Source organism: Hyla sarda, chromosome 7 (assembly GCF_029499605.1).
Source record: "Hyla sarda isolate aHylSar1 chromosome 7, aHylSar1.hap1, whole genome shotgun sequence".
In the NCBI taxonomy this organism is placed as follows: Eukaryota; Metazoa; Chordata; class Amphibia; order Anura; family Hylidae; genus Hyla; species Hyla sarda.
In genome coordinates, this window is record NC_079195.1 from 28,275,998 (window position 1) to 28,348,086 (window position 72,089).

Sequence of the window (72,089 nt, forward strand, 5' to 3'; positions counted from 1 at the left end):
GAAGGTACACAGTGCAAGCTTACTTACAAATCTGGTGGGCTAGTCTCAGGTTTGTAATAAGGTAAACTCTTATTTGCATCTACTGGAAACTTTTGATGGAGGAGGCAGATGCTAAACAGGTTATTAAAGTCAAGGGATGACTTCCTTTTTATTCCCTGCATTGTGGATATTTACTCAATTAAAGACAACATCAGTAATATTTTAGTAATTATATTTTTGTACATAGAAGACAGTGTTAAATCAGTTATATTCTTGTATATAGAAGGCAGTATTACAGTAATTTTATTTTTGCATATAGGAGCAGTATCATAGTAGTTCCATTTTGTACATAGAGGGTGGTATTAAAATAGTTATATTCTTATAAATAGGAGGCAGTGTAATCAGGGCTCAAGTCCTGCAGGAACGCGTGGGAACTGAGTTCCTGCACTTTTTCCGCAGCAGGAACACCATTCCCATTAGCAGGACCAGCCCTTGAGTTGAAATCTTGGGCGAGTTCCCACACTTTTTTTCCCCAGGACTTGACCCCTGAGTTTAAAAGTAGCTATGGGGGAGATTTATCAAAACCTGTCCAGAGGAAAAGTTGCTGAGTTGCCCATAGCAACCAATCAAATAGCTTCTTTCAGTTGCCCATAGCAACCAATCAGATGGCTTCTTTCATTTTTCAGAGGCCTAAAGTTGCTGAGTTGCCCATAGCAACCAATCAGATCGCTGCTTTCATTTTTCAGAGGCCTAAAGGCCTCTGAAAAATGAAAGCAGCGATCTGATTGGTTGCTATGGGCAACTCAGCAACTTTTCCTCTGGACAGGTTTTGATAAATCTCCCCAATTCAATTCTTATACATAAGAGGCAGTAATATAGGACTTATATTGGTGTACATAGACACAGTAATAGTTATATTTTTGTACATAGATGGCAGTAATACAGAACTAGCCTACATACATTGTTATCTAGCTGTTAGAATGATTCCCTGTGGTTGACCCAAGTTACCTCACTCCATTACTAGCAGGTATTATTAGTAGGGCATGTTAGAATACAGTGATCCCTCAACGCACAATGGCCTCAACATACAATGCTTTCAACATATAATGATCTTTTCTGGAGTTGAAACCAGACTCAACATACAATACTACAGACAGTCCAGATCTGCAAAACATATCAATAGCTGGAAGATCTGACCAATCAGAATGGGCATTTTACTGGTAAAACCCCTGTATCACTGAAGCGTATGCACTGACTGGCTGTCTGGTAGCGCCCCCTACAGTACAGGGAGGTACTACATGTTCTGTACTCTTTACCTGTACCAGGGTTAGCTGCTCCTTTGGACACCAGGTGAGGGCGGCTCCATTTTACTATTTTAGGACACTGTGTACTGTACAGGACCCTGAAGAAGCTCCTGTCCTCTACATAGACAGTGATTACAGTTCCCAGCAGATCTTTATTACTTTTATATGGAAGGATTTGTTTTATCTATATTAGTTATCTACTTATTTTTCTTTAATCCTCACTTTTTCCTATTTTTGGATGACATTTCGGTGGCTTCAGAACCAATAACCAGGTTTCCATAGAGTTATGGTCTCAACATACAATGGTTTCAACATATAATGGTCGTCCGGGAACCAATTAATATTGTAACGTGAGGGACCACTGTACTGCTATCACTCTGTTCTTCCGATACCAATAAGTTGAAGCTACTGCTCGATGCCCTTCACATAGTAGGTGAGTGATTTATTTTGGAATCTTTCATTAGGCCGAGATGCAATTATACACTTAATTGGGAAGAGGAGAGGTTCATTTATTTTCTCTCCACATTTCCTCATGAGATGCCCACGATCCGGGCACATGTCATGCGAGTGTCTGTTTTGCTGGTTTCACCATGCCACAGGTGATTGACAGCCTAGGGACAGGTAAATACTTTGGTGTCCATGCCCTAAAATCATGCAGTTCACCTTCCATCTGCTCTCAACATCCTGGCACCGACACATTGTGACACTGATTGTACACCCGCATTCCTATAAGGACAAAGTGTTTCTTGGCAGCGCTGAAGGACTGATACCGAGACACTGCCCGATGTGCATATATTGAGTCTGGCAATGATTGATGTGTAAATAATGGGTCGCAGTGCATTTATAGGGTCACCCATGTGACAGTACAGTATTGCGAAGGTCATGTCAAAAATAAGTATGTTCATCCATATTATCTGTTAGGGCGACAATAGTATATTAGATATTTTCTTGTTCATAGGAGGCAGTATTATGGTAGTTATATTCTTGTATATAGGAGCAGTATTATAGTAGTTATATTCTTGTATATAGGAGCAGTATTATAGTAGTTATATTCTTGTATATAGGAGCAATATTATAGTAGTTATAATCTTGTATATAGGAGCAGTATTATAGTAGTTATGTTCTTGTACATAGGAGCAGTATTATTGTAGTTATATTCTTGTATATAGGAGCAGTATTATAGTAGTTATATTCTTGTATATAGGAGCAGTATTATAGTAGTTATATTCTTGTATATAGGAGCAGTATTATAGTAGTTATATTCTTGTATATAGGAGCAGTATTACAGTAGTTATATTCTTGTATATAGGAGCAGTATTATAGTAGTTATATTCTTGTATATAGGAGCAGTATTATAGTAGTTATATTCTTGTATAGAGGAGACAGTATTATAGTAGTTATATTCTTGTATATAAGAGCAGTATTATAGTAGTTATATTCTTGTATATAGGAGGCAGTATTATAGTAGTTATATTCTTGTATATAGGAGCAGTAGTATAGTAGTTATATTCTTGTATATAGGAGCAGTATTATAGTTTTTATATTCTTGTATATAGGGGCAGTATTATAGTAGTTATATTCATGTATATAGGAGCAGTATCATAGTAGTTATATTCTTATATATAGGAGCAGTATTATAGTAGTTATATTCTTATATATAGGAGCAGTATTATAGTAGTTATACTCTTGTATATAGGAGCAGTATTATAGTAGTTATATTCTTGTATATAGGAGTAGTATTATAGTAGTTATATTCTTGTATACAGGAGCAGTATTATAGTAGTTATATTCTTGTATATAGGAGCAGTATTATAGTAGTTATATTCTTGTACATAGGAGCAGTATTATAGTAGTTATATTCTTGTATATAGGAGCAGTATTATAGTAGTTATATTCTTGTACATAGGGGGCAGTATTATGGTAGTTATATTCTTGTATATAGGAGGCAGTATTATAGTAGTTATATTCTTGTATATAGGAGCAGTATTATAGTAGTTATATTCTTGTATATAGGAGCAGTATTATAGTAGTTATATTCTTGTATATAGGAGGCAGTATTATAGTAGTTATATTCTTGTACATAGGAGCAGTATTATCGTAGTTATATTCTTGTATATAGGAGCAGTATTATAGTAATTATATTCTTGTATATAGGAGCAGTATTATAATAGTTCAATTCTTATATATAGGAGCAGTATTATAGTAGTTATATTCTTGTATATAGGAGCAGTATTATAGTAGTTATATTCTTGTATATAGGAGCAGTATTATAGTAGTTCCATTCTTATATATAGGAGCAGTATTATAGTAGTTATATTCTTGTAAATAGGAGCAGTATTATAGTAGTTATATTCTTGTATATAGGAGCAGTATTATAGTAGTTATATTCTTGTATATAGGAGCAGTATTATAGTAGTTATATTCTTGTATATAGGAGCAGTATTATAGTAGTTATATTCTTGTATATCGGAGCAGTATTATAGTAGTTATATTCTTGTATATAGGAGGCAGTATTATAGTAGTTATATTCATGTATATAGGAGCCTGTATTATAGTAGTTACATTCTTCTACAAAGGAGCAGTATTATAGTAGTTATATTCTTGTGTATAGGGACAGTATTATAGTATATATATTCTTGTAGATAGGAGCAGTATTATAGTAGTTATATTCTTGTATATAGGAGCAGTATTATAGTAGTTATATTCTTGTACATAGGGGCAGTATTATAGTAGTTAAATTCTTGTACATAGGAGGCAGTATTATAGTAGTTATATTCTTGTACATAGGAGCAGTATTATAGTAGATATAATCTTGTATATAGGAACAGTATTATAGTAGTTATATTCTTGTATATAGGAGCAGTATTATAGTAGTTATATTCTTGTATATAGGGAGCAGTATTATAGTAGTTATATTCTTGAACATAGGAGGCAGTATTATAGTAGTTATATTCTTGTATATAGGAGCAGTATTATAGTAGTTATATTCTTGTATACAGGAGCAGTATTATAGTAGTTATATTCTTGTACATAGGAGGCAGTATTATAGTAGTTATATTCTTGTATATAGGAGCAGTATTATAGTAGTTATATTCTTGTATATAGGAGCAGTATTATAGTAGTTATATTCTTGTACATAGGAGCAGTATTATAGTAGTTGTATTCTTGTACATAGGAGCAGTATTATAGTAGTTATATTCTTGTATATCGGAGCAGTATTATAGTAGTTATATTCTTGTATATAGGAGGCAGTGTTATAGTAGTTATATTCTTGTATATAGGAGCAGTATTATAGTAGTTATATTCTTGTATATAGGAGCAGTATTATAGTAGTTATATTCTTGTGTATAGGAGCAGTATTACCTTTATTATTGTACATATTGGACACATCTTTGTATAGCTGCACAGCAGGCATTCAGGATAATTTCTATAGTACCCCAGTGCATTACTAGCAGGTATTACATGATCTTGCTTCTATACTGCTACTGCTCTGTTGTTTCTTGACACGAGCCCCGGAAAATACCACTATAAGGTCTATAACTGGATCATAAACAAACAAGAAGTTTATCTCTCTATCTTCGTTTCTCATAATCGCCATATTTGCATTCCTGGTAGTATTAGGAGATTGTAATCTGTTTATTTGCATATTACATGTAATGACTATTTAATTGTTAGAGTGTGTAACATTTAATTCTATTTACTGCTCGGATATAAAAATAAGGTGTAAGTCTTCTTCCTCTTTCTAGTCTTATCTCTGATTGTTCATGGTGATTACATATTTGCTTTATTTGATATGAACATACAGTAGATGCTCTACCAGAACGGAATAAAACCTCAGGCAGCAGTACAGCTGTCATAGCGGCAGGTCATGTCCCGGCTAACAGGGATGGAGGAGACATGTCTGACCACGTCTTCTCATGACTGTCTGATAGGATCTTGGGAGTGGAGACCCCTTTTGTCCTACACAAGTGACGCAATCCTGGGGTAGTGGGGCATTAGTAGGTGGTCTGCCATGGCTACTAGTTCGCCAACAAAATTTTTACGGTTCAAAAATGAGCCGACCGGAGTCAGACTTTAAGGTGAATGGGATACGGGGCAGGTACGGTGGGGTATACCAAAATGTGGTGTAAATGCCCCCATACCAATGCCCCACTACCCCAGGATTGTGTCACTTTTGTAGGACAAAAGGGGTCTCCACTCCCAAGATCCTACCAGAAAGTCATAGAAAGTCTTGGTCTTGCATGTCTCCTCCATCACTGTCCGGCTCATTGAAATGAATGGGGTTCGGCACAGGTACGACGCCCGCTGGATGACTGGCAATGCGGGGCAGAGGCTCATGACATCACGGTTAAGCCCCACTCATGATGTCATGCCCCCTCAATGCAAGTCTATGGGAGGGGGCGTGACGCCCCCTCCCATAAACTTGCATTGAGGGGGCATGACGTCACGAGTGGGGCGTAACACCCCCTCCCATAGACTTGCATTGAGGGGGCATGACGTCATGAGCGGGGCATAACACCCCCTCCGATAGACTTGCATTGAGGGGGCATGACGTCACGATCGGGTCGTAACCGTGATGTCATGAGCATCTGCCCCGCATCACCAGTCATCCCCATGATCAGACATCTTATCCTCTATCCTCTTTAATGCCTTTCGCAGAAAGCTTTTCTTCCAACCACCCAACAACTTCTTATGGATTCCAGCTGAAACTCCGGTACTGGGACATTACGCAGCAGTAAATGCATTTAGATGGGAATTCCAGACTGAATTTTGGGGAGTGTCGACTCCAGGAGAACTATAATTATCTTCTTATATTTCACTAAAGTAGGACATTATATGTTCCATATAGAGAGAAGAGCTCGGTCAAGGGTGCTAGTATATGTTCGGGTCTTGATCAGTTTTTTCTTCAGGTTTTTTTTTATGCAAAAACCGTTTCATCGGGCAGCCTTATGGGTTGTGCTGCCAGTACCTACCTGATGTTAAGTTGCTCTGTTTGTAGACCATGCTGAGACGTGTAGTTCATTCACTTCCCTCCTTTCTTGACCATGCACAGAGGGGCTGAGCGCACAACCTCACCTGTATAGGAACCCTACAAACCACTGTCCACATAGGCTTCAGTCTCATTGTGTAGTGGCAAGCAGGTAAACCAGGCATCATAGGACACAGCCCTCTAATACTTGGCCTACTAGATACATAAAAATGTTGTATATGAATGTCACACTAATCTCTTAAACTATAGTCTCATAAGGGTACAAGTACGAGTAACATGGTTCTCCACTATGGACAATTCCTTCTCGTTGCAAGAGTCCTTCACCATAACCTTAATGTTATTGCCCATATAATACGACATACAAAAAAAGGCAAAAACACAGTAACAGTACAGTGACCCCCCCGACCTACGATGGCCCCGATATACGATAATTTCAACATACGATGGCCTCTCAGAGGCAGTCACATGTTGAAGGCAGCATCAACATACGATGCTTTTTTATGTTGGGGCCATCGCATAAACGGCTATCCGGCAGCGCAGACTGCTTCAGCTGCCACCGGAAAGCCATTTAAGGTGCCCTGTGTGCTGCGGGGAGTGTCACTCACCTGTCCCCGGCGTTTCGGACCGTTCTCTTCAGGATCCCCTGCATCGCCGTCGCTCTCCTTCATCGTCATCACATCGCCGCTCACGCCGACCCGTCATCCAATAGGAGCGGCGTGTGCAGTGACGTGATGATGGAGATGAAGAGCGACGATCCTGGGCAGCGGTGATGGTCCGGAGTGGCGGGGACATGTGAGTATATCTTTCTATATTATTATAGCACGGATCCCTCAACATACGATGGTTTCAATTAACGATGGTTCATAGTAATAATAAAGGTACATAGTAACCAGGGTAAGGCTCTGCCTATAGGCAAAATCGGCAGCCGCCTAGAGCGCTATCTTGATGGGGCGCTACCCTGACCGCCACAGACAGCGACTATCTGAACCATTCATTCGACCAGCTAAGGGAACAGCACTACCATAACCAGACTCTGATGTGTGTCACCCCAGTAGTAAGGTAATTACATAAGGAGGGGGTTTGTTACAGTGTGTCATCTCAGAAGTAAGGAGATTTACATGAGGAGGAGGTTTGTTACAGTGTGTCACCCCAATAGTAAGGAGATTACATGAGGAGGAGGTTTGTTACAGTGTGTCACCCCAGTAGTAAGGAGATTACATGAGGAGGAGGTTTGTTACAGTGTGTCACCCCAGTAGTAAGGAGATTACATGAGGAGGGGGGTTTGTTACAGTGTGTCACCCCAGTAGTAAGGTGATTATATGAGGAAGAGGTTTGTTACAGTGTGTCACCCCAGTAGTAAGGAGATTACATGAGGAGGAGGTTTGTTACAGCGTGTCACCTTAGTAGTAAGCTAATGACATGAGGAGGGGGTTTGCTACAGTGTGTCACCCCAGTAGTAAGGAGATCGCATGAGGAGGAGGTGTGTTACAGTGTGTCACCCCAGTAGTAAGGAGATTACATGAGGAGGAGGTTTGTTACAGTGTGTGACCCCAGTAGTAAGGAGATTGCATGAGGAGGAGGAGGTTGTTACAGTGTGTCACCCCAGTAGTAAGGAGATTACATGAGGAGGAGGTTTGTTACAGTGTGTCACCCCAGAAGTTAGGAGATTACATGAGGAGGAGGTTTGTTACAGTGTGTCACCCCAGTAGTAAGGTGATTATATGAGGAGGAGGTTTGTTACAGTGTGTCACCCCAGTAGTAAGGTGGGGCGTGTCAAAGGGTAGGCCAGTGAGCAGAGTCAGGGGGCAGCAAAATTAGGTTTTGCATAGGGTGGCAAAAATCCTTGCACCAGCCCTGATAGTAATCCATGATAATTCAGGAATGTACAAAAATAGCTAACAATGTAAAAGACAATGGAAAGAGGAAATAATTGGTGAAAGAGCTGCACTGTGCATGTTACTCCAAAGAAAGTACATCATACTTACCCACCAGTGAACACACACAACCCAACGCACGTTTCACTATATCCCAGCTTCTTCAGGGGGCATAGTCCTAATTTATTTCTGGTGTTTCATCATCCAACATAAGGTTGGCCCTGTTAACAGATTCATCCACTTTGTCAAAATATATGATTAAAAATAAAATCAGATGTGAAGGATAAAACCTTAGTGAAGCAGCTGTATGCATTGGGATTAAAGGGGTACTCTGATTGCGGGGGGCCCTGCTGGGGACCCCCACAATTTCAACTGTGGCACCCCAGACATCCGGTGCACGGAGCAAACTTCGCTCTGTGCCGGATGACTGACAATGCAGGCTGGAGGCTTGTGACGTCAAGGCCACGCCCCGCCATTGACATCAAAGCCAGACCCCCTCAATGCAAGTCTATGTGAGGGGGCGTGATAACCGTCATGCCCCCTCCCATAGTCTTGCATTAAGGGGGCGTGGCCATGACACCATCTGCACCCTACGCTCAAAACGAACGCCTGGTACAGCAGGGAGATCGTGGAGATCCCCAGTAGCAGGACCTCCATGATCAGACATCTTATCCCCCATCCTTTGTATAGGGGATAAGATATCTAGGGGTGGAGTACCCTTTTAACCTCAGGTGATCTCCTCACACCATTTACATAACATCTGCATCTATTGAACAGTTTTATTGAGTTCACCATGATAGTCTCATTGCTCTTACTGTAAAGAATCTTTCTCTGTGCTGGTGTAGAAACCTTCTTTCCTCTAGATGTAGAAGATGCCTCCTTGAATAGATATTTTCTTGGAATTTGTTTTGAGGGCTTCTTGTGGTGAGGCATGAAATATAATGCTATGGAGCAGACTGAGAATCCTCTTCTATACCAACAATGTAATGGGAAGTAGTGAAAGACAAATAAGAGAAGGATGTAGAGAGGTAAACACGCCGTGATCCGGGATCAAAAGGCTGGCACTGAACATAAAGAGCACAAAACAGTTTGCGGGCACTGTGCTGCCAATGTACAATGTACGAATACCTAGAAACAGTGAGGAGGGTGGCAAGTTCGTACCTGTTGCACCTTCTTGAGGTTCCTGTTAAGGGTGTCACACCCTCAGCACTCCAGGTCCTGCTCACATATTAAGAGGTTGTGTGTTGGTTTTAAGTGTAGTATCTAGGCAGCATCTACAATGTTGGCATGTGTAAATGGAAATTCTATTGCCAGCAAACAGAAAAAAAAATGTAGGTGGCATGTGACACAATAACACCCACTTGATGCCAGGACCCAAGGTTTCCAGCAGAACATTGCCAGATGGACTCTGGTACCATCTCTTTACCAAGTAAGAAATGCCTTTGGTAGGTACTAAGTAGAGATGAGCAATGCTTCCAAAATTAAAGGGGTACTCCAGGGAACTATGCAGATGAACCCTGTAAACCATCCTGCCTAATATGCATGGCTCCTGTGGCCCCTGTTGTCTTCTCTGGCTGCTTGAAATTCTTTGCCATCCTTCCATCCTCTTGTGTAGGCTGCAGAGTTCACCCACAGTAGGTGTAGGCTGCAGAGTTCCCCCACATTAGGTGTAGGCAGCAGAGCCCCCCCACATTACGTGTAGGCAGCAGATGTCCCCCACATTAGGGGTAGGCAGCAGAATTCCCTCACAGTAGGTGTAGGCTGCACAGTCCCCCCACGGTAGGTCTAGTCTGCAGAGTTCCCCCACAGTAGGTGTAGGCAGCAGAGTTTCCACACACAAGGTACAGGCAGCAGAGTTCCCCCACTGTAGGTACAGGCAGCAGAGTTCCCCCCACTGTAGGTACAGGCAGCAGAGTTCCCCCAGAGTACGTATAGGCTGCAGAGTATCCCCACAATAGGTGTAGGCTGCATAGTTCCAACACAGTAGGTTTAAGCAGCAGAGTTCTCCCACATTAGGTGTAGGCTGCAGAGTCTCCCCACATTAGGTGTAGACAGCAGAGTTCCCCCACAGTAGGTGTAGGCTGCAGAGTTCCCCCACAGTAGGTACAGGCAGCAGAGTACTCCCACATTAGGAACAGGCAGCAGAGTCCCCCTCCCTCCCCTTGATGGAAAAAAATGTGCTCTCCTGATGTCTCACGCAGCACTCAGCGATCTTTTCCGGAGTGCATATTCCATCCTCCATAGTGCAGGCGCCAAAGAATGGTGTAATCAGCGTCGGCACTGCGTGGGGGCGGAGGTCACGACTCCTCTCTGTGTAGGCCGCAGATGCGGCTCACACAGAGGAGGTTGTCTGCCTAGGGACCCGGGACGAGTGTCCTGGATCCTCAGTAGCAGCGGCGACGGGCCCTTTACCCGGCCGGGCCCTCGGACCCCATCAGAAGGGACTGCATACAAGATCCTGACACCAGTGTCAGGACCCTGAATGCTGGAGTGAGGCAGGCAACGGTCGGCCCATGCTATTTTCCACATTGGGCAGCGAAGCAGGGGCCACGGGCCAGGTGGGCACTTTTTAATGACCGTATTGTCAGGGGACCGTGAGCATGAGCAGACACAGCAGTAGTCTGAACAGAACCCAATTTGTCAACAGCAAATACCCATAATCTATGGCTGCTGAGTCACAGTCTTCACAAAAGGTCACTTTATCTGGATAAATCTGGAGGTAAACATATTTTCTCAGCGCTCCGGTCACATAAGAATGGATTTGCACTGAAATTAATCAGCATGTGACGGCGGCAAGACGTTGCCAGAAAGACATTCGCTTTGAGAGGGTAGAGAATTGCGATGGGGACTAAATTCGAGAGGAGTCCCCGACCAATAGGTGACCATACATTGGCGAGGAAACATGATGGTATAAGGGGGTGATAGCATCACTGACGTCTTGTTGGGTAATCTTCTCTTATTCAAGATTGAAACAACATTTAGGGAGGTTCAAGGTCTCGCCCAGTGTTTTCCAATCAGCGTGTCTCCAGCTGTTGCAAAACTACAAGTCCCAGCATGCCCGGACAGCCAAAGGCTGTCCGGGCATGCTGGGAGTTGCAGTTTTGCAACAGCTGGAGATATACTGTTTGGAAAGCACTGGTCTAGTGCCCCCCATGCCAGCAATAGAGAAACTTCCTATTACAGCATATAACACAGGAGAAACCTGCCGAGGAAATTATGAGGAAACCTAACGGCGGTAATCAGTACTGTCTGCACCTTCGACTGTTTAGACATGCTGGGAGTTGTAGTTTTGCAAGAGCTGCAGACACACTGTTTGGAAAACGCTGGTCTAGCGCCCCCTACACCAGAAAAAGAGGATCTTCCTATAACAGCTCATAACACAGGAGAAACCCGCTGAGGAGACTATGAAGACACCTAATGGTTGTAATCAGTACTGCACCTCAAATAGAGAATTCTGCAGCTATTTCTGAGCTCACACTTTCCAACACCCCCTGCTGGTTCAGTGTCGGCATATACTTTATTGGTTTCCTGTTTTGACTAGAGTAGTCCGATACCCAGTGATATAGCGTAATCTCCCCAGAATGCCCTGCAGCATAGAACATTGGGTTACAAGTTGTTTATTCCTTTCTCCCTCTTACTCCACAGGTATTAATCCCAGATTGCTAAATCTGAAATGTTAAGTAAAGTACCACGAAACGCAGACGGATACACGGAATTCCTGAAACATGTGAGAATGTCCTGCTGAGCAATGGAGGAACCGTACATGGGGATCGGGAGCCTTGGAACCGCAGATGTTCTCTACATTGCAGCTACAGATGAAGAATTACCTGCTGACTATAGTCATATCTGTATATGTACCATCACATCCCATTAATCCAGCATCTGATAATCCAGAACATCCGGTAACCTGCCACTTGTTACCAGAAATGGGAGCTATGTGGAATTGCAAAAGATCAAAAACAGAAGACTAATGAAAAAAACAAGGAAAAAAATCCAAATAAATCCAGAAAAATTATAGATTGTGCTCAAATTTTTTGTGGGTACTGTAGATATATGCATCTATCTATGTCATATCTATCTATCTATCTATCTATTTATATATCTATCTATTTCATATCTATTGATCTATCTATTTATCTAACCAAGGGCCCCACAGACCTGCTGGCACCTGTTACACTGCTATTTGGAAGTGCTGCTCCTTCTTCTTTTTGTATTTATCTAGCTATCTATCTATCTCATATCTATCTATGTATCTGTCTCATATCTATCTATGTATCTGTCTCATATCTATCTATCTATCTATCTATCTATCTATCTATCTATCTATCTATCTCATATCTATCTATCTCATATATATCTATCTTCTATCTATCTCATATCTATCCATCTATCTATCTCATATCTATCTATCTATATATCTCATATCTATCCATCTATCTCATATCTATCTATCTCTTATCTATCTATCTCATATCTATCTATCTATCTCATATCTATCTATCTTATATCTATCTATCTATATCTTATCTATCTATCTCATATCTATCTATCTATCTTATATCTATCTCATATCTATCCATCTATCTATCTCATATCTATCTATCTATCTATCTATATAGCTCATATCTATCTATCTATATAGCTCATATCTATCTATCTCATATCTATCTATCTATCTATCTCATATCTATCTAATATCTATCCATCTATATATCTCATATCTATCTATCTCATATCTATCTATCTCTCTATCTATCTCATATCTATCTATCTATATATCTCATATCTATCTATCTCATATCTATCTATCTATCTCATATCTATCTATCTCATATCTATCTATCTCATATCTATCTATCTCTCATCTATCTATCTATATATCTCATATCTATCTATCTCATATCTATCTATCTATCTCATATCTATCTATCTCATATCTATCTATCTCATATCTATCTATCTCATATCTATCTATCTCATATCTATCTAGCTATCTCATATCTATCTATCTCATATCTATCTATCTATCAATCTCATATTTATCTATCTCATATCTATCTATCTATCTATCTCATATCTATCTATCTCATATCTATCTATCTCATATCTATCTATCTATCTATCTCATATCTATCTATCTCATATCTCTCTATCTCATATCTATCTATCTATCTATCTCATATCTATCTATCTCATATCTATCTATCTCCTATCTATCTATCTATCTATCTATCTCATATCTATCTATCTCATATCTATCTATCTCATATCTATCTATCAATCTATCTATCTATCTCAGTATTTCCCAAGCGCGGTCCTCAGGTCCCCCAACATGTTTTCAGGATTTCCTTAGTCTTTCACAGGTGATATAATTGTGATTCCTGATTCACTGACCAGAATGATATCCTCTGTGACAGACGCAGCTTTCACACTCTGAGCCTTCATCCGTTATTAAATGTCTGTAAAATGTTTCTCTGTAAAAACGGACGTTTAATAACGGATGAAATAAAGGGTGATAACGGCGGAATAAATATTCATCCGTTACCCTTATCCCTCATGTATGGCCAAACACCTCTGCCTACAGACTCCCACAGCCTGGACTACTGCTACTCCCATCATGGAACAGACTTGTTTCCATGATGGGAGTAGTAATTCCCCGGCTGCGGGAGTCTGCAGACAGCTGGGGAGGCTACGTTAGTGCTTGTACTACTACCCCCATCATAGAACAGAGACTGTTCCATGATGGGGGTTGTAGTACAGGGGCTGAGGGATTGATCGCACCGGGTTTCACTTCTGAGACCCGATGCGATCTGAAGTTATTAAGCAGGGGAGCGGGCGGCATGGTCCTCAACCCTGAGATGTATCGTGTGTTTTAACTTTCATTTTTGAATCCCCCGCGGGGAGCCCTGAATGTCCCATCAGGGTTCTCAGCGAGAGATTGAAAAATGAACTTTGAGAGTAGCAGGGGCCAAAGAGCACTGTGTGTGTGTGGGGGGGGGGGGCAAGATATATAGCGCTGCAGAGGGGGGCAGACATATAGCCTATATATCTAGCCCCCCAGCAGCGCATTAGGTATGACCCCCGCCTGCGCATTATATATTTACCCGCCGGTGCATTAAATATATACCCTCGCAGCGCATGTATATGTGCCCTCGCAGCTCTTCTATATACATATGCCCCTACCGCCGTATGACTGAAAAGTATTTCTATTAGCAGCGCATAAAGCCGGGAGCCGACACTATACGCTGCTAATAGAAATACCTTTCATTCATACGGCAGCAGGTATATATGTATGTAGAAGAGCTGTGGGGGGCAGACATATAGCGTTATCTGCCCCCCCAGTGCTTTTACATACATATATACCTGCTGCCATACATGCGCTGCGGGGGTATATACTTAATGCACAGGCGGGGGTCATACCTAATGCGCTGGCTGCGGGGGGCTAGATATATAGGCTATATGTCTACCCCCCCCCCCTCTGCAGCGCTATACATCTTGACCCCCCCACAGTGCTCTTTGGCCCCTGCTACTCTCAAAGTTCATTTTTCAATCTCTCGCTGAGAACCCTGACCGGCCATTCAGGGCTTTCTGCGGGGGATTCAAAAATGAAAGTTAAAACACACGATACATCGCAGGGTTGCGGACCATGCCGCCCGCTCCCCTGCTTAATAACTTCAGATCGCATCGGGTCTCAGAAGTGAAACCCGGTGCCATCAATCCCTCAGCCCCTGCACTACAACCCCCATCATGGAACAGACTCTGTTCCATGATGGGGGTTGTAGTACAAACACTAATCTAGCCTCCCCAGCTGTCTGCAGACTCCCGCAGCCGGGGAATTACTACTCCCATCATGGAAACAAGTCTGTTCCATGATGGGAGTAGTAGTCCACCCTCAGCACTGCAGGAGTCTGCTGATGTCACCTCTTCTGAAGTAATAACGGATATAATAAACTGTGTGCAAACGGATGACATAAAGGCTCAAGAAATCCTGAAAATGACCTCTTGCCCCCCAGGACTTGGGGACCGCGCTTGGGAAACTCTGTTCTATCTGATATCCTCTTCTCACGGTAGCTGTAATTTTCTTTGGACGCCTCCCATTCTCTTCCCTCCTGTCATTAGGTGTAGTCTGCGGCGGCGGCGGCGGCGTGTTCCAGCACGGTAGAATCGTTCTTCTTGTTCTCAGTTACAACATTTTATTAATCCTGGGAAATGATCAGTTCAGCCTTTGGTTACATTACAGTCTACCTCATAGGGAACATCGCTCTGCCCTGGACCAAAGGGTTAACCTGCAGTATTTGGACCCCAATGGTAAATCCCCAAATATCATTTATTGACCAAAGTAAGATCTACTATTCACCCCAGATGGGTTCACTCTCCGTGTATGTTCTGTGATAACTAAAACCCCTTGATAGATTTGTCTTAAATTAAAGGGGTACTCCGCTGCTCAGCGCTTAGAACAAACTGTTCTGAACGATGGAGCAAGTGTCGGGAGCTTGTGATGTCATAGCCCCCCCATGAAGACACGCCCCCTCAATGCAAGACTATGGGAGGGGGCGTTTCACGCCCCCTCCCATAGACTTGCATTGAGGGGGCGGGGCGGGACATCATGAAAGGGCGGGGCTATGACATCACAAGCTCCCGGGGCTGACACCATCGTTCAGGACAGTTTGTTCTATACGCTGAGCAGCGGAGTACCCCTTTAAACATAACATATCAGGGGGTGGATACACAACCCTGTTATATCTGGCTGAAATCGGTCATACAGACGGGGGGTGATATGAATTCTAGATAAATGCTCATGTGCTGCAATTTTGCCATTTGGAATTATTTGGGGTTCACGCCGTTTACCGTGCTAGATTATCAACGTGATCATTGAATAGTTTGGACAAATACGTTTATTTAATTATTCTTTTTTACTTTTTTTCATGAAAAATGAGACAAGGTGGTGATTAAACATTTTATTGGGGGTTATTTTTTAAAACGTTTTTTTATGTTTTTTTTAAATAATTTTGGAGGTACAGCAGGAGGGAGGGTGACAGGAAGTGCAGGAGGAAGAAGGGTGACAGGAGGTGCAACAGGAGGAGGATCAAAGGAGATGCAGCTGGGGAGAGGGTGACAGCAGTGACAGGAGGTGCAGCAAGAGGGAGGGTGACAGCAGTGACAGGAGGTGCAACAGGAGGAGGATCAAAGGAGATGCACCTGGAGAGAGGGTGACAGCAGTGACAGGAGGTGCAGCAGGAGGAAAGGTGACAGCAGGAGGGAGGTGACAGAAGTGACAGGAGATGCAGCAAGAGGGAGGGTGACAGCAGTGACAGGAGGTGCAGCAAAAGGGAGGGTGACAGCAGTGACAGGAGGTGCAGCAGGAGGGAGAGTGACAGCAGTGACAGGAGGTGCAGCAAGAGGGAGGGTAACAGCAGGAGAGAGGTGACAGAAATGACAGGAGATACAGCAAGAGGGAGGGTGACAGCAGTGACAAGAGGTGCAGCAAGAAGGAGGGTGACAGCAGTGACAGGAGGTGCAGGAAGAGGGAGGGTGACAGCAGTGACAGGAGGTGCAACAAGAGGGAGGGTGACAGCAGTGACAGGAGGTGCAGCAAGAGGGAGGGTGACAGCAGTGACAGGAGGTGCAGCAAGAGGGAGGTTGACAGCAGGAGGGAGGTGGCAGAAGTGACAGGAGATGCAGCAGAAGGGAGGGTGACAGCAGTGACAAGAGGTGCAGCAAGAAGGAGGGTGACAGCAGTGACAGGAGGTGCAGCAAGAGGGAGGGTGAAAGCAGGAGGGAGGTGACAGAAATGACAGGAGATGCAGCAAGAGGGAGGGTGACAGCAGTGACAGGAGGTGCAGCAAGAGGGAGGGTGACAGCAGTGACAGGAGGTGCAGCAAGAGGGAGGGTGAAAGCAGGAGGGAGGTGACAGAAATGACAGGAGATGCAGCAAGAGGGAGGGTGACAGCAGTGACAGGAGGTGCAGCAAGAGGGAGGGTGACAGCAGTGACAGGAGGTGCAGCAAGAGGGAGGTTGACAGCAGGAGGGAGGTGACAGAAGTGACAGGAGATGCAGCAGAAGGGAGGAAACAGGAGGTGCAGCAAGAGGGAGGGTGACAGGAGGTGCAGCAGAAGGGAGGGTGACGGGAGGTGCAGCAGGAGGGAGGATCACAGTGACTGAGCCTTGTTTTGCCACAGCCATGTGCATTTAGGAAGCGGCACAAGAGCGGCACAATGAGAGGAAGTGTGGGAGAAGCTACTGTCGACCACCACTAGGGGCAGCACAGTGCAGCATCTTTCTCAGTACAGGTAGCTCAGCGCTAGATTAAAAGGGGATACATCAGCCGCCGGGTGTATCTAATTCCTACCGCTGCCACCGATGCTCGGAATGACAAACACCTAGGCTCCAGGATGACAGTCTCAGTCGTCAAGGCGACCTGGCGTCTGGGATTTGTCGAGCCCTGGCTAAGAGACAGTTGGGAGTTAGAGAGAGGAAAAATGGCTCCAACAAAAAACCAATCCCATGAACAAATAGTTTAAAAAAAATGTGCAGCAAGACGCGCTGAAGAATGTGAAGGAGAAAGGACGTGTGGTCTCCACAAAGCAAGAGAACAAAATGTCCTGAAAACATCCAGTGAGAGCCGCCCTGAGAGAGAGAGAAACGCTGAATGGGGACCAACAAGGAATGGCCGGTCTACGGGAATAACGGAGCTCCTCACTTCATCTATTACATATCTGAGCGGAGGGAGGTCACATTTTCCATTATATCCATTACCTTTTCCATTTTATCTGTTGTAAAACTACAACTCCCAGCATGCCCGCAACTCCCAGCATGTTTTAAGTCCAATATTCTGTGTCATTTCATCCTTCAATACATCTGTATAGCAGTAAGCGCTTTATTTTTCTGATACACAGCTCCAAATATCCGGCATGGAACAAAATGATAAAATTCCTTCTACTACCATTAGGGGGAGCTGAGCACAAGTGATGACACTGAGGAGATTGATGAAGCTGCCTAAAAGAAAGAGTGTCTCTGTAGCCCATAGCAACCAGCAACAGCGTAACTTTCGTTTTCTATTCCCTTCTATAAGCTATGCTGGGATTGGTTGCTATGGGCAACAGGACTATAAAGCTGCTCCACTGAGCTTAATAATAACATACGATTAACCCCTTAAGGACTGAGCCCTTTTTCACCTTAAGGACTCAGCCCTTTTTTGCAATTCTGACCACTGTCACTTTATGCATTAATAACTCTGGAATGCTTTTACCGATTATTCTGATTCTGAGATTGCTTTTTCGTGACATATTCTACTTTATGATAGTGGTAAATTTTCATTGTTACTTGCATCCTTTCTTGGTGAAAAATCCCCAAATTTCATGAAAATTTTGAAAACTTCGCATTTTTCTAACTTTGAAGCTCTCTGCTTGTAAGGAAAATGGATATTCCAAATAAATTATATATTTATTCACATATACAATATGTCCACTTTATGTTGGCATCATATAGTTGACATGATTTTACTTTTGGAAGACACCAGAGGGCTTCAAAGTTTAGCAGCAATTTTCCAATTTTCCACAAAAATTTTTAAATCGGAATTTTTCAGGGACAAGTTCAGTTTTGAAGTGGATTTGAGGGGTTTTCTTATTAGAAATACCCCATAAATGACCCCATTATAAAAACTGCACCCCCCCCCCCTACAGTATTCAAAATGACATTCAGAAAGTGTGTTAACCCTTTAGGTGTTTCACAGGAATAGCAGCAAGGTAAAGGAGAAAATTCAAAATCTTCATTTTTTACACTCGCATGTTCTTGTAGACCCAGTTTTTGAAATTTTACAAGGGGTAAAAGGAGAAAAAGCCCCCCAAAATTTGTAACCCAAATTCTCTCGAGTAAGGAAATACCTCATTTGTGTATGTAAAGTGTTCGGCGGGCGCAGTAGAGGGCTCAGAAGGAAAGGAGCGACAATGGGATTTTGGAGAGTGAGTTTTTCCCAAATGGTTTTTGGGGGGTATGTCACATTTAGGAAGCCCCTATGGTGCCAGAACAGCAGAACCCCCCCCCCACATAGCATACCATTTTGGAAACTACACCCCCCCCCCCCCCAAGGAACGTAACAAGGGGTCCGCTGATCCTCAACACCCCACAGGTGTTTGACGACTTTTCGTTAAAGTTGGATGTTTAAATGAATTTTTTTTTTCACTAAAATGCTGGTTTTCCCCCAATTTTACATTTTTACAAGGGGTTATAGGAGAAAATACCCCCCAAAATTTGTAACCCCATCTCTTCTGAGTATGGAAATACCCCATGTGTGGACGTCAAGTGCTCTGCTGGCGCACTACAATGCTCAGAAGAGAAGAAGTCACATTTGGCTTTTGGAAAGCAAATTTTGCTGAAATTGTTTTTGGGGGGCATGTCACATTTAGGGAGCCCCTATGGTGCCAGAACAGAAAAAAAAAAAAACACATGGCATACTATTTTGGAAACTACACCACTCAAGGAAAGTAACAAGGCATACAGTGAGCCTTAACGCCCCACAGGTGCTTGACAAATTTCTGCTAAAGTTGGACGTGAAAATGAAAATTTTTATTTTGTTCACTAAAATGCTGGTGTTACCCCAAATTTTTCATTTTCACAAGGGGTAATTGGAGAAAAAGCCTCCCAAAATTTGTGACCCTATTTCTTCTGAGTAGGAAATACAGTGGTCCCTCAACATACGATGGTAATTCATTCCAAACGACCCATCGTTTGTCGAATCCATCGTATGTTGAGGGATTCGTGCAATGTAAAAAGTGCATTTAATACTCACCTGTCCCCGCCGCTCCGGACCGCGTCCTCACCGCTCCCGATGCTGTCCCAGGGGCTCCCAATGCTGTCCCACTGCTCCGGCGTCTTCTTCGGGATCCTCCGGCTTTTTCGGCATCTTCTCCGGTGTCCCAGCCTCGCTTTCTGGAGACGTTATTACGTTGCGGTGCTGGGACGGCGTGCGTAGCGACGTAATAACGACGCCGGAAAGCGAGGCCCGGACCCTGGAGAAGATGCAAAAGCTGCCGGAGGATCCCGAAGTGGATCTGGAGCAGCGGGGATAGGTAAGTGAACCTGTCCGGGATGCTTAAACTGCTATCCGACAGCAGCTTAAGCATTTTGCGCTGTCGGATAGCAGTTAATGCGATGGCCCTGACATATAAAAGCATTGTATGTCGATTTGATCATATGTCGGGGCTATCGCATGTCGGGGGGTTATTGTACCCCATATGTGGATGTAAAGTGCTCTGCTGGCGAACTACAATGCTCAGAAGAGAAGGAGCGCCATTGAGCGTTTGGTGAGAGAATTTGGGTGGTGCCAGAACAGTGGACCACCCCCACATGTGACCCCATTTTGGAAACTACACCCCTCACAGAATTTAATAAGGGGGGCAGTGAACATTTACACCCCACTGGCATTTGAGAGATCTTTGGAACAGTGGGCTGTGCATATGAAAAATATAATTTTTCATTTTCATGGACCACTGTTCCAAAAATCTGTCAGACACCTGTGGGGCGTAAATGCTCACTGCACCCCTTATTAAATTATGTGAGGGGTGTAGTTTCCAAAATGGGGTCACATGTGGGGAGGTCCACTGTTCTGGCACTATGGGGGCTTTGTAAACACACATGGCCTTCAATTTCAGACACCTTCTCTTGCCAAAATCCCAATGGTGCTCCCTCTCTTCTGAGCATTGTAGTGCCCCACAGAGCACTTTACATCCACATATGGGGTATGTTCTTACTCAGAAGAAATGGGGTTACAACATTTTGGGGGGGCTTTTTTCCTATTCTCCCTTGTGAGAATGAAAAATGTAGGGTAACACCAGCATTTTAGTGAAATTGTTTTTTTTTTCACATCCAAATTTAACCAAAAATTGTCAAACACCTGTGGGGTGTTAAGGCTCACTATACCCCTTGTTACATTCTGTGAGGGGTATAGTTTCCAAAATGGGGTCACATGTGGGTATTTATTGTTTTGCGTTTATGTCAGAACCGCTGTAAAATCAGCCACCCCTGTGCAAATCACCAATTTAGAAAAATGTACATAGTGCGTTCTCACTCCTGAGCCTTGTTGTGCGTCCGCAGAGCATTCTACGTCCACATATGTGGTATTTCCGTACTCAGGAGAAATTGTGTTACAAATTGTGGGGGTCTTTTTTTCCTTTTATCGCTTGTGAAAATTAAAAGTATGGGGCAACACCAGCATGTTAGTGTAAAAAAAAATTTTTTTTACACTAACATGCTGGTGTAGACCCCAACTTTATTTTGTGTAGAGTACTGTTTTTGGGGTACATTCACATGGGCAGAGGTTTACAATGAGTTTCTCGCTGGGAGTTTGAGCTGCGGCGGGAAATTTACCACATCTCAAACTTGCAGCAGAGTTCACTGTGAACCCACCCGTATGAATGTACCCTGTACATTCACATGTGGGGGGGGGGGGGGGGGGGGGCAAACCTCCAGCTGTTGCAAAACTACAACTCCAAGCATGCACTGGCAGACCATACATGCTGGGAGTTGTAGTTATGCAACAACTGGAGGCACATTAGTTGCGAAACACTGAGAGTTTGTTACTTAACTCAGTGTTTCGCAACCAGTGTTCCTCCAGCTGTTGCATAACTAGAACTCCCAGCATGTACAGTCTCTCAGTGCATGCTGGGAGTTGTATTTTTGCAACAGCTGGAGGCACACTGGTTGCAAAACACTGAGTTAGGTAATAAACTATGTTTCACAACCAATGTGTCTCCAGCTGTTGCAAAACTGCAACAATCAGCATGCATTGACAGCCAAAGGGCATGCTGAGAGTTGCAGTTTTGCAACAGCTGGGGGCACACTGCTACAACTCGCAGCATACCCGTTGGTAGTCTGTGCATGCTGGGAGTTGTAGTTATGCAACAGCTAGATGCACTTTTTCATAGAAAAAATGTGCCTCCGGCTGTTGAACAACTACAACCCCCAGCATGCATAGACTATCAAAGGGCATGCTGGGAGTTGCAGTTGGAACTCCAGCTGCTGCAAAACTACAACTCCCAGCATGCCCTTTGGCTTTGCATGCCGAGAGTTGTTGCTAAGCAACAGCAGGAAGTGACCAGGCCTTACCTCCTGCTGTATCCTGCCCCGGACCGCCGCCGCTGCTGCAGCCGATCCTGCTGCTCCTGTCGCCACCACCGATCCTGTGGGGACCCCCGCCGGATCAGGGCAAGGTAGGAGACCCCCGCCAGCGCCGATCTCCGCTCCGATCGCTGTCCCCAGCAGGTCTGTGATTGATTGGTCCTTCCGACCGATCAATCACGTGATCGTGAGGCGGCACCCGTGCCACCTCACTCCTGCTGAGTAAGGGTGAATGGGGATGTCACGGACAGCCCCATTCACCCTTTTTTTCCGGGTCACCGGGTCACCAGAGACCCGATTGACCCGGAATAACCGCAAATCGCACGTCTGAATTGACGCGCGATTTGCGGCGATCGCCGATATGGGGGGACCTCAGGACTCCCCTGGGCGATATGCCGGAATGCCTGCTGAACGATATCAGCAGGCATCCTGGTCCGGTCCCTGCCTGGTGAGCGGCAGGGGCCGGAAGAACGCAGGGCGTATCCATACGCCCTGAATCCTTAAGGACTGGGAAACAGGGGTGTATGCATACGCCCTGCATCCTTAAGGGGTTAAGGTTTACTATAGCAAATACCCCAAATCCTTGCACAATTTTGCTTGAAAAAACTAAATAAACTACCTACACGTCTTGCTTGTACATGTGTGGCAAAAATTTTTGCTAAATTTTGGCACAAAATTTTGGTGTCAAGTAAGCCAACTGACTAAACCAGTTTTAGCCAACCAGAGTGCCTTCAGCTGTTGCAAAACTACAACTCCCAGCATGCCCGGACAGCCAAAGGCTGTCCGGGCATGCTAGTAGTTGTAGTTTTGCAGTAGCTGGAGGCGCACTGGTTGGGAAACACTGACATTAATTATATATATTTGCGATGGACTCACCTACGGCAGATGCTATTGTATACATTTCTATATTTTGGGTGGATTTGGCGGCGGGTACAAGGATTTCTGCACGTTCCATTTAGAGGAACTCCGACAAAATCTGCCTGGTGTGAATCCACCCTCACTCCCATCCCAGGGCACAGGTTTTATAACAGCTCCATCTGGTGTCAGAACATAAGCGTAACATGTCCATTGAGAAGCACCATTCCCTTTCTATCAGTCATCTTGTGGGTATTTCCAGACTCCCCGGCAGTGCTCTCACAATGAATATTTTTCTTGGGTTATGTCCTATATTAATCTACATCCAAACATTGGTGAAGTCCTATCATCCTATGCAGGTGGTGGTGGTGGAGATTTACACCCATCAGCCATAATGTTACATGGATTAGCTTGTGAAAATAGTTCTTCAAGTTGATGTGTTGGAAGCAGAAAAAAATGGATAAGTGTAAAGGCGGCCATACAACTTCAATAACTGCCTCTGCCGGCAGGTGTTGCCTCTTTAAGAGGGCAGTGGATGCTGGGAGGTAGCATAGCAGACATGCCCCGTGCAGGCACATCCGCTACATCATCAAGCCCAGTGTCCCTGTGTGGAATAGGATAGCGGAGACAGGGCCTGGACCCTGTCAAGACTCGAGGCGGTAACTAACGCATCATTCAGCTTCTGTGCTACTGCTCCTCTGGACCTACTGCTGTGCCCCAACCGGAGGCTTAGTGGAAGCCTATATGGCAGCTGGGGCCAGTATGGGGGCAACTATGGGGACAACTAGAACAGAGAGGGCCTACAACTATGGAGGCAACTAGCACAGATTGGTAGAGGGGGCAACAACTATGAGGGCAACTAGCATAGAAGGGGGCTACAACTATTGGGGCAACAAGCACATAGGGGGGGCCTACAACAGTGGGTGCAACTAACACAGAGGGAGCCTACAACTATGGGGCCGACTAGCACAGAGAGGGAACACAGGCGTCTTTATGGCAGCTAGGGCCAGTATATCTCAGGGCTGAGGCCTAAAACTATATGGGGGCAACTATGGAACTAGCACAGAGGGGGGCCTACAACTATGGAGGCAACTAGCACAGATGGGAAGAGGGGGCAACAACTATTAGGGCAACTAGCACAGAGGGGGGTTACAACTATGGGGGCAACTAGTACATAGGGGGCCTACAAAAATGGGGGCAACTAACACAGAAGGGGCCTACAACTATGGCGGCAACTAGCACAGATGGTAAGAGGGGGCAACAACTATTAGGGCAACTAGCACAGAGGGGGCTACAACTATGGAGGGCAACTAACACAGAGGGTCCTACAAGTATGGGGGGGGGGTACCTTGCACAGAAAGGGCCTACAACTATGGAGCCAACTAGTACATAGGGGGTCTACAACTATATATGGGAGATTACAACTATATATGGGGGCATGACACGGAACAACAATAAGAAGGCGAGAGAAAACAACAACCAGTGAAGAAGTGCACAGTGCCGAGCGTCCATGCCGAGAAAGAGACACCACAGACAAGACGACAACTACTGTATAATGTATGTGATTGACAAAAATGGAAAAAGAATACATACTTTATAATGTGGAGATATTTATTAATAATAATTCATAACTAATAAGGCATAATGTAGAAATGACGAAAAAAACTAAATAAATAATGATATAGGATTGTGTCATGTGAATAGAGTGTATATTAATGAAATCCGTGTTATAAAATGACCTGAAACTAGTGGCGAATGAAAGAAAAGACCATGTAAACATAACTAAAATGTCCAGCGTAGTGGGGAAGATATTAATAATGCAGGAATAGAATGGTGCAGGGTGCACAGAAGGGATAATACAAATGATACTAATGGCAGCCAGGATAAGTGTGACATCTAAGTGTGACCGCCGCCGCCAACACCCATCTGCAATCCACAAAACTGAGCGAGAAAAGTGCAAATGGGCAGACGGCCACAAAGGTAAGTATGCAGAGCACATGGGGCAAAGTGCAATAAATGTCAAATATGTCAAAGGTGCAACAAAGCGCGGGCCAAAAGATGCCGGACATACGGAGATATCGGGTACGTCGCCTACAAAAAATAAACAATCCAAAGGGCAAATTGTGGCGCAAAAGTATTTATTAAAATGTCAACGAATCAAAATAAAAACTCAGAAAAATAAGAAACACGTAAAGTACAGTGATATACACGGCAGGCCTACACGAATACATATATGTAAATATAAAATATATAAAAATATATATAATATACATATATATTAAATATATATATATATATACATATAGTATACAAAAAAAGAAGATTGCAGCAGGACACATGGTCAAAAAATGGAGGCTCTTAGCACGCTTTTTGATCAACGTCTATATATATATATATATATATATATATAGATATGCAGATAAGGTCAGGCTGCTCACCACTCTCGCGTTTGCTGCACTATCTCGTGCTGCGGACACCGGTACCGCTCCCGGCTTAGTAGAACTCTCACAGAAAAGAAAACGTCCGGCACTCGAGAAGATGCAGGTAAAACTTGTCAATGGCTTTATTCACACGCTTAGGCAGGACACAATCTGACGCGTTTCGCACCCTCGGGTGCTTAGTCGTAGATAGACATACACTCAATAATGCAAGTTAAAATACACATGAGTTTGGTCACATGACCACATGGATCTTGATTAAAAACAGTTGGTTACAAAACATGGCATTGGGAATCATGATCACATTTGATCGTTCGGAGAGAGTTCACACAAGGATGCAATCAATGCGGCTTTAAATTTCATATTTTAAGTGACATTAAATTTCAAACTTGAATGGTCCAAAGGCTAATCTACCAATACTACCGATATTCATATTGATTTAGGGGTGCATATTTAACCGCAATAAACAATTTAAATTATATCTACACATCAAAATCCGAGATATTTTTATATATAAATCGATAACCGCATGGTGTGTATCACACCATGTGAACAACCCCCTATAATTTGCGACAATTCAAAATTTATTATATGTACCGATATTCATATTGGTTTAGAGGTACATTTTTACCAAAATAAGCACTTTAAACTATATCTAAACATCAAAATCTGAGATATTTTTATATATAAATCAATAACCGCATGATGTGCATCACGCCGTGTGAACATCCCCCTATAATTTACAACAATTCAAAATTTATTATATGTGCACAGGAAACGAAGAATGAATATTAAACCGGGGACTAAACTTACGTGATTAATAATAAATTGTATACATCCACCACATTTACTTATTCAATTTATGTACACGTTAACATTAAATCCAATCTTTTATTTAATCCTTGCGGGAATCTTGTTCCCAAGAGGAACATCCAATGTGCCTCTCTATTGTATAATTTCTTTCTGAGGTCGCCTCCCCTAGGTCCTAAGGTGACTTTTTCTACTCCCAATACTCGTAAATGGGTAGTGTCCCCTGAATGGGACTCTCTAAAGTGACGTGACAGCATGGACATGTTTGTCAAACTACTTTTAGCATCCGTAATATGTTTCCTAAACCTCACTTTTAATGAATTCCCCGAGCATCCTACATATTGCAAATTACACGCAATGCATGTGGCTACATATATGATGGATTTAGTATTACAATTGATATATTGGTGTATATTGTATGTCCTATTTGTTGTACAAGACGTTACAGTATTTGTGTTCACCATATGTGTACATGTGATGCATCTAGTATGACCACATTTGCGATTACCTATATTCCTCAACCAGTCCCGGTCCTTTACACTTTCCTTTTGACTAATAAATAGACTGGGTGAGACTCTGGTTCCAATAGTGGGGCCTCTCCTGGACACAATAGAAATACCCTCTGACAATAAGTCTCTTAATATTGGGTCTGTTTCTAATACCGGAATATATCTATTTATTATTTTCTTAATCTGTCCAAATTGAGTACTGTATGAGGTCACAAAAAATGGTGGTCTATCTTTACTCGAATTTACATTTTCATTTTCGATTGTATTTTTGGCTGATTTATCTCCAACCTTATGTGAGTCCCTTCTATTCTGGTGCCTGCTGGAATAGGATACTAGTTCCTCGCGTCCCCGTCCTTCTATTCTTATTTCTGCTTTTTTTAATATTTTTTCACTATAACCCCTCTGTTCCAATCTAGTATGAAGTTCCTCTGCTGCAATTTTAAATTGTATCTCACTAGAGCAGTTACGTTTTATTCTACATAATTCGCCATAGGGAATATTATCCAGGACATGTCGTGGATGGCAGGAGGAGGCTAACAGAATGGAGTTAGAGGCTGTATCTTTTCTATAGGGGCGAATTTCTATGCCATCACTCCCACTAATCAACGAAATGTCCAAAAAGTTAATTGTATTTTTATCGAAATGTGAGGTAAACCCCAAATTTAGGTTGTTATTCCCAATATACTTAACAAATTCCGAGAATAGTGTCTCTGTACCCCTCCAAATTATCAATAAATCGTCTATGTAGCGGCTGATCCAGTGTATGTTATCATAATATGGGTTTTTGTCACTGAAAATAAAAAGTTGCTCCCAGTGGAACATGTAGATATTTGCAAAAGACGGGGAATATTTGGCACCCATTGATGCTCCCCTGGTCTGCAGGTAAAAACCACCATCGAACACGAAGTAGTTGTGTTTGAGCAAAAACTCCGTGGCGATGGTGATAAATTCCCGCAGACCAGGGGAGTATGTGCTGAACTTTTCCATATGAATGGACAGGGCCTCGAGGCCTTTAGACCAGGGAATGCATGGATATAAGCCTATAACATCACACGTTGCCCATGACAACTGCTCATCCCACACGATTTTTTCTAAGATATTAATCACATGCTTAGTGTCTTGTGTGAATGTGGGGGTGATTTTAGTCAGGGGTTGGAGATGGTGATCCACCCACTCTCCAAGGCGCTCACCCAGCGACCCAATGCCAGCAACTATTGGCCGAAGGGGAGGTGGAAATACACCTTTATGTACCTTGGGGAGTGAGTGGAACACTGGAGTAACTGGATTCTCTACAAATAGATATTCTTCCAGTTTTTTGTTAATTGCCCCCAGTGCTACACCCTCTTCCAATATTTTTTTAAGTTCCATTTGGTACGTTTTAGTAGGGTCATTTCTTAATTTACAGTAAGTTGATGTGTCTAATAACATATCCTCATTAAGTTGTTTGTATAACCCTGAATCCAAAACAATAATATTTCCACCTTTATCAGCATTACGAATTACGATAGATTTGTTCTCAGATAATTCCTTCAATGCTATACGTTCATTTTTATTTAAATTGTCATAAGCATTATTCCGAGACACCTGTTCATTGAGTTTCACTAGGTCCCGCTCGACCAACTCCTGGGTGAGCGCCTTGGAGAGTGGGTGGATCACCATCTCCAACCCCTGACTAAAATCACCCCCACATTCACACAAGACACTAAGCATGTGATTAATATCTTAGAAAAAATCGTGTGGGATGAGCAGTTGTCATGGGCAACGTGTGATGTTATAGGCTTATATCCATGCATTCCCTGGTCTAAAGGCCTCGAGGCCCTGTCCATTCATATGGAAAAGTTCAGCACATACTCCCCTGGTCTGCGGGAATTTATCACCATCGCCACGGAGTTTTTGCTCAAACACAACTACTTCGTGTTCGATGGTGGTTTTTACCTGCAGACCAGGGGAGCATCAATGGGTGCCAAATATTCCCCGTCTTTTGCAAATATCTACATGTTCCACTGGGAGCAACTTTTTATTTTCAGTGACAAAAACCCATATTATGATAACATACACTGGATCAGCCGCTACATAGACGATTTATTGATAATTTGGAGGGGTACAGAGACACTATTCTCGGAATTTGTTAAGTATATTGGGAATAACAACCTAAATTTGGGGTTTACCTCACATTTCGATAAAAATACAATTAACTTTTTGGACATTTCGTTGATTAGTGGGAGTGATGGCATAGAAATTCGCCCCTATAGAAAAGATACAGCCTCTAACTCCATTCTGTTAGCCTCCTCCTGCCATCCACGACATGTCCTGGATAATATTCCCTATGGCGAATTATGTAGAATAAAACGTAACTGCTCTAGTGAGATACAATTTAAAATTGCAGCAGAGGAACTTCATACTAGATTGGAGCAGAGGGGTTATAGTGAAAAAATATTAAAAAAAGCAGAAATAAGAATAGAAGGACGGGGACGCGAGGAACTAGTATCCTATTCCAGCAGGCACCAGAATAGAAGGGACTCACATAAGGTTGGAGATAAATCAGCCAAAAATACAATCGAAAATGAAAATGTAAATTCGAGTAAAGATAGACCACCATTTTTTGTGACCTCATACAGTACTCAATTTGGACAGATTAAGAAAATAATAAATAGATATATTCCGGTATTAGAAACAGACCCAATATTAAGAGACTTATTGTCAGAGGGTATTTCTATTGTGTCCAGGAGAGGCCCCACTATTGGAACCAGAGTCTCACCCAGTCTATTTATTAGTCAAAAGGAAAGTGTAAAGGACCGGGACTGGTTGAGGAATATAGGTAATCGCAAATGTGGTCATACTAGATGCATCACATGTACACATATGGTGAACACAAATACTGTAACGTCTTGTACAACAAATAGGACATACAATATACACCAATATATCAATTGTAATACTAAATCCATCATATATGTAGCCACATGCATTGCGTGTAATTTGCAATATGTAGGATGCTCGGGGAATTCATTAAAAGTGAGGTTTAGGAAACATATTACGGATGCTAAAAGTAGTTTGACAAACATGTCCATGCTGTCACGTCACTTTAGAGAGTCCCATTCAGGGGACACTACCCATTTACGAGTATTGGGAGTAGAAAAAGTCACCTTAGGACCTAGGGGAGGCGACCTCAGAAAGAAATTATACAATAGAGAGGCACATTGGATGTTCCTCTTGGGAACAAGATTCCCGCAAGGATTAAATAAAAGATTGGATTTAATGTTAACGTGTACATAAATTGAATAAGTAAATGTGGTGGATGTATACAATTTATTATTAATCACGTAAGTTTAGTCCCCGGTTTAATATTCATTCTTCGTTTCCTGTGCACATATAATAAATTTTGAATTGTTGTAAATTATAGGGGGATGTTCACACGGCGTGATGCACATCATGCGGTTATTGATTTATATATAAAAATATCTCAGATTTTGATGTTTAGATATAGTTTAAAGTGCTTATTTTGGTAAAAATGTACCTCTAAACCAATATGAATATCGGTACATATAATAAATTTTGAATTGTCGCAAATTATAGGGGGTTGTTCACATGGTGTGATACACACCATGCGGTTATCGATTTATATATAAAAATATCTCGGATTTTGATGTGTAGATATAATTTAAATTGTTTATTGCGGTTAAATATGCACCCCTAAATCAATATGAATATCGGTAGTATTGGTAGATTAGCCTTTGGACCATTCAAGTTTGAAATTTAATGTCACTTAAAATATGAAATTTAAAGCCGCATTGATTGCATCCTTGTGTGAACTCTCTCCGAACGATCAAATGTGATCATGATTCCCAATGCCATGTTTTGTAACCAACTGTTTTTAACCCCTTAAGGACACATGACGTACTGGAACGTCATGTGTCCACTCCCGATCTATAACGCGGGGCCACGGCGTGGCCCCGCGTCATAGCGGGTCGGGCCCGGCCTCTAACAACGGCCGGGACCCGTGGCTAATAGCGCGCGGCATTGATCGCTGTGCCGCGCGCTATTAACCCTTTAGACGCGGCGTTCAAAGTTGAACGCCGCGTCTAAAGTGAAACCGAAAGCATGCCGGCTAGCTCAGTGGGCTGTTCGGGATAGCCGCGGTGAAATCGCGGCATCCCGAACAGCTGACAGGACAGCGGGAGGGCCCCTACCTGCCTCCTCGCTGTCCGATCGCCGAATGACTGCTCAGTGCCTGAGATCCAGGCATGAGCAGTCATGCGGCAGAATCATCGATCACTGGTTTCTTATGAGAAACCAGTGATCAATGTAAAAGATCAGTGTGTGCAGTGTTATAGGTCCCTATGGTACCTATAACACTGCAAAAAAAAAGTGCAAAAAAAAAGTGAATAAACATCATTTAACCCCTTCCCTATTAAAAGTTTGAATCACCCCCCTTTTCCCATAAAAGAAAAAACACAGTGTAAATAAAAATAAAAATAAACATAAATGGTATCGCCGCGTGCGGAAATGTCCGAATTATAAAAATATATCGTTAATTAAACCGCACGGTCAATGGCGTGCGCGCAAAAAAATTCCAAAGTCCAAAATAGTGCATTTTTGGTCACTTTTTATATCATGAAAAAATAAGTCCTATCAATGCAAAAATGGTACCATTAAAAACTTCAGATCACGGCGCAAAAAATGAGCCCTCATACCGCCCCATACACGGAAAAATAAAAAAGTTATAGGGGTCAGAAGATGACAATTTTAAACGTATTAATTTTCCTGCATGTAGTTATGATTTTTTCCAGAAGTCCGACAAAATCAAACCTATATAAGTAGGGTATCATTTTAATCGTATGGACCTACAGAATACATATCAGGTGTCATTTTTACCCAAAAATGTACTACGTAGAAACGGAAGCCCCCAAAAGTTACAAAACAGCGTTTTTTTTTAAATTTTGTCGCACAATGATTTTTTTTCCCGCTTCACCATAGATTTTTGGGCAAAATGACTGACGTCATTACAAAGTAGAATTGGTGGCGCAAAAAATAAGCCATCATATGGATTTTTAGGTGTAAATTTGAAAGAGTTATGATTTTTTAAAGGCAAGGAGCAAAAAACGAAAATGCAAAAACGGAAAAACCTCCGGTCCTTAAGGGGTTAATCAAGATCCATGTGGTCATGTGACCAAACTCATGTGTATTTTAACTTGCATTATTGAGTGTATGTCTATCTACGACTAAGCACCCGAGGGTGCGAAACGCGTCAGATTGTGTCCTGCCTAAGCGTGTGAATAAAGCCATTGACAAGTTTTACCTGCATCTTCTCGAGTGCCGGACGTTTTCTTTTCTGTGAGATATATATAGATATATATAGATATATATATATATAAATACAAAAATAGCCAGTACAACTACCTAATACACGGGTGCACTCTGCTGTGGCAAATACATAGTATACAAATAGTTCAGCACTCTTGGTCAAAAAATGGAGGCTCTTAGCGTGCTTTTTGATCAAAATGTCTCCGTTCTTTTTTTTACACGTTTTGATCTAAAAGTGTGCCAAGAGCCTCCTTTTTTTGGATAATATATATATACAGTGGTCCCTCAACATATGATGGTAATTGGTTCTGGGAGGACCATTATATCATGAAACCATCATATGTTGAGTACATATGTCTATGGAAAACTGGTAATTGGTTCCGAAGCCCCGAGACCATTATATGTTGAGTACATATCTCTATGGAAAACTGGTAATTGGTTCCTGAGTCCATGAAATTTCAACCAGGGGCCAGGCCTGAGGTGGGGGCTTTGGGCCAGGCCCGAGGTGGGGGCTTTGGGCCAGGCCTGGTGTGGCTATGGGCCAGGCCTGGTGGGGCTATGGGCCAGGCTTGGTGGGGCTTTGGGCCAGGCCTGGTGGGGATATGGGCCAGGCCTGGTGGGGCTATGGGCCAGGCCTGGTGGGGCTTTGGGCCAGGCCTGGTGGGGCTTTGGGCCAGGCCTGGTGGGGCTTTAGACCAGGCCTGGTGGGGCTTTGGGCCAGGCCTGGTGGGGCTTTGGGCCAGACCTGGTGGGGCTATGGGCCAGGCCTGGTGGGGCTATGGGCCAGGCCTGGTGGGGCTATGGGCCAGGCCTGGTGGGGCTTTGGGACAGGCCTGGGGATTTGTGCTGCGCTTAAGAGAGGGGGATTAACGCTACCGCTGCCATGGGGTGAGGGGTTAACTTTACCCTTCACCCCATGGCAGCGGCAGTTTTATCGCTGCCGCTGCGTGAGGTGTTAACACTGCCGCTGCCATGGGGTGAAGAGTTAAGTTAACCCCTCACCCCATGGCAGCGGTAGCGTTAACCACTCAACCCACGGCAGTTTTATTGCTGCCATGGGGTGAAGGGTTAAGTTAACCCCTCACTGCCGCTGCCATGGGGTGAGGGGTTAACTTAACTCTTCACCCCTGGGTTGAGGGGTTAATGCCGCCGCTGCCATGGGGTGAGGGGTTAACACCGCCGTTGCCATACAAATGAGCACTCACCAGCTCCACGTCTTCCTCTCCAGGCGGCGCTCCTCAACTGAGGCGCAGGCCGGCAACGTCACTGTCATGTGACAATACATTGTCACATGACAGTGAGGATCCACGCACCGCAAGGAGGCTGCACCGGCACCACGGGGGATAGCTGCACCGGCATGCACCGGTATGTACTGTAAACCTGCTTAATAGCCCAGCGGTAGTCCGGTAGCAGCTGCGGCAGCCAGCGCTACCGGAGGACCGTAAATTTTAATGATGGCCCGACAAAAAGTATCGTATGTCGATACTGCTTTCAACCTACGATGGCCTCTGAGAGGCCATCGTATTATGAAAATAATGTATGTCGAGGCCATCACATCTCGAGGGATTACTGTATATATATATATATATATATATATATATGTATGTGGTAGCCCATGGGGGGTGTATAGTAGTGGGGATGTTGTATCGGTATATGAGGGGTTAATGTTAACCCTATAGTTCGTGACGCCAGGCCGAGGGCTGGTATGCTGAGGTAACCTATCGCCGCCCTTCCCAGTAACGATAGGTGCCTGAAATGACTGAAGGTCCACAAGGAGATTTAACTTGAATAACTTTACTTAAGTGCTTACGGTACATCCAAGGCACAGTAACAGTCTAATATAACAGTAATTATATTGCTCAGTGACTGACAGTTGTTGTGGACCTTGAGGTATTTAGTGAGTCTCTGAATTTAGGGTAGATATTGCAGATCCGCCCGGATTTAGGGGTTAGATTAGGTCTGGTGATGCTGCAGAGTGTCTGGGGATTGATACACTTTCGATTTAGTATTAATCAGCCGTTGCCGCAAGGCTCAGGCCTAACTCACTGCGAGAATAGCTGCGCAGATCCTTCTCGGTTGACAGCCCAGGAACAAGAGAGAGAGAACATGGCCGCCGCTCCCTTATATGGGCAGGGGGCGGGGTGAATCTGATTGGTACAAATACCTGTCATTCACTCGTACACAGAATGATGGGATTGCATACATCATAGGGACCTCCACAGGTCCTCAAGCAGAAATACCATAGAGTTTACCTAGTCACGTGACCCGCAGGTCCTGGTACGCTTACGCGCAGGTAATTAACTATTCATTCACATTTGTATAACCATATTTACATAAACCTTGCATAAATTACTGGTTTACTAGATGGAATGGAGGTGACAAGGGGTAGACTATACAACATGGACCCCTACGTCCTAGGGGCTCTGGCTATGGGGACCCATACACATAAAGGGACACCACATATATATATATATATATATATATCACAGAAAAGAAAACGTCCGGCACTCGAGAAAATGCAGGTAAAACTTGTCAATGGCTTTATTCACACGCTTAGGCAGGACACAATCTGACGCGTTTCGCACCCTCTGGTGCTTAATCGTCGATTAAGCACCAGAGGGTGCGAAACGCGTCAGATTGTGTCCTGCCTAAGCGTGTGAATAAAGCCATTGACAAGTTTTACCTGCATTTTCTCGAGTGCCGGACGTTTTCTTTTCTGTGAGAGTTCTACTAAGCCGGGAGCGGTACCGGTGTCCGCAGCACGGGATAGCGCAGCAAACGCGAGAGTGGTGAGCAGCCTGACCCTATCTGCATATATATATATATATATATATATATATATATATCTTTTTCTTTTTTTCTTTTTTTTTATCTGGATACCTGAAGATGGTCCTGAGAATCCCAGTGTTCCGGTGAACAAAGAGTTCAGGTGTGATGTCACACATGCTTGTGATGATGTCACCGTAAGCTGAACAAAGAGCTGCGCACCGGCTGCAGTCTCTTCAGTGTGTTTTGCATTCACAACCTGTGGTGCAAAGTGTTTCTTAGAGAGTTTCTATTTGAGATAGAGAATTCGAGATTTTGACCGTTCCTTGTCTGAAGAGAGAACCACAAGGTAAGTCTCAGCCTCTTCTATTCATATATACACAGGGCATTTGGGGGACATTTATCATTGTAGGTGTCGGTAAAGCATTTTTTTACACCTTTTGTTTGTGTGCTGGTAATGTATAGGTGCACCAAATATATTTAATGGACACAGGGCATTTGATACATTTTGTGCAGATAAACAGTTCCTGTAACTTCTCTGGTTTGTTCGATGCGCAAAATTTCCAACTTTTTCATCCTGCTTTTTTACCCTATTCATACACAAAAAAGCTAAGTCAGGTCTGGGCTAGTGTATTTTTGTGACTTTTTGGAACTGTTTGCGCAAAAATTTCTGACTTTTCACAAAAGTCTCATTTGACAAATACGTTTTTCCTGCAAAAGTGCTGAAAAAGTAATTACACCCCCAAAAAGTCCTAAAAGATATCAGCGTAGGAGAAAGATTCGGTGTTCTAGTAAAAGAGTGACAGAAAGGTTCATTAATAGGAAATGTATATAGTAGGATAGCTCATTCATACCCACATAAGCCATTACTAGGAGCGGAAAGGTTCAGGGTTATGAGATATTACTAGGACCGGACAGGTTCAGGGTTATCAGATATTACTAGGACCAGACAGGTTCAGGGTTATCAGATATTACTAGGACCGGACAGGTTCAGGGTTATCAGATATTACTAGGACTGGACAGGTTCAGGGTTATCAGATATTACTAGGACAGGACAGGTTCAAGATTATCAGATATTACTAGGACCGGACAGGTTCAGGGTTATCAGATATTACTAGGACAGGACAGGTTCAGGGTTATCAGATATTACTAGGACCAGACAGGTTCAGGGTTATCAGATATTACTAGGACCGGACAGGTTCAGGGTTATCAGATATTACTAGGACCGGACAGGTTCAGGGTTATCAGATATTACTAGGACCGGACAGGTTCAGGGTTATCTGATATTACTAGGACCGGACAGGTTCAGGGTTATCAGATATTACTAGGACTGGACAGGTTCAGGGTTATCAGATATTACTAGGACCGGACAGGTTCAGGGTTATCAGATATTACTAGGACCGGACAGGTTAAGGGTTATCTGATATTACTGGGACCGGACAGGTTCAGGGTTATCAGATATTACTAGGACCGGACAGGTTCAGGGTTATCTGATATTACTAGGACTGGACAGGTTTAGGGTTATCAGATATTACTAGGACCGGACAGGTTCAGGGTTATCAGATATTACTAGGACCGGACAGGTTCAGGGTTATCAGATATTATTAGGACTGGACAGGTTCAGGGTTATCAGATATTACTAGGACCGGACAGGTTTAGGGTTATCAGATATTACTAGGACTGGACAGGTTCAGGGTTATCAGATATTACTAGGACCGGACAGGTTCAGGGTTATCAGATATTACTAGGACCGGACAGGTTCAGGGTTATGAGATATTACTAGGACCGGACAGGTTCAGGGTTATGAGATATTACTAGGACCGGACAGGTTCAGGTTATCAGACATTGGAAACCTCAGGGAAGACGTCTCCATATAAAACACTTATAGAGAAGCGTCTTCTTCTGAGGCTGCGATGGTCTTAGTGTTATCTTGTGGTTCTGTGCTGGACATTTCTGCTCTGTATGAAGGATCTATTGTAGAATGACAGGAATGATGACATGTTGTCTAATGTCTTCACTTATCTCTCTCTCTCTAGTGTTTTCAGGCTCTGACCTGTGACCATGGCCTCTCCACAAGACCCATTGCTGAAGGAGGAGGAAGAAGCAATGGAGGACCATAGTGATATGGATGTAGAAAAGGGCGATATCCCTGAGAGGCAAAATCTGCCATCTCTAAGCGTGATGTCCACCGCACGTTCCATCATCACTGTAGTGATCCTCGCCTTTGTTAATTTGCTCATCTATGCAAATCGCTCCAGCGTGGCGGGGGTGCTGCCTTATATACAGAAAGCATATGACACCAATGCTAGTCTGTCCGGCTTATTGAATACATTGTTCATTGGAAGCTACGTGCTGGTCGCACCAATTGCCGGATATTTGGGCGACCACTGTAATAAGAAATATACTGTTTGCGCAGGAGTCATCGTTTGGCTGAGCATGACACTTACCCTGTCATTCATCCCTGACGGGTATTTCCTGCTCTTCCTGCTGACGAGTGGGCTGGTTGGAGCCGGAGAGGCAACTTTCTGCACCATCGCCCCCTCCATCATTGCAGACCTTTTTACAAGTGACCAGCGGACCCGCATGCTGAACGTGTTTTACTCCGTCATACCTGCAGGCTGCGGACTAGGATACATCATCGGGCCCAAAGTGACTGATGCAGCAAGGGGCGATTGGCACTGGGCGTTTCGGGTCACCCCTGGCCTGGGCCTCATAGCTGTGGCTTTCATGATTTTGGTCACAAAGGAGCTTCCAAGAACGACTACAAACGGGAAGAAGAACAACAAATCCCAGAAGTTTGCTAAATGGGCGACAGATCTGAAAAAACTATTAAAAAATCGTAGCTTCATGTTAACCACCCTGGGATCGACGGCTGTATCCTTCATAGTGGGAGCCATAGGTGTATGGGGTCCGACATACCTGACCCACGCACGAACACTCCTACAAGAGAAGGACCCCTGCCGCACTGAACCGTGTGACTATCACGACATCCTAATATTTGGTGTGGTTACAGTTGTTTCCGGCATTCTGGGAGTTGTAGCAGGGTCGGAGATAAGTAAAAGATATCGCAAATCCAACCCACGGGCCGATCCGCTTGTGTGTGGCTGCGCGATGATGCTCTCCGCCCCTTTTCTTCTGTTGGCATTGACTTTCGGCAACATCAGCCTCATTGCCACCAACATCTTCATCTTCATCGGAGAGACGCTTCTGTCAGTAAATTTCACCCTCATATCTGACATTATACTAAAAGTAGTAACTCCGTGGAGGAGATCTTCAGCCCTGGCCGTGCAAATGACAATCTATCACCTCCTAGGTGACGCCGGCAGCCCGTACCTCATCGGCCTGATATCTGACACCTACGAACGAGGATATGCCAAATCCCCTCTTCTGAAATACCGCAGCCTGGAGTATGCCCTCATGACCTCCACCATAATGGCAGTCATCGGAGGGGCCTTCTTCATGGCCACGGCCCTATTTATAGAGAGGGACGAAAAAGAAGCAGAGATGGAATCAGAACCTCCGTCATCCTCCTCCTCCTCACTGCTTCCTGCCGATGAGGACCGCGCTTCAGACCCGAGAGATCTGTAACCTCCATAATGCCGATAGATGTAGCGAGGACTCTCCTAAAAGTCAACGAGGAAAAGTCATCGCTTACCTTTATCTTACTTAATAAAAAAATAATAATAATAATAATAAATTGCTGCAATTGTTCTGTCATACTTTACCCCTACTTTTTTTTTTTTTTAGACACCAACTCACAAATGACGTCTTCTCTTATCAGCGTCGTTCCCTTTTCTTCTCCATCTGGCCCCGCCATCATGACAATGTCTTACAGCCACAATTCTTCACCATTAAACCTGCAACCTGTGTACATGGGAGACAGAGGGTGTACATGGGTGACACAAGGGTGTACATGGGAGACAGAGGAGTGTACATGGGAGACAGAGGGGTGTACATGGGAGACAGAGGAGTGTACATGGGTGACACAGGGGTGTACATGGGAGACAGAGGGGTGTACATGGGTGACAGACGGGTGTACGTGGTGACAGAGGGGTGTACATGGGTGACAGAGGGGTGTACATGCGAGATAGGGGGTGTTGGGGGTGACAGGGTGGAGAGGAGTGACAAGGTGGTAACACGGGTTGAAAGGGGGGACAAAGGGGTGTACATGGGAGACAGAGCGGTGTAGAGTAATGTACATGGGAGACAGAGAGGTGTAGAAGAGTGTACATGGGAGACAGAGGGGTGTACATGGGTGACAGAGGGGTGTACATGGGAGACAGAGGGGTGTACATGGGAGACAGAGGTGTAGAAGAGTCTACATTGGTGACAGGGATGTACATGGGAGACAGAGGGGTGGACATGGGAGACAGAGGGGTTTAGAGGAGTGTACATGGGAGACAGAGAGGTGTAGAAGAGTGTATATGGGTGACAGGGGTGTTCATGGGAGACAGAGGGGTGTACATGGGTGACAGAGGGGTGTACATGGGAGACAGGGGGTGTACATGGGTGACAGAGGGGTGTACATGGGAGACAGAGGGGTGTACGTGGGTGACAGAGGAGTGTACATGGGAGACAGAGGGGTGTACATGGGTGACAGATGGGAGTATATGGGAGACAGAGGGGTGTACATGGGTGACAGAGGGGTGTACGTGGGAGACAGGGGGGGTGTTGGGGTTGACGGGTGGACAGGAGTGACAAGGTGGTAACAGGGGTTGAAAGGGGGGACAAAGGGGTGTACATGGGAGACAGAGCGGTGTAGAGGAATGTACATGGGAGACAGAGAGGTGTAGAAGAGTGCACATGGGAGACAGAGGGGTGTACATGGGTGACAGGGGGGTGTAGAGGAGTGTACATGGGAGACAGAGGGGTGTACATGGGTGACAGGGGGTGTTGGGGGTGACGGGGTGGACAGGAGTGGCAAGGTGGTAACAGGGGTTGAAAGGGGGGACAAAGGGGGGTACATGGGAGAAAGAGCGGTGTAGAGTAATGTACATGGGAGACAGAGAGGTGTAGAAGAGTGTACATGGGAGACAGAGGGGTGTACATGGGTGACAGAGGGGTGTAGAGGGGTGTACATGGGAGACAGAGGGGTGTACATGGGAGACAGAGGTGTAGAAGAGTCTACATTGGTGACAGGGATGTACATGGGAGACAGAGGGGTGGACATGGGAGACAGATGGGTTTAGAGGAGTGTACATGGGAGACAGAGAGCTGTAGAAGAGTGTATATGGGTGACAGGGATGTTCATGGGAGACAGAGGGGTGTACATGGGAGACAGGAGTGTACACGAGTGACAGCGGTGTACATGGGTGACAGAGGGGTGTAGAGGAGTGTACATGGGTGACAGGGGTGTACATGGGAGACAGAGGGGTGTAGAGGATTGTACATGGGAGACAGAGGGGTGTACATGGGAGACAGAGGTGTAGAAGAGTATACATGGGAGTCAGAGGGGTGTACATGGGTGACAGAGGGGTGTAGAGGAGTGTACATGGGAGATAGAGGGGTGAACATGGGTGGTAGAGGGGTGTACATGGGAGACAGAGGTGTAGAAGAGTCTACATGGGTGACACAGGGGTGTACATGGGAGACAGAGGGGTGTACATGCGAGACAGAGGGGTGTAGAGGGGTGTACAAGGGAGACAGAGAGGTGTACATGGGAGACAGGGGTGTACATGGGAGACAGGGGTGTATATGGGAGACAGAGGGGTGTACATGCGAGACAGAGGGGTGTAGAGGGGTGTACAAGGGAGACAGAGGGGTGTACATGGGAGACAGGGGTGTACATGGGAGACAGGGGTGTACATGGGAGACAGGGGTGTACATGGGAGACAGAGGGGTGTACATGCGAGACAGAGGGGTGTAGAGGGGTGTACAAGGGAGACAGAGGGGTGTACATGGGAGACAGGGGTGTACATGGGAGACAGGGGTGTATATGGGAGACAGAGGGGTGTACATAGGAGACAGAGGGGTGTACATGGGAGACAGGAGTGTACTTGGGTGACAGGGGTGTACATGGTAGACAGAGGGGTGTACATGGGTGACACAGGGGTGTACATGGGAGAAAGAGGGGTGTAGAGAAGTGTACATGGGAGACAGAGGAGTGTACATGGGAGACAGAGGGGTGTACATGGGAGACAGGGGTGTACATGGGAGACAGGGGTGTACATGGGTGACAGAGGGGTGTACATGAGAGACAGAGGGTTGTACATGGGTGACACAGGTGTGTACATGGGAAACAGAGAGGTGTACATGGGAGACAGAGGGGTGTACATGGGAGACAGGGGTGTACATGGGAGACAGGGGTGTACATGGGAGACAGGAGTGTACACGGGTGACAGGGGTGTACATGGGAGACAGAGGGGTGTACATGGGTGACACAGGTGTGTACATGGGTGACAGAGGGGTGTACATGGGAGACAGGGGTGTACACGGGTGACAGGGGTTTACATGGGAGACAGAGGGGTGTACATGGGAGACAGAGGGGTGTACATGGGTGACACTGGGGTGTACATGGGAGAAAGAGGGGTGTAGAGAAGTGTACGTGGGAGACAGAGAGGTGTACATGGGAGACAGGGGTTTTCATGGGAGACAGAGGGGTGTACATGGGAGACAGGGGTGTACATGGCAGACAGGGGTGTACATGGGTGACAGAGGGGTGTACATGAGAGACAGAGGGTTGTACATGGGTGACACAGGTGTGTACATGGGAAACAGAGAGGTGTACATGGGAGACAGAGGGGTGTACATGGGAGACAGGGGTGTACATGGGAGACAGGGGTGTACATGGGAGACAGGAGTGTACACGGGTGACAGGGGTGTACATGGGAGACAGAGGGGTGTACATGGGTGACACAGGTGTGTACATGGGTGACAGAGGGGTGTACATGGGAGACAGGGGTGTACACGGGTGACAGGGGTTTACATGGGAGACAGAGGGGTGTACATGGGAGACAGAGGGGTGTACATGGGTGACACTGGGGTGTACATGGGAGAAAGAGGGGTGTAGAGAAGTGTACGTGGGAGACAGAGAGGTGTACATGGGAGACAGGGGTTTTCATGGGAGACAGAGGGGTGTACATGGGTGACACTGGGGTGTACATGGGAGAAAGAGGGGTTTAGAGAAGTGTACATGGGTGACAGAGGGGTGAACATGAGAGACAGAGGGGTGAACATGGGAGACAGAGGGGTGTACATGGGAGACAGGGGTGTACATGGGAGACAGGAGTGTACACGGGTGACTGGGGTGTACATGGGAGACAGAGGGGTGTACATGGGTGATACAGGTGTGTACATGGGTGACAGAGGGGTGTACATGGGAGAAATTGTACTGACCTACAGAATAAAGATAAGGTGTCATTTTTAACGAAATATGCACTGCGTAGAAACAGAAGCCCCCAAAAGTTACAAAATGGCGCACAATTATTTTTTTTTCCGTTTTGCCGGGAATTTTTGGGTAAAATGACTAATGTCACTGCAAAGTAGAATTGGTGCCGCAAAAAATAAGCCATAATATGGATTTTTAGGTGGAAAATTGAAAGGGTTATGATTTTTAAAAGGTAAGGAGGAAAAAACTAAACTGCAAAAACTGAAAAACCCTGCATCCTTAAGAGGTTAAACTCACCTGGGGCAAGTAACAGGTGCAGGCAATACAAAAATCACATCTGAAAGCAGATAAAAAGGAGAGAAGTTCACTTAGTCTGTGCATTGTGTGTCTGTGTGTGCCACACTAAGCATGGACAGAAAGAGGAGAAGAGAACCGTCTGAAGACTTGAGAACCAAAATTGTGAAAAAATATCAACAATCTCAAGGTTACAAGTCCATCTCCAGAGATCTAGATTTGCCTTTGTCCACAGTGCGCAACATTATCAAGAAGTTTGCAACCCATGGCACTGTAGCTAATCTCCCTGGACGTGGACAGAAGAGAAAAGTTGATGAAAGGTGTCAACGCAGAATAGTGCAGATGGTGGATAAGCAGCCCCAAACAAGTTCCACAGATATTAAAGCTGTCCTGCAGGCTCAGAGAGCATCAGTGTCAGCGCAAACTATCCGTCGACATTTAAATAAAATGAAACGCTATGGCAGGAGACCCAGGAGGACCCCACTACTGACACAGAGACATAAAAAAGCAAGAATACATTTTGCCAAAATGAACTTGAGTAAGCCAAAATCCTTCTGGGAAAACATCTTGTGGACAGATGAGACCAAGATGGAGCTTTTTGGTAAAGCACATCATTCTACTGTTTACCTACAAAGAAAAGAACCCAGTACCTACAGTGAAATATGGTGGAGGTCAGTGATGTTTTGGGGTTGTTTTGCTGCCTCTGGCCCTGGGGGCCTTGAATGTGTACAAAGCATCATGAAATTTGAGGATTACCAACGGATTTTGGGTCGCACTGTACAGCCCAGTGTCAGAAAGCTGGGTTTGCATCCGAGATCTTGGGTCTTCCAGCAGGACAATGACCCCAAACATATGTCAAAAAGCCCCCAGAAATGGATGGCAACAAAGAGCTGGAGAGTTTTCTTAAAATTGCTGTTGGGAAAAGGCGCCTTCCAATAAGAGAGACCTGGAGCAGTTTGCAAAGGAAGAGTGGTCCAACATTCCGGCTGAGAGGTGTAAGAAGCTAATTGATGGTTATAGGAAGCCACTAATGTCAGTTATTTTTTTCCAAAGGGTGTGCAACCAAATATTAAGTTAAGGGTGCCAATAATTTTGTCCAGCCCATTTTTGGAGTTTGGTGACAATATGTTCAATTTGCTTTTTTGTTTAGTTTCAATACACACAAAGGGAATAAACATGTGTATAGCAAAACATGTGTTACTGCAATCCTTTTCTGTAAGAAATACTTCATTTTATTTAAAAATTTCAGGGGCCCTAACATTTATGGCCATGACTGTAATTTATTTGGTATGTCTATTTTCCTTACAAGATGAGAGTTTCAAAGTTAGAAAAATGCTAAATTTTCTAATTTTTCATGAAATTTTAGAATTTTTCACAATAAAATTATGCAAGTATCAGCGAAAATTTACCACTAACATAAAGTAGAATATGTCACAGAAAAACAATATTGGAATCACATTCATAAGTAAAAGCATCCGAGAGTTATTAATGCTTAAAGTGACAGAGGTCAGATTCGCAAAAAATGCTCTCGTTCATAAAGGGGTACTCCGCCCCTAGACATCTTATCCCCTATCCAAAGGGGGCGGGGGCGTGATGTCACACGCCGCCCGCCTTGTAGTCGCCGGTAATCATAATAACTGATTACAAACGGGGTGCCACGTTGCAGTGGCGTACTAAGGGGGGGGGGCGGGGGGAGGAAGGGCACTGGACAAATGCCGTGTCTGACATGTTTTTCCTGCAGATATTAAGAGATCCCCATGGCGGTCTTATCCAGACGGAAAAGAAAAGGAAAGAGGACGCCGCTGATCAGAAAGTACGTAATTGTGAGTCCCAAAATGTAACTACAATCACTTATATGGTATACAGATCCTGTGTACAGCTGATATCTACCGCCATATGGTCCTGTATATAATCAATTAAACAGATCCTTTATAGTATACTGGTCTGTGTATAGGGGTTTTATTCAGTACAGTATGGCGGTATTATCCAGTTATTGTGTGGTGGTATATATTTACTCCTTGTATACCAGTATTATTGGTCATGGAAATTTACCTATGTTAAAGTGTTTCTTATATATATAAATTTTAGTTTATTGTGTGTGGGATTTAGGTGGAATAGGGGCGTGGCAGAAGATTGACGAGCTGCAGAGCCTAGTAGGGACCCTTGATTTTTTTTGGTCCGTGGGCCCTGAGTGTTGTCAGTCCGCTCCTGGGAGGGGGTGTAATTAAGGGGGGGGAGGGGGTAAATAAAGGGGGGGGAGGGAGGGGGGTATAATTAAGGGGGGTGTGCGGGTGGGGAGGGTGGGTGCCAAACAAAGGGTCCACCCCGGGTGCCAAATGCTCTAGGTACGCCCCTGGCCTCGTGCAAGATCACCGGGGTCCCCAGCGGCAGGACTCCCTCAATCAGGCATCTTATCCCCTATCCTTTGGATAGGGGATAAAATGTCTAAGCACCGGAGTACCCCTTTAAAAAATATTAATCCTTCCAATAATTATCAGCTGCTGAAGTTGAGTTGTTCTTTTCTGTCTTGCAACTCTGCTGACATCTCTGCTTGTCTCGGGAACCATTTTTATGGGGATTTGCTTCTACTCTGGACAGTTCCCGAGACAGGTGTCATGACAGAGCACTTAGACAGAAAAGAACAACTCAACTTCAGCTGCTCATAAGTACTGAAAGGATTAAGATTTTTTTAATAGAAGTGATTTACAAATCTAGCTATCACGCCCCCTCCCGTAGGCTTGCATTGAGGGGCGGACCGTGACGTCACACGGGGCAGAGGCGTGACGTCACACGCCGCCGGCCATGTAGTCGCCCGTAATCAGACCCGGAGCGAACACGCTCCGGGGACTGATTACAAACGGGGTGCCGCGTGCATGATCACGGGCGTCCCCAGCTGCGGGACTCCCGCGATCAGGCATCTTATCCCCTATCCTTTGGATAGGGGAAAAGATGTGTAAGCACCGAAGAACCCCTTTAACAGCCAAAGCTTTCTCTGACTCTTGAATGACAAAGAAGTTGATCAGACATTCAGGAGTCTGTGAAAGCTGAATGACACACATAGTGACAGCTATGTTGATTAGCAGTGAGGGAGAGAGATGGACACGCCCCCTCCAGAAGGCAAGAATAAAAAGAAAGTGAGAAACATATAAATGCTATTTTTTGGGGATATATATACAGGTCATAGACACATAAAATGATTAGGATTAGTTACTGAGTAACATATAACTTTTTTATTTTTTGCACTATGACAGGTACACTTTAAGGGGTTAAAATTGATCCCACAAATAGTTAAAACAACAGATCACAGTCCACCGATCAGATACATTTGCCTCTACACCCCTGATGATATGGCCGGTGCCAGGAAACATGTCGGGGAGATGAACAGTTCATACTTACATGATCAGTATCCCGGTCCATTTCTTAGTGTGTACTGCGGACACCAATAATCAAGACTCTGTACTGAGGACGAGTTTTATTGATGGGTGGACAGTGATCTGTGGTTTAACTATTTGTGGAACCAATTCTAATGCACATCAGTAAATGTGATACCCTGTGATCCCAGAGAGAGTCAGTCTCTCTGTTAGAGAGCCACTGCATCCATGTGTTTCATTACAGTAACTGGGTCATGTGATCACAAGTCTGATTCTCCAAACCTTCCAGTGCTTAATGTGTGAGAGCAGGTTGTCAGTTCTGGGTTCTGACCTCCTGTGAACTAAAGGATGACCAGATCCCTCCTAGCAGCTCGCAGACCCCTCTTATCTCTATCTGTATACTGCTGCTGCTGCAATCACTAGAGGATCAAGATATATATTAGTTATACCCCTCCAGATCTGTCTGTATACTGCTGCTGATATCTCTATGGGATGAGGATATATAGTAGTTATACGCCACCCCTCCACCTCTATCTGTATACTGCTGCTCCATCTCTATGGGATCAGGATATATAGTAGTTATACCCCTCCAGATCTATCTGTATACTGCAGCTATCTCTATAGGACCGGATATGTATAGTAGTTATATCTAGTGTTGGTCGCAAATATTCACAATGCAAATTTTATTCACGAATATCGCAGATTCGCGAATTCACGAATATTTGCGAATATAGCACTATATATTCTCAATTATGAATATTTGCTTTTTTTTCACAGTACACATCACAGTGATCATCCCTCTCTGCTTCCAGCTTGTGTGGTGTAAAGAAGGCTGTAATACTACTGTGGGAGACTGGCGTGCGAATATTGATCCCTCCTTTCTTTTAGCTTGTGGGCAAATGAGAATGATGCAAATACAGTTGTCAGAGATTAGCAACATACCCAATAAGAAAGTATCCCACCCTTCGCTATGGGCTACGTTTTTACCCATACGGGAGCGCATACGGCTGGAGGGAGCTAAAACCTAGTGCTCCATACGGCTGGGGGGGGGGGGGAGCTAAAACCGTGCGCTATCCTGGCCGTATGCGCCTGTACGGTAATTAATTTCAATGAGCCGACCGGAGTGAAACGTTCGCTCTGGTCGGCTCATTTTTGCCCAGTATGCGCTTTTCCAACCGGACCTAAAACCGTGGTCAACTATACAGTGGTCTCCAAACTGTAGCCCTCCAAATGTTGCAAAACTATAATTCCCAGCATGCCCAGGCAGTCATTGCATGCTGAAAGTTTTAGTTTTGCAACATCTGGAGGACCACAGTTTGGAGACCACTACTTAGCGGTCTCCAAACTGTTCTTCTCCAGTTGTTGCATAACTACAACTCCTAGCATGCTTTTCGGCTGTCAGTGCATTCTGGGAGTTGAAGTTTTGCAACAGCAGTGGGCACACTGGTTGGGAAACACTGAACTAGAGTCTGTTTCCTAACTCAGTGATTCAAAACCCGGGTGCCTCCAGCTGTTGCATAACTAGAGCTCCCAGAATGCACTGACAGACTGTACATGCTGGGAGTTGTAGTTTTGCAACAGCTGGAGGCACACGGGTTGGAATCACTGAGCTAGAGTCTGTTTTCTAACTCATTGGTTCCCCACCAGTGTTCCTACAGCTGTTGCAGAACTACAACTCCCAGCATGTATGGTCTGTCAGTGCATTCTTGGAGTTGTAGTTTTGCCACAGCTGAAGGTTTGCCCCCCCCCCCCCCCCCCCCCCCCCATGTGAATGTTCAGGGTACATTACATAGTTACATAGTTAATACGGTCGAAAAAAGACATATGTCCATCAAGTTCAACCAGGGAATTGAAGGGTAGGGGTGTGGCACGATATTGGGGAAGGGATGGGATTTTATATTTCTTCATAAGCATTAATGTTATTTTGTTCCAGGAATGTATCTAATCCTGTTTTAAAGCTGTTAATTTTTCCTGCTGTGACCAGTTCCTGAGGTAGACTATTCCATAAGTTCACAGTTCTCATGGTAAAGAAGGCGTGTCGTCCCTTGAGACTAAACCTTTTCTTCTCCAGACGGAGGGAGTGCCCCCTCGTCCTTTGGGGTGGGGGGGGGGGGGGTTTAACCTGGAACAGTTTTTCTCCATATTTTTTGTATGGGCCATTTATATACTTATATACGTTTATCATATCCCCCCTTAAACGTCTCTTCTCAAGACTAAACAATTGTAACTCCTTTAATCGCTCCTCATAGCTAAGATGTTCCATGCCCCATATTAGTTTAGTCGCGCGTCTCTGCACCCTTTCCAACTCCGCAGTGTCCCTTTTATGGACAGGTGACCAAAACTGAACAGCATATTCCAGGTGAGGCCGTACCAATGCTTTATAAAGGGGGAGTATTATGTCCCTGTCCCTTGAGTCCATGCCTCTTTTCATACATGACAATATCCTGCCGGCCTTGGAAGCCGCAGCCTGACATTGCATGCTATTCTGTAGTCTGTGATCTACAAGTCACCCAGATCCTTCTCTACCAGTGACTCTGACAGTTTAATCCCCCCTAAGACATACGATGCATGCAGGTTATTAGTACCCAGATGCATAACTTTACATTTATCCACATTGAACCTCATTTGCCAAGTGGATGCCCAGACACTTAGTCTATCCCAGTCATCTTGTAACCTATACACCTCCTCTATAGACTGTACCGTGCTACAAAGCTTGGTGTCATCTGCAAAGATAGAAACAGAGCTGTTAATGCCATCCTCTATTCACACGGGCGGGTTTACAGTGGGTTTACTTCTACCAGTGTTCCTACAGCTGTTGCAGAACTACAACTCCCAGCATGTATGGTCTGTCAGTGCATTCTTGGAGTTGTAGTTTTGCCACAGCTGAAGGTTTGCCCCCCCCCCCATGTGAATGTTCAGGGTACATTCACATGGGCGGGTTTACAGTGGGTTTCCTTCTACCAGTGTGAGCTGAGGCTCACTGTGGAAAACTCACTGTGAACCCTCGCCTGTGTGAATGTACCCTAAAAACACTACACTACACTAACACAAAATAAAAAGTTAAATACTACATACACACCCTTACACGCCCCCCCCCCCCCCCCCAATATAAATGAAAAACATCTCATGCAGCAGTGTTTCCTAAACATTGCATTTTTCATTTTTACGGACCACTGTTCAGAAAATCTGTCAGACACCTGTGGGGTGTAAATGCTCACTACACCCCTTATTACTTTACGTGAGGGGTGACATTTCCAAAATGGGGTCACATGTTGGGGGGTCCATTGTTCTGGCACTATGGGGGCTTTGTAAACACACGTGGCCTTCAATTCCAGATACATTCTTTCTCCAAAATCCCAAAGGTGCTCCTTCTCTTCTGAGCATTGTAGTTCGCCCGCAGAGCACTTTACATCCACATATGGGGTATTTTCTTACTCAGAAGAAATGGGGTTACACATTTTGGGGGGCCTTTTTTCCTATTTTACCTTGTGAAAATGAAAAATTTAGGGTAACACAGGCATTTTAGTGAAAAAAAATTTTGTTCTCATTTTCCCATCCAACTTTAATGAAAATTCTTCAAACACCTGTGGGGTGTTAAGGCTCACTATACCCCGTGTTACGTTCCGTGAGGGGTGTAGTTTCCAAAATGGGATCACACGTGAGTATTTATTTTTTTGCGTTTATGTCAGAACCGCTGTAAACCCCTGTGCAAATCACCAATTTAGGCCTCAAATGTACATAGTGCACTCTCACTCCTGAGCTTTGTTGTGCACCCGCATAGCATATTACGCCCACATATGGGGTATTTCCATACTCAGGAGAAATTGCGTTACAAATTTTGAGGGTCTTTTTTTCCTTTTACTGCTTGTGAAAATAAAATGTATGGGGCAATACCAGCATGTTAGTGTAAAAAACTGCATTTTTTTACACTAACAGGCTGGTGTAGACCCCAACTTTTCCTTTTCATAAGGGGTAAATGGAGAAAAAGTACAGAAATACCCCATATGTGGCATTAAACTGTTTCCTTGAAATACGACAGGGCTCCGAAGTGAGAGAGCGCCATGCACATTTGTGGACTAAATTAAGGATTGCATAGGGGTGGACACAGGGGTATTCTATGCCAGTGATTCAAAAACAGGGTTCCTCCAGCTGTTTCTAAACTCCCAGCATGCCTGGACAGTCAGTGGCTGACCAGAAATGCTGGGAGTTGATGCTTTGCAACAGCTGGAGGCTCAGTTTTGGAAACACTGCCGTATGATATGATTTTCATTTTTTTTTGGGGGGGGGGGGGGGACAGTGTAAGGGGGTGTATATGTAGTGTTTTACCCTTTATTATGTGTAGTGTAGTGTAGTGTTTTTAGGGTGTATTCGCACAAGCGGGTTTACGGTGAGTTTACGGAAAATTTGCCGCAGCTCAAACTTGAAAGAGGAAACTCATTGTAAAACCGCCCGTGTGAATGCACCCTGTACGTTCACATGGGGGGGGGGCAAACCTCCAGCTGTTGCTAAACTACAACTCCCAGCATGCACTGACAGACCATGCATGCTGGGAGTTTTTGTTTTGCAACAGCTGGAGGCACACTGGTTGGAAAGCCTTCAGTTAGGTTCTGTTACCTAACTCAGTATTTTTCGACCAGTGTTCCTCCAGCTGTTGCAAAACTACAACTTCCAGCATGTACTGGGAGATGTAGTTATGCAACATGCGGAGACAGCTGTTTGCTGTTTGGGCATGCTGGGAGTTGCAGTTTTGCAACAGCTGGAGGGCTAAAGTTTAGAGACCACTGCACAGTGGTCTCCAAACTGTGGCCCTCTAGATTTTGCAAAACTACAACTCCCAGCATGCCTAGACAGCTGTTTGCTGTCTGAGCATGCTGGGAGTTGTAGTTTTGCAAGTTTTCTCATGTGCGAATATATGTTTAGACAATAAAGAAAATATATTCACGCATATATGAATAATAATATATTTTCGCATATATGAATTTTCGCATACACGAATTTTCTCATGCGTGAAAAAAATCACGAATATAACGAATATGCAAATTTAGCAAATATATGATGAATATTCGCACATATATTCGTGAAATATCGCGAATAAAAAAATGGCCTATGCTGCTCATCACTAGTTATCACTAGTTCCAGTTATATCTGTATACTGCTGCTATCTCCATGGGATCAGGATATATAGTAGTTATACACCTCCCCTCCAGCTCTAAGGGGGACATTTATCAAGTTTTTTGTAGATCATTTTAGTTTATCTAAATTTGGTGCAATTGCACCTAAATCCCCATACTTGTGCAAGGCACATGTTAAATTTTGTTCAAAGTTCCAAATCTCCACACAGTTCCATTTGGACACCTGATCTACACCTCACAGGAAAAGTGGACACAAGGATTTTGTTCTATTGCTTTGAGGCTCGGATTCCATTGAGGTTTTTTGTCCATCAGCAAAAACGCCAGAAAAACTGTCACAGCTTTTTCCTGCGTTTGGCAGTTTTTCTTGTGTTTTTGCTGGTGTGTGGAAACATTTTTGTGTCATTTTTGTACCCTGAGGCAATTTTTTCACTGCCTTCAGGTATCACTCCATGGATGCGGAGCGCCCGGTCCACAGAGTGTAAGGAGTGATGTATAGTATATACATATACAGGGTGCAGAGCATCACTGCTCACCTCCACCGGCTGTATATTATACAGGGGTGCATAGTGTACCCATGTATACTATACAGGAGCCCAGCAAGGAAAGAGTTAACCCACGCTGCTGAGCAGTTCTGGGTTAAGTCTTTCTGCGCTATCCTGTATATACAGCTGTCTATAGATGACTAGGCAGACTAGGCTGTCTATAGATGACTAGTCTTTCTGCGCTATCCTGTATATACAGCTGTCTATAGATGATTAGGCAGATGTCAACAATTGGAGGCTCCCTGTTTAGGAACACTCCAGGGGAGAGCACCAAAAATGTACTAACCTTTTTTTTTTTTCTTCTCATTTAAGATACGTGAATGCGGCGGACTATGTCATATTCGGTGGATTGCAACAATTAACAGTGTTTTTTTAAAGGTCAATAAAAGGGTTAACGAGGGCTGTGTTTTTCAATGTGTTATGCTTTTTACAATTGAATTTTCAGGCTTAGTAGTGGAAGCCGTCTTGTAGACAGAATCTATTACTAAGCCGGTTGTCACGCGCCCGCATGCGAATCCCAGCCCATCACTCCCCCTACTCCGCTGCTGCTGTGTCTCAGCTCCGGCGCACGCGTCCCCGTTTCCTTGTGCGTGAGCTCTGAAATTTTAAAGGGCCTGTGCTCCCATAATTAATGTTTGCACCTGACACTACATTATAAGTCCCTGCACCTCCTACACATCCCTGCCAGATCTTCAGTGCCCCTAGCCTGAGATTAAGCGTTCCTTATTTCTTATTTGCCTTACACGTGTATCCAGACCTTCCCGCTATGTTATTTGACTTTGCACCTTTGCCGCCCGCCTTTACCTTCTGCTATGTTGACTACGCTACTGCCTTATCCTCTTGTGGTGACCCGGTACCGTATCCTATCCGGTACCTTTTATTGTGGGTCCCCATAGCCAGAGTCCCTAGGACGTCGGGGTCCCAATTGTCTAGTTCACCCCTAGTCACCTCTCATCCAGTTGGTAATTGTCCAGTAACCCCTTAGGATTTGGATGTATAAGATTGTATAAATGTAAATAAATAGTTAATTACCTGGCCATAGCATAGTAGAGGTCAGGTGAACTCGTGGTCAGGTGAACTCTATGGTATTTCTGCTTGAGGACTTTTGGAGGTCCCTGTGAAGTAGTCAATCCCATCACACTGTGTAACAGTGAGTGACAGATGTTCGGACCAATAAGATTAGCCCCACCCCCTGCCCATATAAGGGCGCGGCGGCCATGTTCTCACTCTCTTGTTCCTGTGCAAACAAGCAAGAAGCATATGCGCTGCTGAGATCAGTGAGTCTAGGCCTGAACCTTGCGGCGACAGCAGATAACTTCTAATTTCTGAGTATATCAATCCCCACCCACTCTGCAGGATCACCGGACATTATCTATCCCCTAAATTCGGACGGATCTGCAATAACTACCCTAAATTCAGAGACTTTTAATATCATTCAAGGTCCGCAACAATTGTCAGTCATTGAGATATATAGAGAATGTTTGCCTGAGACTGTCATTGTTCATTGGATGTACTGCAAGCACTTAAGTAAAGTTTGTTCAAGTTCAAGTACCTTGTGGACCTTCAGTTATTTTATTACATGCACCTATCGTTTCTGGGAAGGGCGGCGATAGGCCGGAGAATTACCTCAGCATACTAGCCCTCAGCCTGACGTCATGAACTATAGGGTTAACATTAACCCCTTATCTACTACAACATCCCAACTACCCTACACCCCCCAAGGCTTACCACAAAGCCTTTTTGGCGTCACAAACAGGATACTGGTGTGCGCCTACTACAGTCGCCATTAGTGAAAGTGTACTCCCCCCTAGAAAAATAACTTTATTCATGTGCAGTAAACCGTGTTGCTGTGTACAGGAACGGTGCTTGTGGTGCACCATAAAAGGGGGCCAAGAGAAAAGTAAGGGGGGAGGCGAAAATTCTGTTACAACTAAAATGTGTAAATTGCGCAATGAGTTCATGCTGCGATCTGTTGGTCCGGTCTGCACAGGCGGAGCCGAACTGCTGCCGGAAAAGCGTGCAAAGAAAGCCTGCGCTGCGCCACTCCCCGCCCCTGGGCGTGGCCACCAACTTGCTGTGTCGCAGCCAAAAGGGAACTCAGAGATACAGGAGTCGTTTATGGAGGGACCGTAAGTCGGGGCTGCACCGACAGTGTCCTTCTTGCCCAGCGCCATTTTGAAGAAGCCCACTATAAAAGACACCACGCAGAGCAACCTCTTCAGTCTGCACGCAGAACCGGAGAGTACAGACATGGCGGAGAGCAGCGTTCCACGTGGTCAAGTTGGCAAAATGACGCCGGAAACACGGAAAGTTGTGGCAGTCGCAGCCCAACTTTTTCAAGAGCTTGCTGACCGTCTGCAGCGGTTGTCATTAGACAAAGAGGGGGCCTGCAATATTCCCCAACTGCCTGATGATGATGACGATTGGCCAGAAACACCTCCAGCGGAAAGCACAGGGACACCTGGAAGTGCATCACCAGTAAGATTGTCCCCTCACCAGAGAACCTGGGGCTCATGGGCCGAGATCCCGTCGGAGGAGTCTGCTGTGAGTACCCCCATTACAGCCTATTCTTCCTCCTCCAGCCCTGAGGTCATTCCTCGATCAAGCTTGCCAAGTGCACGACCGTGCTCACCAAAATTGCCGCAATGGGTGTTTGGAGATGAGCCGGAGCTGATCGAGTACATGCACAGAGTACTTCAACCGTTACCTGGGAAGACACTGCCACCAATCCCAACTGCAGAAAGGGAAAGGGCCCGTCAAGAAGCCGAGCTGGCCGAATTGATGGAAAATCTAAAGGCCCGATACAAAGAACTCTATGCTCCCAAGCACGTGCATTTGCCTTATGAAGAAAGAGTGCGGTATCAAGAAAATACCAAAGAAATGGAGGCATTGTACATCCATAAATGGGATCACCCCCGAGAAGGGGAGGAGCCATTAGAAAGAAGAAGAGCAACTGTGGCCAAGTTCGACAAGGTCAGAGGTTATGGGACACTCCTTGACTGCCACACTGGGCAGACCATCCTCGTAAACCGGCGAGCAGTGCAAAGGCCATATCTCCATAAGAAGTTCTACACTTTGGAGGTGGGTGAAATTGTGGAGTACACCCCTGTCCAGAGCCTTCGTGGAGAATGGGCTGCCGGGGTCTCCAGACCAACAGCCCCAACACAGCTTCCTTTCAAATATTTCCCGTCAACACATTGGGAGTCCGATCCCTTCAACTTGAGGCCTACAAGGTCTGCTCCTAAAGCCTCCACCAGCGCACCCAAGGAGGAGGAGCTTCAACAGTCAAGTTCATCATCTTCGATGTACAGCAAAGAGTCAAGTTCATCATCTTCTATGTACAGCAAAGAGTCAAGTTCTTCATCTTCTTCATACCGTCGAGAGTCAAGTTCTGCACAGGGTGAAGAAAGTAGGCCAAAGTTGCGGCCACCCAAGTCAGTACCTAGACCCTCTCGGAGCAATGAGAGTTTGTCTAACCCTGGGGTACCAACATATGTACCTAGGCCCTCTCGGAGCCATGAGAGTTTGCCTGTTCTTGAGGTACCAACGAAAGGGTCATGGGTCGCTCCTAATTTGGAGATGGTACTCAAGCCCTATTGCCCCACTTTGATCCCGGCTAGTAAGCCTATAACCCCTTCTCAAGCTGTCTTCCACAACTCCATCCTCACCAATGTGGTGTGGCAAAGCTATGTCAATTCTAATCCTGCCCCTGATGTTGGCAGATATAGGGGAACCAGGAGAGGCACTACAAGAGTAAAGAAGAACATCTTCTAAAGAGACTCTAAAGTAATGTCATATTGTTTTACTGTCTAACCATTTTTGTTTTGCAGCAACCAAGTTCAAGAATAGTGCCTAGCAGGACTGTGCTAAGTTGTTCCAGTTCAAAGTTCAGCAACGTAACCACTAAGCTTGTGCCTGACTATTAAGTCAAGAGACTCCTAGCCTGTAGGAGATTCACTAAGGACTGTACCCGGCTGAGTTGTGGTTAAAGCCGTGTTTACCTTTCCCTTCCTTTGAACTCTTAGTGTAGGTGGACTGCTGATCCTTAAACGTCAATTTTTATATTTGCCTTGGACTCTTAGTGTAGGTGGACTGCTGATCCTTACACGTCTGCTTTATGTATATAACAGCAGCTTCAGAAGAACTCTTATATTAAATGTTGCACTTATAGGGTGAATGCACCTGAAACATGTTGGAGTGTTGATAAATGTATGGTAAATATGTACATGGTTCTGTACACAGGAAGGTGTTCTCATGTCTGTGTACATAACAAAAAAATAGGTAAGGTTTGTACATAGCAAAAATAGTCTAATGTCTATGTACATAAAAAGTAAGTTAGAGCTGTACACAGAAAATATCGATGTACTGCACGTGTACGCTCAACACTAAAAATATATATAATTCTTGTACATATAAATGTATAAAATGCTAAAGGTGTTTAGTAGGTAGCTCAACAGGGGACACCTCGGCTCCTCCGCGGGTAGTATTATTGTTGTCGCCCATCGCTAGCACCTGTCTCAACAAAAATAGTAGGGAGGATTCCCCTTAAAATAGTACCTGCACACATAGTACCCTTGGTGACTAACTTAAATGTACTACCTCAAGTTTCTCTAGTACATACATCAAAATAAATATCTCACTTAAGAAAACACTTAGGAATTTTAGAATATTGATAACCAATTCCTGCCACTGTTAGGTACACTTCTTCTTCTCACTCATTGTGTGTGTGAGATGCTCTGCCTTGCCAGTAGGTGCTCTTGCTAAAACAGAATTAACCACGTAATTCTAAGAATAACCTAGTAAGGTTGTTTTTGAAAGTGCTCTAGGGATAAGTAGCGTGTAGCTGATAGACCCTAGCAGCCACCCTTACTGTGACCTAGCTTCCGGCTAGCCAGTATAACCTTATGTGTACTTAAAGGTAACTTGTTGGCAAAGAAATAAAATGTGTGAGATAATAAAAGTGTCTAAGTCAGCTTGAAACTAAAGGTAAATAGAGCTGTACTAATATCTAGATAGTCTCATGTATAGAGAGTTATGCTAATGTTCAGTTTAGCCTCATAGAATGTGTAGAGAGCTAATAGGATGTCTTAGGAGCTAGCAACTACATATCAGATAGCTGCCTAATTGTCTAGTAAGCTTTGGAATGTATAATAAGTTTAATAAAGTTGTCTAGGAAGCTAGAAACTAAAGGATAGATAGCTTCTTCAAATGTCTAGATAACATTCTTGTCTAGATAGCACCAATGCCTAGATAGATTCTAATTGTCTAGTCCAGATACTAGTAAGAGTGTCAAAAGAATGTAAATGTGTTCAATGTTTACTTAGGATGTATAGTGAATTTATAGACCATCCTTTCCTTGTCCTAGTACCTCTGTCTTAGGGGACAGACGTCGAGGTCGACTTATCTTAAGTAAGGGGGTTTGTGGTGTCCTGGTACTGTATCCTATCCGGTACCTTTTATTGTGGGTCCCCATAGCCAGAGTCCCTAGGACGTCGGGGTTCCAATTGTCTAGTTCACCCCTAGTCACCTCTCATCCAGTTGGTTATTGTCCAGTAACCACTTAGGATTTGGATGTAAATTATTGTATAAATGTAAATAAATAATTACCTGGCCATAGCATAGCAGGACCTGCGGGTCACGTGGTCAGGTGAACTCTATGGTATTTCTGCTTGAGGACCTTTGGAGGTCCCTGTGACGTAGTCAATCCCATCACACTGTGTAACAGTGAGTGACAGATGTTTGGACCAATCAGAATAGCCCCACCCCCTGCCCATATAAGGGAGCGGCGGCCATGTTCTCACTCTCTTGTTCCTGTGCAAGCAAGCAAGAAGCATATGCGCTGCTGAGATCAGTGAGTCTAGGCCTGAACCTTGCGGTGACGGCAGATAACTTCTAATTTCTGAGTGTATCAATCCCCACGCACTCTGTAGGATCACCGGACAGATCTGCAATAACTACCCTAAATTCAGAGACTTTTAATATCAATCAAGGTCCGCAACAATTGTCAGTCATTGAGATATATAGAGACTGTTTGCCTGAGACTGTCATTGTTCATTGGATGTACTGCAAGCACTTAAGTAAAGTTTGTTCAAGTTCAAGTACCATGTGGACCTTCAGTCATTTTATTACATGCACCTATCGTTTCTGGGAAGGGCGGCGATAGGCCGGAGAATTACCTCAGCATACTAGCCCTCAGCCTGGCGTCACGAACTATAGGGTTAACAGTAACCCCTTATCTACTACAACATCCCAACTACCCTACACCCCCCCAAGGCTTACCACACTCTGGTATCTCGCCTTGCCCAGCTACCTGTGTGGTCGAGCTGTGTCGGGGATAGCGACCTGGGTGTCCCCTGCCGCAGCAAGCCCATCATGCCTTGCGGGGGGCTCTGGTGAAGACCAGCGGCACCTTATACTCCGCTTCCCGATATTGTTCGAGTCATCAGCCACACAAGTTAAAGGATCCACATCCAGCTCCGTTACAGCAAGATCCAGCCATGGATCCAGCTGGGGTTCTCTTGCCTGATAGTCCGGATCTCGCTTCCTTCGTGGTGATCCAGTCACAGCAGTTTGCCCAGCAGGCACAGCAGTTGAGCCAGATATCCGCCATGATGCTCAGCAGCAACCGTCACAGCCACAGCCTCCTCCTGCTCTAGTGCTGCCTCCCGCTGCTGACGTCTCCTCTGTAACGAAACTCCACTTGTCACTTCCAGAGAAATGTGAGGGGAATCCCAAGTCCTGTCGGGGTTTTGTGACTCAGTGGTCCATGCACATCAAACTCATGGCGGAACAGTTCCCCACGGAACGAGCAAAGATGGCCTTCATCATCACTCTCTTAACTGGAAGAGCTTTGGCCTGGGCAACTCCACTTAGGGACCGCAGTGATGCTCTCACAACCTATCTCCAGGCTTTCCTGATGGAATTTCGGGGTGTCTTTGAAGAACCTGACCGAGCCTCCTCCGCTGAGACGGCGTTACTTAATCTCTCGCAGGGCAACTCCTCTGTGGGCAAGTATGCCATTCAGTTTCGTACCCTGGCATCTGAGTTATCATGGGACAATGAGCCTCTTTGCGCCACCTTCAAGAAAGGACTATCCAGTCGCATCAAGGATGCCCTTGCTGCCCAGAATTGCCTTATACCTTAAATGATCTTATACAGTTGTCATCCCGGATTTATATCTGTTTCTCTGAGCAACGTGAGGAACTTCGCCAAGAAAAGGAGTCTGCACAAACTGGGCGCTTTCTTCGTCTGGCACCTGTCTTCCAGCAACCACCGCAACCTTCTACGTTGCCTTCCGCAGTGGAGGCTGTGCAAGTTGACCGGTCTCGCCTGACCCTGCATGAAAGAACTCGCTGACGAATGGAGAATCCATGCCTATGCTGCCTATACTGCGCCAGTGCGGATCATTTCCTAAAAGATTGTCCTCTATGTCCACAGTCAGGGAATCGCTCGTACCTAGGGTTTGTGGGAGAGGCCTCCCTAGGAGTGAATACCACCTCTCCACGCTTGAATTTGACAGTCCAGCTTTTTCTACCCTCCAAAGAGATTGTCTCTATTCTTGCCTTCTCGGACTCTGGATCCACGGGAAATTTTATTGATGCCTCCCAATATCATCTATCATCTTCTTCCTGTATCTCGCTTGTTAAAGCCCTTGTACATCTCTATGGTCAATGGAGAAAGACTGGATTGTACTGTGCTGTGCTGTGCAGGTCGGAGCCTCACATAAGAAGAACTTGTCTTTCTATGTACTCTCTCATTGTACTTCTCCTCTCCTGCTTTGCCTTCAATGGTTGCAAGTCCATGCCCCGCAGCTGGATTGGAAACCGGGAGAAGTTCTTCATTGGGGTCCAAATTGCAAGAACCATTGTATTCAAATATGTTTGATTAACCCCTTAAGGACTCAGCCCATTTTGGCCTTAAGGACTCAGACAATTAAATTTTTACGTTTTCATTTTTTCCTCCTCGCCTTCTAAAAATCATAACTCTTTTATATTTTCATCCACAGACTAGTATGAGGGCTTGTTTTTTGCACGACCAGTTGTCCTTTGTAATGACATAACTCATTATATCATAAAATATATGGCGCAACCAAAAAACACTATTTTTGTGGGGAAATTAAAACGAAAAACGCTATTTTGCTAATTTTGGAAGGTTTCGTTTTCACGCCATACAATTTATGGTAAAAATTACGTGTGTTCTTTATTCTGAGGGTCAATACGATTAAAATGATACCCATTATTACATACTTTTATATTATTGTTGCGCTTAAAAAAAATCACAAACTTTTTAACCAAATTAGTACGTTTATAATCCCTTTATTTTGATGACCTATAACTTTTTTATTTTTCCGTATAAGCAGCTGTATGGGGGCTCATTTTTTGCGCCATGATCTGTACTTTTTTTTGATACCACATATGCATATAAAAAACTTTTAATACATTTTTTATAATTTTTTTTTAATAAAATGTATTAAAAAAGTAGGAATTTTGGACTTTTTTTTTTTTTCGTTCATGCCGTTAACCGTACGGGATCATTAACATTTTATTTTAATATTTCTGACGCTTTTTACGCTTTTTACGCTTTTTGGGGGGTAAAATAGGAAAAAACGGACGTTTTACTTTTTTATTGGGGGAGGGGATTTTTCACTTTTTTTTAACTTTTACTTTTACATTTTTTAACTTGTTTTTTACACTTGAATAGTCCCCATAGGGGACTATTCATAGCAATACCATGATTGCTAATACTGATCTGTTCTATGTATAGGACATAGAACAGATCAGTGTTTTCGGTCATCTTCTGCTCTGGTCTGCTCGATCACAGACCAGAGCAGGAGACGCCGGGAGCCGCACGGAGGAAGGAGAGGGGACCTCCGTGCGGCGTTATGAATGATCGGATCCCCGCAGCAGCGCTGCGGGCGATCCGATCATTCATTCAAATCGCGCACTGCCGCAGATACCGGGATCTGTATTGATCCCGGCACCTGAGGGGTTAATGGCGGACACCCGCGAGATTGCGGGCGTCGGCCATTGCAGGCGGGTCCCTGGCTGCGATCAGCAGCCGGGATCAGCCGCGCATGACACGGGCATCGCTCCGATGCCCGCGGTTATGCTTAGGACGGAAATGTACGTCCTGGTGCGTTAAGTACCACCTCACCAGGACGTACATTTACGTCCTGCGTCCTTAAGGGGTTAAGCTGAAACCATCTTCTTGTCCTCTGCTAGGTTTGCCTTCGTTCCTACAGGACTTTGCTGATGTCTTTAGTGAAAAACAAGCTGAAGTGTTACCACCACATCTTCCATATGATTGTCCTATTGACTTACTGCCCGGCTCCACACCTCTTTGGGGCAGAATCTACCCTTCATCTGTCCCTGAAACTCAGGCTATGTCTATTTATGCTCAGGAGAATCTTCAAAAGGGAATTATCAGGAAGTCCTCTTACCCTGCCTAAGCCGGGTTCTTCTTCGTAGAAAAGAAAGACGGGTCTCTGCGACCTTGCAACGACTACCGAAGCTTAAATAAAATTACGATAAAGAACTGGAACCCACTTCCTTTAATCTCAGAATTATTTGATCGTCTGCAAGGTGCCAGCATCTTCTCTAAACTAGATCTTCGTGGGGCCTATAATTTGATTCGTATGTGAGAAGGGGACGAGTGGAAGACTGCGTTTAATACTCGTGATGGACATTTCGAGTATCTGGCGATGCCATTTGGACTCTGTAATGCTCCAGCAGTCTTCCAGGAGTTTGTCAATGACATTTTTCGTAACCTATACTCCTGTGTTGTTGTCTATTTGGATGACATTCTCATCTACTCGCCCAATCTCCACACTCGTCGTTCTCACCCCCGCCAAGTTTTACAGCACCTCCAAGACAATCATCTATATGCAAAACTTGAAAAATTTACTTTTGAGAAGACCAGCCTTCCTTTTCTGGGGTATATTGTTACCAGTCAAGGTCTGCAAATTGATCCTAACAAGTTGTCTGCTGTACTGGATTGGCCTCGACCTTCTGGCTTGAAAGCGATTCAGCGCTTCCTCGAATTTCCAATTATTATCGGCAATCTATTTCGCACTATTCCACCTTGGTTGCCCCCAAGGACTGGACTCCTGAGGTCGAAGAAGCGTTCAAACAGTTAAAATCCGCCTTCGCTTCTGCTTGAGTGTTGTCAAGACTAGACCCAGGCGAGCCATTTATTTTGGAAGTGGATGCTTTCCTCTGTTGGTGCAGGTGCTGTTTTGACACAAAAATCATCCAAAGGAAAAACTGTAACCTGCGGTTTCTTCTCTAAAAATGTTTTTGCTGTAAATTATACAATTGGAGATCGTGAGCTCTTGACTATTAAGTTGGCCTTGGAAGATGGCGTCATCTCTTGGAGGGCTCTGGACATCTACTTACCATTTATACTGATCACAAGAACTTGCTATATCTACAGACTGCCCATTGTCACAATACTCGACAGGCTCGCTGGTCTCTGTTCTTCTCCAGATTTCACTTTTTTATTCACTTCCGTCCAGCAGAAAAGAGCCTTTGGGCTGACACACTATCTAGATGCTATGAGGTACAAGACCAAGAATCTCACCCTCAGCATATTGTACCTCCTGATCGTCTCATTTCCGCAGCGCTAGCAACTCTTCAGAACCTGCCTCCTGGGAAGACCTACATTACTCCCTGCCTAAGACTCTGAATATTGAAATGGGGTCATTCCTCTCTGTTGGCCGGTCATGCCGGTATACATAAGTCCTTGCAGCTCATCTCCCGACAGTATTGGTGGCCAACTCTAAGACAAGATGTCGTTGACTTTGTTCGTTCCTGTACGGTCTGTGCCCGGGACAAGACCCCTCGTGCCAAGCCTGCCAGTTCCTGAGCTGCCCTGGACTGACATAGCAATGGACTTTATTACTGACCTTCCTTCTTCCAGCGGCAATACGGTCATCTGTGTTGTTGTGGACCAATTTTCAAAAATGGCTCATTTTGTGCCCTTGCCAGGATTACCATCTGCACCACAGCTTGCCAAGCTATTCCTTGGTCATATCTTCCATCTCCATGGATTGCCTACTCATATTGTCTCCCATCGGGGGGGTCCAATTCTTCTCCAAGTTCTGGAGGGCCCTCTGTTCTCGTCTCCAAGTTAAATTGGACTTCTCCTTGGCTTACCACCCTCAATCCAATGAACAGGTTGAAAGGGTGAATCAGGTCCTGGGGGACTATCTTCGCCATTTTGTCTCTGCTCGCCAATACGACTGGGCCGATTTACTACTCTGCGCCAAATTTTCTTATAACCATAGGGATTCTTGTTAGGATTCGGCTAGCTGGATGTGGATCCTCTGCGTCAGTGAGGGATTGGCGTGGACCGTGTCGGTGGACCGGTTCTAGGGTTGCTACTGGTTTTCACCAGAGCCCGCCGCAAAGCGGGATGGTCTTGCTGCGGCGGTAGCAACCAGGTCGTATCCACCGGCAACGGCTCAACCTCGCTGACTGCTGAGAAGACGTGGGACAGACGGACTAGGCAGAGGCAAGGTCAGACGTAGCAGAAGGTCGGGGCAGGCGGAAAGGTTCGTAGTCAATGAGGATAGCAGGAGATCTGGAACACAGGCTTTGGACAACACTAAACGCTTTCTCTGGCACAAGGCAACAAGATCTGGCAAGGAAGGGAAGGGGAAGTGAGGTTATATGGACAGGGAGCAGGTGGAAGCTAATTAGACTGATTGGGCCAGGCACCAATCACTGGTGCACTGTCCCTTTAAAACTTAGAGAGCTGGCGTGCGCGCCCTAGAGAGCGGAGCTGCACACGCCAGAACATGACAGCCGGGGATCGGGACGGTAAGTGGCTTGGGATGCGATTCGCGAGCGGGCGCGTCCCGCTATGCGAATCGCATCCCCATCGCGAATGTCAGTGCAGCGCTTCCGGTCAGCGGGTCTGACCGGAGCGCTGCAGAGAGGAGAACGCCGCGAGCGCTCCGGGGAGGAGCAGGGACCCGGAGCGTTCGGCGTAACAATTCTGAATCCCTTCTTTGTGGTCTATTGGCTTGATCCTCGTCCTCCTCTACCCTTGTTTTCTTCCTCCGGAGTACCTATGGCTTACGAACTGGTACGGAATTTTGCCTCGATCTGGCAGAAGACTCGTCACTCCCTTCTTCATGCTACGACCCGTATGAAGACGCAAGCGGACAGGAAAATACGCCCTCCTCCCGAGTTCTCCCCTGGGGACAAGGTGTGATTGTCCTCCAGATACATCCGCTTTAAGGTACCCTCTTATAAACTGAGTCAACGCTTTTTGGGTCCCTATAAAGTAAAAAAAAACACATAATCCTGTGGCTTATTCCTTCCATCTGCCCTCCTCTTTCCGGATCCCGAATTCTTTCCATGTCTCCCTCTTGAAGCCTGTCATCCACAACCGCTTTTCTCAAAAGGACATCACGCCTTCCTCCATCTCTGGTACCTCTGATGTTTTTGCTGTAAAGGAAATTCTTGATTCCAAGCTGGTCAGAGGAGAACACTTCTTTCTTGTGCATTCGGAGGGATTCGGTCCTGAGGAGAGGTCTTGGGAACCACAGGACAACATCTTGGACCAGGATCGTCTTAAAAAGTTTCTGAGCCTCAAGAGGAGGGGAAGACCAACGGGGGGTACTGTCACGCGCTGCGTTCCAGCCACAAGCTCCAGCCGTGAGCGCAGTATTCGGGGGTCCCCGTATGCTGGCAGGGCTGGGATTCGCATCGCGGGACGCATGTGAATCCCATCCTGTCACTCACCCCGCTCCACTGCTTCTGTGTTTCTGCTCCGGTGCACGCGTCCCCGTCTCCTAGGGCGCACGTGCGCTGGAGCTCTTATAATTAGTGTTTGCACCTGACACCACATTATAAGTCCCTGCACCTCCCACACTTCCCTGCTGGATCTTCAGTGCCCCTAGCCTGAGATTAAGCGTTCCTTATTGCCTGTTTGCCTTACACGTGTACCCAGACCTTCCTGCTATGTTATTTGACTCTGCACCTTTGCCGCCTACCTTGACCTTCTGCTACGTTGACTATGCTACTGCCTTATCCTCTGGTACCTCTGGTCACCCATAGCAACAATAACACGCACCCTCACATAGACATGAATAGACGGGGTCGTGACGTCATGTACCTGTCTCGGAGGCAGCACCTCTGGGCATATATATATATATATATATATATATATACACACACACATACAAATAAATATAAAAATATATATATACTTACCTGAAGATGGTGTAATGTCACAGATACCAGACCTACAATAAATGCAATAAATAAACAATCCAAAGGGCTAAGTGTTGTGCAAAAGTATTTATTAAAAGGTCAAAAGATTAAAATACATAAACTGAGAAGACACTGTGAAGTACGGCGATATACACGGCAGGCCTGGAGTAATATGTTTTTTAAAGATGTTTTTATGTACTTGTATTTCTAGGCAAATATATATATATATAAATATATATATATATATATATATATATATATATATATATATATATACCGTATTTATCGGGGTATACCACTCACCGGCCTATAACACGCACCCTAATTTTACCAAGGATATTTGGGTAAAAAAAGTTTTTTACCCAAATATCCATGGTAAAATGAGGGTGCGTGTGTGTGCGCTTGTATACCCCGATACACCCCCAGGAAAGGCAGGGGAGAGAGGCCGTCGCTGCCCCCTTCTCTGCCCCTGCCTTTCCTGGGGTCTAGAGCCCTGCTGCCGCCGCTTCTCTCCCGCTGGCTATCTGCGCCGCTGCCCGTTCTCTCCCTCTGACTATCAGTGCACTGACGTCATGCGCCGCGCCGTGCAGCGCATAGCAACGACGCAGGGGACGCACGCCGGAGGCCTGAAGCTGCGCGGACCCGACCCCGGCAACAGGTAATTATGCAACCGGGGATGGGGGGAGGCAACGGGGCAGCAGCGGCGGCAATGGGTGCCGCTGTCCCTTCTCTCCCCCTGGCTGTCGGCGCCGCTGCCCCATTGCTGGCGCCGCTTCTCTCCCCCTGGCTATCGGCGCCGGCACCGATAGTCAGGGAGAGAGAACGGGCAGCGGCGCCGATAGCAGGGGGGAGAGAAGGGCTGGCAGCAGAGCTCTAGACCCCAGGGCAGGCAGGGGCAGAGAAGCCGGCAGCGCTGGCTGTCTCTGCACCTGCAAAGCCGCTGCAGTTCATTGATTTAAAGCGCCCGCTTTAAATCATTGAACTGCAGCAGCTTATCGGCGTATAACATGCACATAGACTTTAGGCTAAAAATTTTAGCCTAAAAAGTGCGTGTTATACGCCGATAAATACGGTATATACATACCTGAAGATGGTTTAGAACCCTGTGATGTCACACATGCTTGTGATGATGTCACCGTAAGCTGAACAAAGAGCTGCGCACCGGCCACAGTCTCTTCAGTGTGTTTTGCATTCACAACCTGTGGTGCAAAGTGTTTCTTAGAGAGTTTCTATTTGCGATAGAGAATTCAAGATTTTGACCGTTCCTTGTCTGAAGAGAGAACCACAAGGTAAGTCTCAGCCTCTTCTATTCATATATACACAGGGCATTTTGTTTATTTGTAAGGTTTTTTGTATTTTTTTTTTTTTTTACAAGAAAACAAACAATGAATTTCCAAAAGAAATAACAAAAGTTATATTCCTCATAGCATTGTGACAATACTTGGCTTAGGCATTAAACCTAATAAAACGCACAGATAGTATCATGACCAGAGCTTCTTCTTGCAAAAGTGCTAAAATGCAATTATGCCCCAAAAATCCCCCAAGAAAATAAGTCCTAATTCATGAAGTTCTAAAAGATATAAGTCTATGAGAAAGATTTGGTGGTGTGGTAAAAGAATGACAGAAAGATTAGGGCAGAAATATAATAGTATATAATAGTATTCTGTGTACTAACAATAGAAATACTCCGGGTACTGCAAAAGGGAAAATGTTTTCATATCATCTATTGGCAGAAAGTCATATAGGGTACGGATAGATCCCAATGAGGTGGGGCAGGTTCATTAATAGTAAATGTATATAGCAGGATAGCCCAATTGTATCTACAGTATGAAGTTCACATGGCCCAGTGACCATACAGCCAAGCCCTTATAATCCGCCATTACTAGGACCGGACAGGTTCAGGGTTATCAGATATTACTAGGACCGGACAGGTTCACGGTTATCAGATATTACTAGGACCGGACAGATTCAGGGTTATCAGATATTACTAGGACCGGACAGGTTCAGGGTTATCAGATATTACTAGGACCGGACAGGTTTAGAGATATCAGATATTACTAGGACCGGACAGGTTCAGAGTTATCAGATATTACTAGGACCGGACAGGTTCAGGGTTATCAGATATTACTAGGACCGGACAGGTTCATGGTTATCAGATATTACTAGGACCGGACAGATTCAAGGTTATCAGATATTACTAGGACCGGACAGGTTCAGGGTTATCAGATATTACTAAGACCGGACAGGTTCAGGGTTATCAGATATTACTAGGACCGGACAGGTTCAGAGTTATCAGATATTACTAGGACCGGACAGGTTCAGGGTTTTGAGATATTACTAGGACTGGACAGGTTCAGGGTTATCAGATATTACTAGGACCGGACAGGTTCAGGGTTATCAGATATTACTAGGACTGGACAGGTTCAGGGTTATCAGATATTTCTAGGACCAGACAGGTTCAGGGTTATCAGATATTACTAGGACCAGACAGGTTCAGGGTTATCAGATATTACTAGGACTGGACAGGTTCAGGGTTATCAGATATTACTAGGACCGGACAGGTTCAGGGTTATCAGATATTACTAGGACCGGACAGGTTCAGGGTTATCAGATATTACTAGGAACGGACAGGTTCAGGGTTATCAGATATTACTAGGACTGGACAGGTTCAGGGTTATCAGATATTACTAGGACCGGACAGGTTCAGGGTGATCAGATATTACTAGGACTGGACAGGTTCAGGGTTATCAGATATTACTAGGACCGGACAGGTTCAGGGTTATCAGATATTACTAGGACCGGACAGGTTCAGGGTTATCTGATATTACTAGGACCGGACAGGTTCAGGATTATCAGATATTACTAGGACCGGACAGGTTCAGGGTTATCAGATATTACTAGGACCGGACAGGTTCAGGATTATCAGATATTACTAGGAACGGACAGGTTCAGGGTTATCAGATATTACTAGGACCGGACAGGTTCAGGGTTATCAGATATTACTAGGACCGGACAGGTTCAGGGTTATCAGATATTACTAGGACCGGACAGGTGCAGGGTTATCAGATATTACTAGGACCGGACAGGTTCAGGTTATCAGACATTACTAGGACCGGACAGGTTCAGGGTTATCAGATATTACTAGGACCGTACTGGTTCAGGGTTATCAGATATTACTAGGACCGGACAGGTTCAGGTTATCAGACATTACTAGGACCGGACAGGTTCAGGTTATCAGACATTACTAGGACCGGACAGGTTCAGGGTTATCAGATATTACTAGGACCGGACAGGTTCAGGTTATCAGACATTACTAGGACCGGACAGGTTCAGGGTTATCAGATATTACTAGGACCGTACTGGTTCAGGGTTATCAGATATTACTAGGACCGGACAGGTTCAGGGTTATCAGACATTGGAAACCTCAGGGAAGACGTCTCCATATAAAACACTTATAGAGAAGCGTCTTCTTCTGAGGCTGCGATGGTCTTCGTGTTATCTTGTGGTTCTGTGCTGGACATTTCTGCTCTGTATGAAGGATCTATTGTATAATGACAGGAATGATGACATGTTGTCTAATGTCTTCACTTATCTCTCTCTCTCTAGTGTTTTCAGGCTCTGACCTGTGACCATGGCCTCTCCACAAGACCCATTGCTGAAGGAGGAGGAAGAAGCAATGGAGAACCATAGTGATATGGATGTAGAAAAGGGCGATATCCCTGAGAGGCAGAACCTGCCATCTCTAAGCGTGATGTCCACCGCACGTTCCATCATCACCGTAGTGATCCTCGCCTTTGTTAATTTGCTCATCTATGCAAATCGCTCCAGCGTGGCGGGGGTGCTGCCTTATATACAGAAAGCATATGACACCAATGCTAGTCTGTCCGGCTTATTGAATACATTGTTCATTGGAAGCTACGTGCTGGTCGCACCAATTGCCGGATATTTGGGCGACCACTGTAATAAGAAATATACTGTTTGCGCAGGAGTCATCGTTTGGCTGAGCATGACACTTACCCTGTCATTCATCCCTGACGGTTATTTCCTGCTCTTCCTGCTGACGAGTGGGCTGGTTGGAGCCGGAGAGGCGACTTTCTGCACCATCGCCCCCTCCATCATTGCAGACCTTTTTACAAGTGACCAGCGGACCCGCATGCTGAACGTGTTTTACTCCGTCATACCTGTAGGCTGCGGACTAGGATACATCATCGGGCCCAAAGTGACTGATGCAGCAAGGGGCGATTGGCACTGGGCGTTTCGGGTCACCCCTGGCCTGGGCCTCATAGCTGTGGCTTTCATGATTTTGGTCACAAAGGAGCTTCCAAGAACGACTACAAACGGGAAGAAGAACAACAAATCCCAGAAGTTTGCTAAATGGGCGACAGATCTGAAAAAACTATTTAAAAATCGTAGCTTCATGTTAACCACCATGGGATCGACGGCTGTATCCTTCATAGTGGGAGCCATAGGTGTATGGGGTCCATCATACCTGACCCACGCACGAACACTCCTACAAGAGAAGGACCCTTGCCGCACTGAACCGTGTGACTATCACGACATCCTAATATTTGGTGTGGTTACAGTCGTCTCTGGCATTCTGGGAGTTGTAGCAGGGTCGGAGATAAGTAAAAGATATCGCAAATCCAACCCACGGGCGGACCCGCTTGTGTGTGGCTGCGCGATGATGCTCTCCGCCCCTTTTCTTCTGTTGGCATTGACTTTCGGCAACATCAGCCTCATTGCCACCAACATCTTCATATTCATCGGAGAGACGCTTCTGTCAGTCAATTTCACCCTCATATCTGACATTATACTAAAAGTCGTAACTCCGTGGAGGAGATCTTCAGCCCTGGCCGTGCAGATGACAATCTATCACCTCCTAGGTGACGCCGGCAGCCCGTACCTCATCGGCCTGATATCTGACACCTACGAACGAGGATATGCCAAATCCCCTCTTCTGAAATACCGCAGCCTGGAGTATGCCCTCATGACCTCCACCATAATGGCAGTCATCGGAGGGGCCTTCTTCATGGCCACGGCCCTATTTATAGAGAGGGACGAAAAAGAAGCAGAGATGGAATCAGAACCTCCGTCATCCTCCTCCTCCTCACTGCTTCCTGCCAATGAGGACCGCGCTTCAGACCCGAGAGATCTGTAACCTCCATAATGCCGATAGATGTAGCGAGGACTCTCCTAAAAGTCAACGAGGAAAAGTCATCGCTTACCTTTATCTTACTTAATAAAAAAAAAAATTTATAATAATAAATTGCTGCAATTGTTCTGTCATACTTTACCCCTACTTTTTAAAAAAACAATTTTTAGACACCAACTCACAAATGACGTCTTCTCTTATCAGCGTCGTTCCCTTTTCTCCATCTGGCCCCGCCATCATGACAATGTCTTACAGCCACAATTCTTCACCATTAAACCTGCAACCTGTGTACATGGGAGACAGAGGGGTGTACATGGGTGACACAGGGGTGTACATGGGAGACAGAGGAGTGTACATGGGAGACAGAGGGGTGTACATGGGTGACAGACGGGTGTACATGGGAGACAGAGGGGTGTACATGGGAGACAGAGGGGTGTACATGGGTGACAGACGGGTGTACATGGGAGACAGAGGGGTGTACATGGAAGACAGAGGGGTGTACATGGGTGACAGAGGGGTGTACATGGGTGACAGAGGGGTGTACATGGGAGACAGAGGGGTGTACGTGGGTGACAGAGGGGTGTACATGGAAGACAGAGGAGTGTACATGGGGGACACAGGGGTGTACATGGGAGACAGAGGAGTGTACATGGGAGACATAGGGGTGTACATGGGAGACAGGAGTGTACACGGGTGACAGGGGTGTACATGGGAGACAGAGGGGTGTACATGGGTGACAGAGGGGTGTACATGGGAGACAGAGGGGTGTACATGGGGGACAGAGGGGTGTACATGGGAGACAGGGGGGTGTTGGGGGTGACGGGGTGGACAGGAGTGAAAGGTGGTAACAGGAGTGGAAAGGGGGGCAAAGGGGTGTACATGGGAGACAGAGCGGTGTAGAGGAATGTACATGGGAGACAGAGGGGTGTAGAAGAGTGTACATGGGAGACAGAGGGGTTTACATGGGAGACAGGGGTGTACATGGGTGACAGAGGGGTGTAGAGGAGTGTACATGGGAGACAGAGGGGTGTACATGGGTGACAGAGGGGTGTAGAGGGGTGTACATGGGAGACAGAGGGGTGTACATGGGAGACAGAGGTGTAGAAGAGTCTACATGGGTGACAGGGATGTACATGGGAGACAGAGGGGTTTAGAGGAGTGTACATGGGAGACAGAGAGGTGTAGAAGAGTGTATATGGGTGACAGGGGTGTATATGGGAGACAGAGAGGTGTAGAAGTGTGTATATGGGTGACAGGGGTGTACATGGGAGACAGAGGGGTGTAGAGGAGTGTATATGGGAGACAGAGGGGTAGAAGAGTATACATGGGAGACAGAGGAGTGTACATGGGTGACAGAGGGGTGTAGAGGAGTGTACATGGGAGACAGAGGGGTGTACATGGGAGACAGAAGGGTGTAGAGGAGTGTACATGGGAGACAGAGGTGTAGAAGAGTCTACATGGGTGATAGGGGTGTACATGGGAGACAGAGGGGTGTAGAGGGGTGTACATGGGAGACAGAGGGGTGTACATGGGAGACAGGAGTGTACACGGGTGACAGGGGTGTACATGGGAGACAGAGGGGTGTACATGGGTGACAGAGGGGTGTACATGGGAGACAGAGGGGTGTACATGGGGGACAGAGGGGTGTACATGGGAGACAGGGGGGTGTTGGGGGTGACGGGGTGGACAGGAGTGAAAAGTGGTAACAGGGGTGGAAAGGGGGGCAAAGGGGTGTACATGGGAGACAGAGCGGTGTAGAGGAATGTACATGGGAGACAGAGGGGTGTAGAAGAGTGTACATGGGAGACAGAGGGGTGTACATGGGAGACAGAGGGGTGTACATGGGTGACAGAGGGGTGTAGAGGAGTGTACATGGAAGACAGAGGGGTGTACATGGGTGACAGAGGGGTGTAGAGGGGTGTACATGGGAGACAGAGGGGTGTACATGGGAGACAGAGGTGTAGAAGAGTCTACATGGGTGACAGGGATGTACATGGGAGACAGAGGGGTGTACATGGAAGACAGAGGGGTTTAGAGGAGTGCACATGGGAGACAGAGAGGTGTAGAAGAGTCTACATGGGTGACAGGGATGTACATGGGAGACAGA

At 45.2% G+C, this 72,089-nt stretch overlaps 1 protein-coding gene and 1 long non-coding RNA gene across 3 annotated transcripts; both read left to right on the forward strand.

Moving 5' to 3' along the window:
* Window positions 1–940: 940 nt before the first annotated feature.
* LOC130282202 (uncharacterized) lies at window positions 941–12,151 on the forward strand. 2 transcript variants are annotated; one of them, XR_008846277.1, is made up of 3 exons: window positions 941–1,006; window positions 1,543–1,716; window positions 11,793–12,151. It is a non-coding gene; the product is annotated as an uncharacterized LOC130282202 (long non-coding RNA). The 2 variants fall into 2 exon arrangements; XR_008846276.1 differs by having other exon boundaries at window positions 943–1,329.
* A 53,852-nt stretch (window positions 12,152–66,003) lies between these two features.
* LOC130281987 (protein spinster homolog 1-like) lies at window positions 66,004–70,010 on the forward strand. Its single transcript, XM_056529795.1, has 2 exons — window positions 66,004–66,119; window positions 68,437–70,010. Exon 2 carries the CDS (start codon window positions 68,462–68,464, stop codon window positions 69,986–69,988), a length of 1,527 nt encoding a protein of 508 aa, XP_056385770.1. The 5' UTR covers window positions 66,004–66,119; window positions 68,437–68,461; the 3' UTR covers window positions 69,989–70,010.
* The last annotated feature ends 2,079 nt before the right edge of the window (window positions 70,011–72,089 follow it).

What these genes read in the sequence shown, in the direction of transcription:
- LOC130281987 (XM_056529795.1), top strand. Translation starts at nt 68,462, where the DNA reads ATGGCCTCTCCACAAGACCCATTGCTGAAGGAGGAGGAAGAAGCAATG.